Source organism: Lissotriton helveticus, chromosome 2_1 (genome assembly GCF_964261635.1).
Source record: "Lissotriton helveticus chromosome 2_1, aLisHel1.1, whole genome shotgun sequence".
Classification (NCBI taxonomy): domain Eukaryota; kingdom Metazoa; phylum Chordata; class Amphibia; order Caudata; family Salamandridae; genus Lissotriton; species Lissotriton helveticus.
This window is the reverse complement of record NC_136059.1, coordinates 70,045,116-70,117,204: the sequence shown is the minus strand read 5'-3', so window position 1 is coordinate 70,117,204 and position 72,089 is coordinate 70,045,116.

Below are 72,089 nucleotides of genomic sequence, written 5' to 3'. Positions count from 1 at the left end.
CTGGGGATTCTCGCCTGTACTAGAAGGTCGGGCTCCCTCATTATAAGGGGGCGGGCTTCGCGTAAAAATGTCATCTAATAATTCATCGTCTGACTCCCCAAGCGCTCCCCAATGCTTACTCTTTTCTGTCTTTTTCTCTCCCGCAGAAGGGGTACCCGCTGGCATCATGGGAAACAGACCCTCAACAATCATGCTCTGTCTCCACTGTTTCATCCTCTTGTCCCTGGTCTCTTGTTTCAGCCTTGGGTACCACTTGGTCAGACCTTTGTCCAACCGGGGTTTCTCTCTTTCAAAAGCCTCAATCTCCCATTCCTCTAATGCCTCATACTGCGTTAGTCTCGGTCTGGGATGCAATTCATTTATGCGGGTTCTCAAATTAAATAAAATCCTGCCATTGAAAGTACCGTCTAACGGAAAAGCCAATATTCCGTCATCTTTTGTGTACTTTACCCAATTCTCCAACCACACACAGGTATTGTACCCTCAGTCAAACATCATGAATGAGGCGGGAGTATTCGGTGGCGGGACAATAACACCCTCTCTGGATTTAATCGGTTTGTCCGTTTTGAAATAATTATTTACCCTATTTACAAGGGACATTTTTCTCTTAGTTCCGTACATAATATCGTATCTCTTGGCTTTCCACTGATCCCTTTCAAACCCTTGGCTTCTTGGATCGGGTCTAGTCTCTGGACAATACGAGTGCCACATACGATTTCTACGCTTAACTCCGTTTACAAAGTCACCTCCAATCAGAACGCGTCTTGCAATTCTGTGCGACCAATGGGGTGCATGCGTTCAAATAATTTCGGCCAATGGGTGCGCGGCCCCTTCGTGAGACTGTCCTCACGCTCCGGCGCTTCACCCCTCCTTTACAATTCCAGCCCCGCTACCCGCCCGCTGCTTCTACCAATCCCAGCGCGGCACGGAGTGACGTCAGAGACGCTTCGCGGCTGACTCCCTCCCTTCACAAGGTAACGGAAACTTTCTTTCTTTCTAAAGTGCTTAGTGCTTGGTTATTTTACAACAAATACACATTCGCCACAGTGCTCAAGTGTCTAGACAGAGAAAGAATTATTTTACTGCAAGTAAACTACTTCCATTTACTTTTCACGCGCTGCGGGTAGATCTCTTCCGCCTACCCTTCACTCTAGCATCGGTGAACCTGTTATTCCCCTAAACTCATCCACTTCTCCGGGATATATCCGAGTCTAAGGTTTCCCAGCGGACCCCTCTGCTTTCACCCAAGCTCCTAGGAACCTGCTACTCTTCCGATGTGACCCTTACTAGGTTACGCCACTATGGGAATTTTGCCAATGAACCTCGTTACTGACATTTATTCACACACGTATTCAAAAAAACCCTAGTTAGTGCTTCCCGGTTATCCTAACCTGCACTTTCCTTAAGCCTGCGACCTCAAGGCAATGGATTCTATTCACCACTTGCCTTTTCAATTCCCCGGGGAGTTCGGACAACAATGAACGATACGGTTTACAAACGCATGGATTAATACATATAACAATATAAGAACAAGAATAACAATGATAAAATAATTCATGAATTTCAAAGCAGCGTATTCACAAGAGATTGATCAGGTCCCTCGGAACGGCCGCTCTTATAGCAGCATTAATATACTAGCAGCTACCGACTTAGCTAGCCTAACTAATCCTGCCTAACCTTCAACTAGTCCCTAACCATCCTCTGCTAGCCAGAAAAACTGATAGAGCGCGCGAGGTCACCCAACCAATAATTTCGCCGTTTCCGGCTTCGGGCCCATATACTTTCAATTCACAATATACATTGACCGGGTGACTTCACGGGCTGCTACCAATTTGTGTGAATTCCCTACTGTTATTACTCAGAGTACCCGACTTACCATCCACCGACACGGGTACCTATGACCACAACTGATCAGGGAGCTAGCTGTAAAAGGAAAGGCAGCAAAATACAAACTCAAAATGAAATTCAATACTGCTTGTAAATGACCACGGACAACTGGAAGTTTTAAAATCTTTATCTAAAGTTCGTTTTCTGAAAGCATGAGATTCACAAGAATAAGGCAATCAATAATCAAGATAATGAAAAGTACATAACTATAGAGAAATAAAGTCAGGGTAATCATGGAAATGCTAATATGCGATGCAACAGAAAACGCTATGTATTTAGGGCAATAGTTCTTTAGACAGTTTAAGTAAGGCCGTTCTAGACCATATCAGGAAATGACAAACTGCAATGCAAAATATGATTTCTAAAAGGTAGGGTAACATGGGAACACGTTATGAAAATATGCAAATGACTTTACGTTTCAATAATTGCGGCAAAAGCATGGAAAAATCAACATATGCAAAGGTGTGTCTTTATTAAAGCAAAAGACAGAAAAATAGAAAGGTGCAAGTTTAAAGAGTTTTAGAGCGATATTTACCTAGACTGGTGTGGAAACCAAACCCTGGCCACGGGTCAGTTAAGGACAGGAACGCCTCAAGGAAGGATACCCCTCAATGGACAGCAGGTGCAGAATGGACACCCAGGACAGGACAGGATACCCTCAGATTAGGAATCAGGACAGGACCTCAGGACAGGACAGCAAACCCTCAGGACAGGACCGCTCAGGACAGGACCGCTCAGGACAGGACCGCACCCGCAGTTTGGAAGCAACGCCTGCGCTCCACCCTCTCTGCAGCTATCGATCAAGACCCCGATTGGGTCAGCGAACTCCCAGCAAAGTGCTTCGCCAGCACTTTAAGGTTCAGTAGAACCTTAGTCTATGGTCAATTTCGGACAGAGTGCTCCGCAGCTCTCTGTATCTTCAGTCACCTATTGAGTACGATGGGTCAGTGACAGGTCAGCTAAACCAGACAAGTCGGACGACTTCCCTAGGTGAACCCAGGGTAGATATACAGTTTGGGGACGGTGTACCACCCCCCAATGTTTCAAAGTGTCAGAATCCCTCAATTTGGATTGGTCCTAAGATAGGATTTGGGTAACACACCAATCAGAACACAGTATTTGGAGGCCTTATTTACATCTCAGGGCACCGCCTAGCAAGATTGGGGTTCCCATGAGAAAATTGCGCAGAATACAGGCAAAGAATACATTTTTGCAACATAATAGAACAATATCGTGATGCTGCGGGGCGAAGGTGCTGCTTCCCAGGGTGGCTTCTGGTATCAACCTTCTTTGGCAGCAATTCAATGCCAAGATGACTTCGGTCGAGTCTGCGCACAAGTACCCTCCAAGATGGCTTTCGGCTCAGTCAGACCCCCATTCCCCGCGGTACATGAAAAGTAAGCGATAACAAATTAATACATAGAAATAACATTATGAAAACACATCACAGGGTTTGTACTTTCAACTTATCACTAAGAAATATACTTATGCAGTCTAAATGTTAGCTACATATACACGAGTACAAGAGCAGTGGCACGAGCAGTACCACGTTACTGGCAAAGCTATGCATTACGCATGCGCAACTATTTCCCTCCAAACCTGCAAACACATCAGGACACGTGAGTGTGACTGACGCATGCGCAGACACTTACTTTAAAGCAGCGGCCATTTTAAAGACTCAAATTAATTATTTTAGTAAAACACATAGGCAAGCTTCGTGGACCTCGTTTTAAACATAAAATAAACGTTAGTAAGACGTACAAATTATTACGTTGTTACACATGAACGAGGTTCATGACAAAAGCAAGTCGCAAATGCGAAGCTTTGCTTCATCAAGGTCATGGTTATTGGGGAGACCGCGTCAGTGCGTAGCTGTGGTAGTTGAGGTTGAAAGAGGACAGGAAACTCAGAGTGGAGTCTTACATGGCTTTAGTGGTGGAAATTATAGGTAGGAGGAATGCACCGAGATACTTTTGTAGGCGCTGGAGAAGGACAAAACAGATGTGGTTGGTGGGGAGAACACAAAGCTGCGGGCATCTGAATGTGTTTTGTGCACGCTAGAGACACCACCTGTTGTATGGACAATGTTGACGGGTGATGTTGTCATTCTCTGAGATGGGTGTGTTAAAGATGTGCTGGGAAGGATGTGGTGTCTATGTTATTGAGAACACGGAGGGGTTATAGAGGTCAGACGCAAGTTTGTATGTAACATGTGCATGCATGTTTTATTTATTTTATTATTATTACGTTTTATTTTTATAGTGCTGGCCTGACCCGAGGGCATTGGAGCGCTTTACAACTGTTTTTTGTGCAAGAGTCATACAATAGAGCAGTATTCTACATATTGGTTCGGAAGTCCAAGTATGCTGAGCAGCACTGAGGGAGTTGTGAGTCCTGAGATAACCTCATTGAGTGCACGTTGTCTTGGGTACAACCTCTTGGGGGGGCAGGTAGGTGTCTCTCATGCATGTGCATGAGAGACTAGACTGGATTTTAGTGTTTTCATTTCTGAGTCATGTTAGTCAGTCAGTTAGTCATTGTGAATGAATTTGGCGGGACTGTGTGGGTTTGTGTGTGGGCCATCTGTGGGTGGGAAGTGTGGAAAGCAAGGGGCACATTTTGCCTTACCTAGATGGAGCAGGGGTTTCGGTCCCCGGTCCTAACAGACTCAACTGAGAGAGCTGCGATAACAACCCCCCTTGGATGCCTCCTTCTTTTTCCTGTGGTATTGCACATGCGTGGTTCAGTTGTTCACTCTGCAGAGTTGAGACCACACAGGTGTTTCCCCCTTTGGTTTCAAGGAGTATTGGTACGGTCCAAGACTTGGGATCTGAAGCTATAAAGGGGGCTAGCTTGGCTGGTCGTAAGACGACGTCTTTTCCAAGCTGGCCATCATTTAAAACAGAGAGTCCTGCTCTTTATTGGTTCTCACAGGAGTCGTGTCATATGCATACATGCCAACACTCCCGATTCAGGCAGGAGACTACCGATTTCAAGGCTAATGTCCAACCTCCCATTTCCTACATCCAAAAACCTGATTCCTTGGCAGGCTTCTGGCGACAGGGACTTGGCTTGTGTGGCTCGGAGTGTGCACTGCCAGTAACCTGCTTCTTTGTCACACTCTCTCTGCCTGCCACTGTATCCAAGCTCCTGACAGGCAAGGGCAACAAATGTACATTTGCATTTCTAATATACGATCCTGCAATTCCCATACGTGACAATAGACCCGATTCTGGCCTGAACGTAAGATGATAGGAGAAATCCAGGGCCCGATTCACAGAACTAACTTAAGACAAAATCCTAAACGTACTACCATTTTGGTATTCACAGAAGGCACTTACTCATCAATGAGTAAGTGCCTTCTGTGAATACCAACATGAGTAAGTGCCTTCTGTGAATACCAAAATGGTAGTAAGTTTAGGATTTTGTCATAAGTTAGTTCTGTGAATCGGGCCCCTAGTCCCCCGATTATTTTTTGTAAATCTCCCACTTTCCTCTACTAAAATGTTGGCATGTGGCACAAGTGCGACCTGCCCAACACAACAACTGCGTCAAGGATGGGATACCGAAAAAGACTCACTGACACAGTGAGCATCGTGCCCGCCCCATATATTTTTTTTTTTTTAAACTTTTTATTAATTTTATAACACAAATACAAACAGCTTGCAAGGAGAGAAGAGAAAGAGACATCAGTATACACAACGTTGCAGTACATGGTGTTGGAGCGGGAAGGGCAATACCATGAGCGTTTGTTCCATCGAGAAAGAGTCTCACAGGGGGGGGGGGCAGAAGAAACAAATTGCAACCGGTATACAATAGTATGTGAAGGAACCCTCGGGTTACGGGGACGTGGGTGCAACATCTGGGTCGGGAAGAGGAGGGGCACATATATCACCACGGTAAGTGTTCCATTGAGTCCATATCTTCCCCCATTTTCGGGGGGTACCTCGAGAAATATATACAGTTTTTTCTCTGAACATACACCAGTCCATGTTTTGTTTCCATTTCCGAATCCCGGGCGGGCCCTGAGCGCCCCACAGTTGCGCAATGTCTCTTTTGGCAATCATATTGCCCAAGGTCACCCACCGAATCTGCGACACGGAGTAATCATCCGGTTCCCATACGTTCAGCAGGCATCTCCTAGCTTCCGGCATCGATCGCACCCCCGTAACCTCACTCATCACCTCGTGCACACGGGACCAGAATCGCACTATCTCAGGGCACTCCCAGATGATATGTAAAAAGGTGCCCAGGAGACCGCATCCACGCCGACACAAACCATCCACAGAGAAGCCCATGTGTACCAAACGGGGACCAGTGACATACACTCTATGCAGGATTTTAAGTTGCACAAATCTAAGGCGCGCCTGGATGGCCACCTCTTTAGGGGAGGAGATCGCCGCCTGCCAGTCCTCATCGTCCAGCTCCAGCCCATCACCAGTCCAGACCTCTCTAAGGCGAACCAGGAGATCAGACCTGGAGTTGATTAATTTTTTATAAATAAGCGAAATCGTACTATCAGGAACGTGTCCGCCCAGTACCCTGTCTTCAAGCGGGGACGACTCCGGTATCTCCACACCCGAAGGGAAGACCGAGAGCACCGCGTGACGGACCTGCGCATAGCGAAAGAATTCGCGATCGCTCAAAGCGTACTCGGTTTTCAATTCCTCAAACGTCTTCATTCTCCCCTTAGTCCAAACATCATCAATCCTGCTGATACCAATCAAGTCCCACCTATCAAACCCCCGGAACTGCCAAAGTGAGCCAAGTCTATCAGACGCGTACAGGGGGGTGGCACGAGTCAATATATCAGTCCATCCAAGCGCCATGGAAGCATGTCGCCACACCTGGACGGCCGTCCTAGTGGGGCCCGTCACGTTGCGAGGGGTGAGTTTCGAGTAGAGGGCTCTATTGAAGTCGCCCCCCGGTAACAACCATTTGTCCATCTCGAAGGCCGGATTCGGCAAAGGGCCATACATGCAATGATTTATCGCCCCCAGTTGAGACGCCCAATAATAGCGACGGATATCAGGCAAAGCAATTCAACCGTCGTACCACGGGAGCGACAATTTAGCAATGGCGATTCGGGGCCTACCCCCCCCACACCAGTTGCCTCTGTAAACTTTCAACCTCACGGAAGTATGTAGCCGGGACAACGTCAAGTGTGTTTTGCAATGCGTAGAGGAAGCGGGGCAGTGACATCATCTTAAACAATGCCGCTCTACCCAGGGGAGAGAGAGGAAGTTTCCCCCAGGCGACCACATCTGCCCGAAGGCGCTGAAGAGGGGGCAGTAAATTACGGTCAAACCGCAGTGCAGGGCTCAGCGTGATAAAAATGCCTAGGTATTTAAAGCCATCTTTCACAATCGCGATAGGACAACCACTTGGCAGAAGGGGGGCGGCACCCGACAGGACGTATACACAGGACTTCGACCAGTTGATGACAAGACCCGAGTTTTTGCGGAAGGACGTTAAGACATCAAACAGCACAATGAGGGATTTACGGGGTGATGTAAGATAAAGCAGAATATCATCAGCGTAGAGAGATACATGGTCCTCAAACTCCGAGTTCCACCTAATGCCCCTAAGGGACGGTTCCCACCTTAACCAGGCCGCCAACGGTTCCAAGGCGAGAGCAAACAACAAGGGGGACAAGGGACAGCCCTGTCGCGTCCCTCTGCTCAGTGCAAAGGGCGCAGAGACCCGACCATTGACCACCACCTGAGCCATGGGACCGGCGTAAAGCAATTTGACCCACCGAACGAACTCCGAACCGAAACCAAACTTAGCAAGAACCGCCCACAAATACGGCCATTCTATTGTATCAAACGCCATCGTAGCGTCTAAGGACGCCAAGATGGCGGGCTCACGCAGCGTCTCGGCCCGTGCCAGGACGCCATGCAACCTTCGGAGGTTAAGCGCCGTGTTACGATGCGGTATAAAGCCGGATTGATCAGGGTGAACCAGTTCCCCAATAACGGTCGCCAAACGTGTCGCCAGCAGCCTGGCCAAGATTTTAGGTTCCGCGTTAATCAACGAAATGGGTCGAAAAGAGGCACAGCGATCCCGAGGTTTACCATCCTTGTGGATGACAACAATAGTGGCCAGTCTCTGGTCAGGCGGGAGAAAACCCACCTCCAAAGACTCAAGAAACATAGAGCGCAGATGAGGAGCTAGCGAATCCGGGCGCAGTTTATATAGCTCAATGGGGAGCCCATTAGGGCCCGAGGCCTTGCCGGATCGGACCGAACGGACAGCAGCGGCAATCTCGTCCACAGTAGGCGGGGTATCCAGAGCATCTCTATCAATATCAGACAATCGGGGAAGTGCAATATCACGCAATAGCAGGCAGGAGTCCTGCTCTGAACGATCAGACACCTGGGAGTATACCTCGCGGAAATAGTCGGCAAAACATGCAACAATATCAACAGGGTCTGTACAACACTCTCCATTCTCCGCAACAATCACAGGGACGACACGACTTGCATTCTCCCTCTAGTCCAACCAAGCAAGCAGTTTCCCAGCCTTATCACCCACATCATACAAGCGTCCCTGCTGTTCCCTCCCCATTTCCTTAGCAGCTTCAGTGACCAGAGCTCTGTATTCATGTTGCTTCAACTCCAGTAGATGTAACCCCTCAGCGGTAACCCCAGATTCCAAGCGCTCCTCCAGGGCCGTGACCTCCCCCTCAAGTCGAACCATCTCAGCACGGTTGGCCAACTTCACGCTACCAATCAATGAGAGGGCCTGGCCACGAATGACCGTCTTGTAAGCTTCCCAAAGTAAACTAGGGGAGGAAACAGAGCCCACATTTTCCACAAAATAACAATCGTGTGCTTTAACCAGCTCATCCCTGACCCTGGGGTCCTTCAAATACCAGGGGTTGATCGGAGCCACTCGGCCCGCCGAACCCTGCCGTGCATCTGCCCGCCCCATATTAACTGCTGTTGGGAGACAATCCTCAAAGTGCCTGAATCAAACAGGACCCAAGCAAAGCCTGCCCCCTCATGGAAGAGAGGCAGCGCTAAAGACAACAAGAAGCCCGAGCAGCGCCGTGAGGTAAGAGGTCAAGTACTCAGTGTAAAATGTGATGTACTCAAACACCACTGTAGGGCACACATGTAAATGTAAATGTAAATGGACATGTATTTATATAGCGCAAATCACCGACACGGTATCTAAGCGCTTGCTTAGGGAACCCGTCCTGGTATTCCCCTGTGAGATACATAAAAAATAAGTATTTGCAATGCAATAAGCGTCGCATTTACAAGAATTAGAGCTATTGGCGTTGTAAATGTCAATGGCCATATGTATGAAAAACGCGTTTTGCGATTCTCAAATTACGATTTTTAGGGAATCGCAATTAGAGAATTACAAAATGCAATGTATGTAGGATTTGCTAAATATTTTGCAAATCATACATATTCCTTATTTGTGAATCGCAAATTGAGATTGGCAAATAAGGAATACCTTCCTATTCATTCCAATGGGCTAGAAGACGCATAGGAATGAATGGGAAGACATTCTCAATTTACGATTCCCAATTAGAGAATCACAAATTGAGAATGCATTTTCAAGGGTGCCTGGGTGTCAAAAGGACACCCTGTGGCACCCCTGAAATGTGCATGTGTGCACATGTGGCACACATACATGCCCTAGGGGTATAAATGTGAGTCACATGGCACTTTGAAAAATGCAAAAAAGTGCATTTTTCAAAGAAATCGCAAATTACCACCAACTTGAAGTTGGTGGTAATTTGCGATTCCTTACAGCCAAATCACACTTTTATTGTGTTTCTTACATTGTATTTAAGGAATTGCAATTTGCCATTCCTTAAATGCAATCGCAAAATAGGGAATCGCAAAATTTGCGATTCCTTATTTTGCGAGGGGTGTTTTGTGTCATACATTGGACACTGCTGATTTGCGATTGCAAAACTGCCTTCATACATATGGCCCGATGTCTTTTACCTATGTGTTTTGGTTAGGAGTATAATGGGTGTATGTGGTGTGGAGTGTAATTATGTGGGTTTTATTGGAATTGTTAGTTGTGGTATGATGTGTAAATATGTGGTATGTATTGGAGATATGTGGTGTGTTGTGGAATTGTGTTGTGTATTTGAGATACGTGGTTTGGTGTGGAATTATGTGATGTGTATTGGAAATGTGTGGAGTTGAATTGTGTGGTGTGGAACTGTTTGGAGTTGAGCGAAATTATGCTTATTGGAATTATGTGTTATGGTGTGGAGTGCATTTATGTGGATTGCTGGTATGCACAATTGAACTTGCTTAGCTACTGCTTGTTAATCCTTTTTAACCTTTTAAAAACCTCCTTACACTTCACAGAACTACCCACTTCACCTACTTAGTGATTGTTGTGTATGCCATACTTCAGACATTCGGCATACTTAATCACTCAGGCATGTGTTGATTGTTACTTGAACCACAAGTACACCTATAGCATGCCACGCTTTTCACAGTTCTTCCCCATTGGCGTGACCGACTTTGCATTTTGCAAATTGTTTTAACCATTGTTGTTTTATCTCCTTTCCATGTTTAGGCATAGGACAACTCTCACAGAGGTAATACACACACAAACCCACACATGACACCAGCATGTGGTTAATCACCTTTTATAGGTCCTGATGAATCGCGGGTAACTATTGCCCACTGCGAGAAACATGTCGACCGTTTGCACCACTAGCCCTATCTAGGTTCACCTGAACTTACTCGTTGACTCCTAGTGAGCTAGCCCCTTGTTTTTAACTGCAGCTAGGGACCCCCAGAATAAAGTTCATTCCGGTACCCTTAGCTACATTTTAATATCCCTTTCTCACTATCACATACCACCCTGCCCACACACCCACACCTCACCATAAGGCAGTTGGAAAAAGATCTCCGCCAAAGAGCCCCTCTTTGAGGTGAGCCCGTCGGGGATTGCACCGCCTCCCCGACGAGGAGCAACCGCCGATGATGAAGCATGACATCCTTCGGGGTGTGTGAGGCAAATCCATCCAACACAATGGATGCCCTTGGGTGTCACATTTACACCTTTGGTCACGCCAGCTAGTCTTTCCCTCAGTCACGTTTAGGAACAGTCCAGGAACCCCTTGTTGTAACCGTTGATACGGGCACACACTGTGACTGGACCTTCCACTCCCTTGAGTGGTAAACGGTGCCCGGTGATCAAGTGATCTCCTTCCTCCCTTCTTTTGAAAATAGATTGCTGGTATGTGGCATAGAGTGCATTTATGTGGGGTGTATTTGTGTTGTATCGAGTAGAGTGTAATAATGTGTAGTGTAATTATGTGGTGCTGAGTGGTATTATGTGGAGTGTAGTTATGTTGTGTGGTGCAGAATTGTGTGGCATTGAATTGTGTGGTGTTGTGTGGCATGGTTTGTAGTGGTAATATGTGGCTTTGTGTGGAGTAATATCATATGCTGTGGAATTATGTGGCATATTGCGAAGTTGAATCTTTTCTTGGGCCGTGTGATTATGTGTTTTGGAATTGAGTGGATATATGTGCAGTATAAATATATCAGATAGGTGCTGACAAAAAAGACAAGACACAAAGACAAGATGGACGGGTTAAAGCAGATAAGGCGAGTGAACAGAAAGCAAGCATAGGTGAATGACTAAACAGAAAGCCAATAGTAAGGTAGGCTTCGACCATATAACCACAATTGTCAGGGCAGAATTATCCAGAAAACACACTTAAAAGTGGCATCTCTGTGCATGCAATCTTTATGTTAATAGGAACATAAATGCAAAAAACATGCTAATTAGAGAGCACAGTGATTGACATTACCGAGGCATGTTCTGAAAACGCAATCAAATAGTAAACATGTTAGAGCAAGAAGCAAACCTTTCAGGGCTGCAACTTAAAAGCACTATCATGGTGCATCAATTGTTCATGTTGTCACAAACACACTGCACAAAGTAGCCGCACAGGCGGAAAGTGTTTCAATACAATACAAACTAGTAGTGCAATGCGTGTGACATAGAGAGCGCTGCACTAGGCGCTTCTGAAACGTATTGTGAAAACACAATCCACTTTTGCACATGTGAGGGCCGTAAGCAGGCCTTTCACAGCGGGTCTTGGCGGCTACAGTGACTCCTGGCTTGTAGTGGTTTGACCTCAGGGTGACAACTGACGATAGGGCACTAGGACCCTGTGGGTCATAGGGCAGTGACCAGGTCACTGGACACCACATCCTGTAGGGACAGGAAGTCGACAGAGAAGCCCAGGACTGACCAGAGGACAGACGCGCTGCACCGCGCTCCTGCAATAACAATAAAAGATATACCTACCCTCACCTGCTGTCCTGTGACTGATGTGCAGATTGTTATGTTATGTTATGTTATGTTATGTATTATTTCTTTTTATATAGCGCGCGGCGACTCAAAAAGAGTGTCCCGGCGCTTTAACAGCGAGACCTACGGCAAAATAACATAACACGGCAATAAAAACAGAGACGGGAATGCAGTGATAAAGAGGGGAAGAAAGGCCTATAGAGTAAACAGCCAGGTCTTTAGACCCTTCCTAAAAGCCAACAGGCTGGTAGCGCCCCGGAGTGTCAGCGGCAAAGAGTTCCACAGCTGTGGTGCCCGCAGTCCAAAGGAGCGACCTCCGATACGAGCTCTTTCCACGCGTGGCACCACAGCCAGGAACTGTGACTCCGATCTGAGAGCCCGGGCCGGATGGTAAAAGGACAGTCTCCTTTGAAGGTACTTTGCGCCTCCGGAGTGAAGGGCCTTATAGGCCAAAGTCAGCGTCTTGAAAATGATACGCTTGCGGATAGGCAGCCAGTGTAAGGCCTGCAAGAGACCCGCCACACTGGCTCGCCTATTTAAGCCATAAATGGCTCTTGCCGCAGCGTTCTGCGTCACCTGGAGGCGCTGTAGCAGATACTCCGGCAGGCCCAGGTAGAGGACATTGGCATAGTCCAGCCTGGACCCGATCAGAGCCTGCACAGTCAGTTTCCGGTGTTCTTCCGACAAAAGGGGTAGAAACTTCCTTAGTACCTTGAGGAGACCGAAACAAGTGCCCGTCACCCCCAGAATCTGGGCTCTCATCGTCAAGCCCTTGTCCATCTTGACCCCCAGATTCTTGGCATTGTAGCCACAGGATACGACATCTGGCGACGAAGGTGAAATGGACACACGTGTGACACATCGCGTGTTCAAAATGAGCATCGCAGAAACAGCGAAGGAAAGACGCACAGAGCTACACGGGAGCCCACCCCGACAGCGTCCAACAAAGCGCAGCAAATTTGGGGTAAGGGAAGCAGCGTCTCAGCGCGAGTGCCCGGAAATGAAAGCGTGAGGTCCTCGCGCTTGAAAATCAAAAGCGCGAGGTCTCGCGCGAGAAAAAAAATCTCGGCGGCCATAGTGGAATCAGGCGAAGGGAGCCAATCACAACAGAAAAACCTCAAGGCGGCCATTTTAAGGACAGGCAACGCAAGATTTCGATCGCGAAATCTCGCGTGAGTGCCGGCGGCCATTCTGTGTGTGACATGAAGGCATAGAAACAACAAAGAATTGCAAGGCAGCCATCTTAAGGACAGGCAAGCATAGAAAAAGTGAGAAACAAAGAGAAACTGGTAGAAAAAAAGGAGGAAAGGGACAAAAAGATCCCCATAACAAATAACAATCAGTATGAACAAAGGAATAAGAAAGAAAAAGTGACAAGATCATTTCAATAAATAAGCAAACAGAGGAAATAAAGTTGAAACAAGACAAAGAGACAGAAGATGCCTGAGACCAAACAGAGTGCACAGTATCGCAGACCACTGCCATTCAGCGTATCAGAGCCACAGGTGGGAATAAGATGGGAGAAGTGGATCGTGAAGCAACAGATGTAGTAAAAGGCAAAAAACTAGGATTATTCCTGAATCTGGTGGGAGATGACGTAGATGACCTTCTAATAACGCTCCCAAAGAGCGAAACAAGCACATACAAAGGACTAATAAAGTGTCTGACAACTAAATTCGATCCTCAAAGAAACATTGATTTTGAAAGATACAGCTTCAACGTAGCTTTTCAACAACCAGAGGAGTCCATGGATGACTTTGCAATGAGGCTAAGGAAATTAGTGGCCCATTGTGAATTTGAAAAGTACGACAATGAGCAGGCCATCCGCCTAAGACTGATAGAAGGATGTCGTGACACAGACTTTCGTACGAGAATACTAAAGGAACCGACCACGCTAGAAAGAATTTTAGATCTAGCAAGAGCAGAGGCAAGGGCGATGGCGCATGCAAGACAAATGGACAGACGAGAGGAGCAAGTTCACAGAATAACAGACACGGGTCGAACTGAAAACTGGAAGAAGGACCAGGTGACAAGAAAACAACAAGGGTCACAATGTTACAGATGCGGGCTGGAATTTCCACATCGAGGAGCGTGCCCAGCATTTGATCAGACATGTCGAAAATGCAACAGAAGCAACCATTTTGCCACCATGTGCCAAGGAATGCACTTCAAGAATGAAAGAGGAAGGCCAGGGAAACCAAGAACAACGACAAACCGACATGTGCGACACATGGAAGCGACAGCGAGGAGCTCTTCGCTGGAGTCAGGAGAAGAGGAAGAAGCAGAAGAGAAAGTGGATCGCCTATATCTCATGTCCACAGAAGAGGGACATGAGGAAGAAAACATCTGGCTGGTAGACAAGCAGTCAATAGAAACAACAGACTGGGTGACCATCGATGTAGGGCCGCACCAAGCAGAATTTGTGTTAGACAGTGGGGCCACGTGCAACATCATGTGCGCCACTGAATATGAAAAAATGAAGAGAAAACCACACCTACAACCATCAAGTGTACGAGTATTTACCTGGGGCGCGAAAAGGCCAGTAACAAATTTGGGCAAATTCACGGACACCATGACCCACTAAGGTAAAACTGTCACAGAAGAGATTCATGTACTACGAGGAGACATCTCCGCACCATGCTTATTAAGCAATGTCACAGCAAAGGTCATGGGCCTACTACAGATGACATATCACGTGTCTGACAAAAGAAGCATCCTACAAGAGTATCCGAAGCTAACAAAAGGACTTGGAAAGCTGAAAGGGCGGCAGATCACACTGCACATCAACGAATCAGTCAGACCTGTCGCTCAGCATCACAGAAGGGTACCGATCCACCTACAGCCGCAAGTGGAAGAAGAAATAAAGGCACTGCTGGATCAAGATATCATCAAACCGGATAAAGGGCCAATGCCATGGGTGTCTCCAATAGTTGCCGTACCAAAAAAGGACACTGCACAAATCAGAATATGTGTAGACATGAGAATTCCCAACACGGCCATTGAGAGAGAACGACATCCGGGGCCACATCTAGACGACATGATTAGCTGTTTGACGGGAACGAGACGATTCTCCAAACTAGACTTATGTAAAGGGTACCACCAACTAGAACTGGACCAACAATCAAGGTATATAACAACATTCTCGACACACCTAGGTCTGTTCCACTACAAACGACTAAGCTTCGGAATATCATCAGCAGATGAGATCTTCCAGGAAACAATCAGACAAATAATAAGACCAATCAAGAACAGCCTCAACTACAGTGATGACATCCTGGTATTTGGCAAGTCAGATGAGGAACATGACAAGGCACTGAGAGAAGTTTGCTCACAACTTGAAGAAGTGGGCCTGACGGTAAATGAAAAGAAGTGTGAATTGGGAAGAGAAGAACTGGTGTTCTGTGGGCACATCTTCTCGAAGAAAGGAATGAGGCCAGATCGCAGCAAAGTGGACACCCTAGAGAAGGCAAAACAACCAACGGATGTAGCTGAGGTACGATCGTTCCTCGGTCTTACCAGTTATTGTTCCCGCTATATCAAGGACTTCGCAACAGTGAGCACACCACTGCGAGAACTCACAAAGCAGGGTCAAGCATTCGACTGAACCACAGAATGCAGCAAGGCATTCGAAGAGATAAGGGCGTCAGTGACGGCAGTTGACCACCTGGCATACTTTGACCCGAGCCTATGCACCAAACTAACGGTGGATGCCAGCCCAGTAGGCCTGGGCGCAATACTGGCACAACACAAGCATGGAAAAGACTCACCAAGACGGGTCGTAGCCTATGGAAGCAAAAGTCTGTCAGACGTTGAGAGAGCCTACTCTCAACCAGAAAAAGAGAGTCTGGCTGTGGTATGGGCATGTGAGCACTACCACATGTTTATCTATGGAAGGCCGTTCACGATTGTAACAGACCACCAGGCCCTAGTAACCATATATGGCAACCCAAGCGCCAAGATACCACCAAGGATTGAGCGGTGGGGAATAAGATTGATGGACTACAATTTTAAAATAGTTCACAAACCTGGAAAGGAGCAAAACCCGGCAGACTACATGTCACGACACCCACTCCCCCACAGGGAGGATGGCACCACCATGGCAGAAGAATACCTAAACTTCATCCTCAAACAAAACACTCCGATGTCAATAACGATTGCCGAACTGGAGCAAGAAACGAAGAGAGATCCGACTATGCAGGCAATAGGGAAAATAGTGCGGCAACAGAGATGGAGGCACATCAACAATAACAGCCCGACAGAGGAAGGAGTAATAAAAGAAGAAATGCTTGCTTTCAAGAAGATAAGTGAGGAACTATCTGAAACAGAGAACGGAATTCTAATGAGAGGATCTCGAATAGTGATACCTTACCGGCTGAGGAAGAGAACAATTGAACTAGCTCTTGAATCTCATCGAGGCATTGTAGCGACAAAGAAGATGTTGAGGGAAAAAGTATGGTTCCCAGGGTTGGATGGCATGGTGGAAGAAGCAATAGCACACTGTCACGTCTGTCAAGTAACGGGACCGCCATCGAAACCAGCACCGCTAAAAATGTCAGAACTGCCACAGGCAGTATGGACTGAGCTGGCAGCAGATTTTTATGGACCACTAGAGACTGGAAACTACTTGTTAGTGGTCATTGACGAGTTCTCATGGTTCCCGATTGTAAGACAGATATCGTCGACATCAGCAAGCGCCACATTACCAGTGTTAGATGACATTTTCGCGGCCTGGGGCTCCCCACAAACATTGAAGACAGACAACGGCCCTCCATTTTCTGGAGAAGAATTCCGTCCGTTCATGGAATATCTGGGGATCAAGCATCAGAAGATAACACCTCTGTGGCCACAAGCCAACGGAATGGCAGAACGATTTATGGGGACCATAAAGAAAGCCATCCAGCAAGCAAAACTGACACAAATATCGATTGGACAAGCACTGTGCCAGGTGCTGAGAGATTACAGAAACACCCCTCATAGCTCCACAGGTCGATGCCCAGCGGAACTGGTGTTGGGGCGATCGAGCAAGACAAGACTGCCCCAAATAGATGCCACAGTGAGCATAGACCGAAATGACATCGTGGAAAGGGATCATGAAGCCAAGAGGAGAATGAAAGAATATGCCGACAAGCGGAGACACGCATCGGAATCACAATTGAACGAAGGAGACCTGGTGGTGGTGAGACAGAGACAACAACGGAAGTCGGACAGCCCATTCTCCAAAGATCCACTGGTAGTGACCAAAGTGAAGGGATGAATGGTGACAGCAGTCTCTGGCCACCAAAGAATAACGAGAAACAGTTCCCATTTCAAGGAGCTCAAGGCGGAAGAAGAAGAATCAGCAGCAACACCACCGAAAGTGGAAGACAGAGAGCAAGAAACCAATGGAGAGACAAGATCAAGAAGAACGTGCAAGGAACCACGAAGACTCATTGAAGAAATGTAGAACGAAGAACTATCTCTCTCTCTCTCTCTCTCTCTCTCTCTCCAGCCATCAGCAAACAATGTCAACACAAAGAGGGTGACAGTGACGAACACAAATGCATCAAGAACTTTTGCTTGTGGCGACAGTGACGAACACAAATGCATCAAGAACTTTTGTTTGTGACAAAGGGGAGATGTAGCGGTTTGACCTCAGGGCGACAACTGACGATAGGGCACTAGGACCCTGTGGGTCATAGGGCAGTGACCAGGTCACTGGACACCACATCCTGTAGGGACAGGAAGTGGACAGAGAAGCCCAGGACTGACCAGAGGACAGACGCGCTGCGCCGCGCTCCTGCGATAACAATAAAAGATATACCTACACTCACCTGCTGTCCTGTGACTGATGTGCAGATTGTAGCCACAGGATACGACATGGCCAGAGTCTAAATGGAGCTGAAATCATACTAAAATGCACCGTTTGTTTGCACGCCGACTTCTGTGGCCTATACAAGAGCAGAGATAGCGGTGAAGGGAGTGCGAGTTCACAGGTTACCAGAAACAATGTAAATAACTTACTTACCTTCTGAATATTTGCGTATTGATGAATTTGCCTCTGGTTTATTACCACTCACGAAGGACGTCCACATGCTATAGTGTCTCTTGTAAGTCCACACAGACTTCAAAGCCCTATATTTACTGCTGTCCTGGAGGAGGATTCTTTATTGTTGGTTACATGTGCTGCTGTGTGAATTTAAAAAGCAGGGACATTTCGGACAAGTGTCACATACAGGGAGGGCTTCAAGAGAATACCACGATGTATGTTTAATGGTGAATTTCAGGCTGGTTATAAAGCGCTGCAGTTTACATTATTACTGCGGCACGCTTTCAAAACCCAATCAAAAACTAAACATGTAGCGCCCAGAAGCCGGCCCTTCATAGCTCCTAGGATTAGGCAGAACTCATACTTAAAGACACCATCTCTGTGTATCTGATCTTCATGTTAATCCGTTTATCACGTTAATTAAAAAGTGCTGCTAATAAGTGGCCGATCGGCCTGAGAGTGCTCCTAGTTAATATCATGATGTCTAATTACAAGTTAGATTTATGCTAATTAGAAAGAGCTACAGTTTACATTACTGAGGCGTGTTGTGAAAGCCAAATGCAATAGTAAACATGACGCGGCCTGTAGCAGGCCCTTCATAGTTGTTATTGCTGTTTTCTTTACGACGAAGCGTGTTGTTCAGCTGATAAACATCCTTCAGGAAGAACCCTAAACCTACTGGAAATGTTAGGGAGCTGATTTACGTGCCCCTCGCAACACTTTAGTGCTGCAGTTGCGTCACTTTTCGTGATGCCGCGGCGGTGTAAATAATGCGTCACGTTGCACCATATTTACAACGTGACGGCTCTAGGGAGATGTGTCACTTTGTAAATCCCTGAGCCATATTATACCTGCGACAGTTATAATGTATAGGGTGGGCGTTCCCTCGCAAGAAAGCCTCGTAGAATTGGCCCAGTGAAGTCTATAAGATTTCACTGCGCCACTTCTAAGACACCACTGATGCAAAACCTTGCACCTCCCTCATAGTAGGCAGAAGGGTGACGCAGTGCAATGTCTATAGCCTCATCCATGCATTGCTGGAGTTGCGTCATGCTTATGACACAATTCCAGCAATGCTTGAGTTTTGTGCCAACTGATGCGTCAGGATTCCTGACGCACGTGCTAATCGTTGTGACATGGAGCGCCGTACATTAAAAACGGCTCATCCATGCTGTTGCAAAGAGGGCTCCGTGAAAGGTGTCGCATTGCTGTTTTACCGCAGCGATGCAACACTTTTCATAAATGGGGCCCTAGGTCTGGTGATGCTGAGTCCATTGTTATTTGCACAGGGCACTGATAAGACATTTCAACTCAGCTCTGCAGAGCTCGGTTGCCTTTGAGCGCACACCCATTGGGGATGAGTTTGGGGGTCAGAGTTTTGCAGGCACATGCATCAAAGCTTTTTGCAATCGCAAACGGTGCGAATCGCAAAAATCGACCGTTTCGGATCGCAAAATCAGCTTTTGGGATGCATCAAGGGTGAAGGCCCTCGCAATTTGGAATTCGCTAATATTTGCGAGTTCTCAAATTGAGATTGCATTTAAGGAATCGCATTTTGCGATTCCTTAAATGCAATGCATGAACGTTTTAAAAATAGCGATTTGGCAATTAGGGGGAGCGAATTACCATGAGGTTGAACCTCATGGTAATTTGCAAAACTTTGAAAAATTCACTTTTGTGCATTTTTCAAAGTTTCATGTTGTGCACACACATGCCCTTAGGGCATGTGTGTGCACAACATATGTGCACAGATTAATTTTAGGGGTGCAACAGGGTGTCCTTTGGACACCCCTGCACCCTTGAATTCGCATTCTCAATTTGCGATTCGCTATTTGCGAATCGCAAATTGAGAATGTCTTCCCATTCATTCCTATGGGCATCTAGGCCCATAGGAATGAATGGGGAGGTATTCCTTAATTGCGACTCGCAATTTGTGAGTCGCAATTAAGGAATGTTTAGAAATCGCAAATTTTTCAGAGATTTCTTCATGCATAGGCTTTTGCGATTTCTTAATTGCGATTCCTTAAAAATCGCAATTAAGAAATCGCAAAAGCCAACAATGATGCATGTGCCTGTTGGGGTGGAGGGATGGACACAGAGTTTAAAGGGTCTGCACATGAGCCAGAGAGATTGAGTTTGAGGGGGCAAACAGTGAGTTTGAAATATCATTAAAGGGGACGGGGAGTGGCAGACATCCGGGGCACACACATGCAGACTGTAAAGCAGACAATAACAGGTCACTGTCCCTAACCCATAAGGCCCTCCAGCCCCTTCTGACTTCCACGCCTCCTTTGACAAACTGGCTCAGCTTAGGGCAGACCCGCCAGCCCCTCTGGCCCCATCCACCTGGCTCTGTCCTTTTATTCTGCAAATAAATAACTGCAACACTTATAATTCACTCAGGGGTTCACAGCTTGTCTGGGAATGTGACATGCAAAGAGCCCTTAACCACTATTGCGACAATATTATTCAGAGACAAGGACAAACAAGCAGAACAAAGGTGATAGAAAGTGCGCTGTCATTATAAAAAAGATAATGTTGAAGCATTATTATGTTTTTCATAATTTAACAGCACACCTTGTGTATTATTATGACACTGTTAGAAGAAAAGAGCAAACTTTATTTTAAAACTCAAAGTTAGAAAAGCCAAAATTCCAGAGAATTCCCACTGGATGCAAAGAAGACTTTTAGCTGCATTATGTTACTGGACACTGATTCCATGGTTCTGCATGGATGCAAAGGGGGTGATTCTGTCTAGAATAACATTAACAAGGACTCCCCTTCTTACATCCCCCGGCAGACTTGGACTTACTTGTGGCTGGGCAGGTGAGGCGGAGCAGGCGGGTCCTAGGGCTGCATGTCTTGGCCCTGCGCGTTCTGCTCTCTGGGCCCCAGGAGTCTACTGTCAATCACCGTGGAACACTGCTGCGGATGCCACCACCTTCTCCATAAACACAGAGAACAGACTGTGGATGGGAGGCATATACAAAGCACGGACGATGCTTGATGGTTTGCGGAGCCTGCCATTCTTAAATGGTTGGTACGGTTACTTTCCCCACACAATAACACATCTTGCTTATTGAAAACAACACGTCCATGTTTAGTATACATCTAACAGCTTTAGTGTAACTAAAAATTATCTTGCTTCGAGAGAGTGTGGTAGGCCTTTATGGACGTTTTTGCTCACCACCAAAGGCAGTCGATCAGTGAAGAGCTTTTGGAAGATTCATTTAGTCAGAAACTGTATTGAACAAAGGGGCATATTATCAAGGGGGTTTATCTCCACTTTTTTGGCTTTAAAAGCCAAGAAAGCGGAGATAAAATTATCTCCCTATTACCTAGCTGTCGCTAACACCAGTTAGTGACAGCTAATAGGAGATAGCGACCATCTTGGGCCCCGCTTTGCATGTCAGTGATATTTATCACTAATGACATGCAAAGTGGGCGTGCCAAGATGTTAGCGACTGGAAACAGTCGCTAACATCGCTATCTCCTATTACCAACTTTTGGAGATATTCGCGCTAAGCGCGAATATCTCCAAAAGCTAACACCTGCCCTGAGCAGTTCTTCACCATGTTATCCAATGGGAGGTGGATAACATGGCTAAGAGCATTTGCTCGATAATGCATGAATATCGCTGACTTTTCAGCGATATTCATGCATTGCGGCCGTTTTTTATCGCATTTGCGATAAACCTTGCTAATAGCAAGGTTTATCTGCGATAAAAATCGCCGATGTGCGGCGATAATTTTTGTCTCTAAACAAGTTAGAGACAAAAATTATCGCTAGTTGTTGGTAATATGCCCCTAAGTTCTAATGATAATGCTATGTTTGTCAGTTGATGTAGTCTATGTTTTTGTTGCGTTTCCGTTGAGCTCTCTTGTTTCATCATCTTTCATAAATACAGGTGTTCGGCTGAGAACAACTTTGTTTTAAATCGTACGCTTCAGTTTGTGAATTGAAAGCCTTCTACAAGATGGCCACCATACAGCAATCTAAAGGTGGACAGGGAGGGTTTCATCCTCACCGGAGCGGCGAAGGAGTGCCGCTCCCGCTGTCAAATAACGTTAAAATTCTCACAACATTCTACTGGCGTTGCGTGGGAGAGATGCACAAGCTATGCCAAATGTCTGCCAGAGGAGAATAATTGGCATCTGAAGAACAGTGCCAGACAGGAATGGGGCAAATAGGGCAGGAGAAGTGGGAGGAGAGTAGAGGAAAGAGTACCTGCATCGCAGCTGAAGGCCGCTAATCAAGGGGATCTAACCTGTAGTTGAGTGGTGCTCCTCAGCAAGAAAATGGAAGTGATGTATCAGGTCGCAAACCAATTAGAAGGCCGCATCGAAGACCGATGCAGAAGTCAACCTACGGCAAGCAGCAGGCGGGATTTCGGTCCTTTTAGTGAATACAGCATGTCCTGCAGACAGCACATGCGCGTTGCCATGTTCGACCTCAAAATATGTGGTTAGAAACACAAATGCCAGGAAAGAAAATTGACAAAACCACAAGAGATTGACAAAAGCAATCAATCCAACACAGCACACGGTGCCAAACACATATCACTAGAGCAGAGGTCTTCAATTTATTTTGTTCAGAGACCCTCAAAGCAAAATATTTAGAAGTTGGTCCCCCTTTCTAAAAATGTATGGAAGGGATTTTGGGAGGGGGAGGGATGATCACAGGGGGAAGGGATCATGAGATCATTCCATGGGTGGTTTCCTGTAGCTCATAATTCACACTAAATGCTGGACTTATAAAAAAGCAACAGCATCAAACAAGAACAGAATTCACACAAAAAACTAGCACCCATATTTGGGGTGCTCTGGGCTCCAATGTACTTGACCTGCTGCACTAATGATGGCTGTAGTCCCAATGCTTAATTTGTAAAAATAATAACCTCTGTGGGCCTCGTGAGGAGGCCACTATCATTAGACCCACCCATTTCTCCTGTTAATGCTACCAATGACAGTACCAAACCAACATCTAACCATTGCACTTGTACAAGTGTGCCAATACAGACTGTTGCAGGCCCCCAAAGCTATAAGAGTGGCTTGGGGGGGCAAGTATTAATCATTGCTAAAGTATATTGAATTCATGAACAGTTGTTGTTGTGCTTGTCTCTAAATTATAAATACAGTATCAGCATGTGACAGACCATTAAAAGTGCTGGTGTAGACAATTAGGTGCTTGTGCCAAGCACTGGATCGAAACCACCAGCTCAAATTAATCACTGTGTAGGTCTGAGAATCAGGATGACTCCTCTTCTTTCGCTTCTTCCGAGCCATGTCCTATCATCACATAATCTCAAAACAAATCCGGTCTCTTTCTGTAAGAAAATGAACTACTGCATGCTGCCCCGCCCTTTATTGCACCAAGGGCTCCGTATGACATTGTGAGCATGAAACATGAGCCCCCATGACTACTTTTTATTGTAATACATTCATAATTATGATGCAGTGGGCCCCTGGGCAAAAGTGTTGCTGCACCTGTTTCACTAATAATAGGCACTCCCTTACTGTCGCCTCTGACAATTGTTAACAACATGGGGTTCCATCTCACTCCACCCCCCCCCTCCCCTCTCTCATCATCCCTCTGCCTCCCGTTTCTCTGATGCCCAAATCAAGGTGTCTCCTCTGCTTCATTTTTTCCCTCCCTTCGGCCATTGCTCCAAAGCTCAAAGACACTCTGTCACAGCAAGTAAGTCCTGGACTTCTACTGCAACCGCAGCACCAATGATACCTACTGCTCTGCGAAGCAGGCAATCCATTCTACCCGCATAACTGGGCCATTACTTGCAGGCACGATGCTCAAAACAGGCTTTCTGCCTCTTTGTGTACAGAACAACAACAAAAAAGCACATTTAGCCCCTCACTGCTGTTGCTTGAGCCCTGTTCCGTGTGCAACAATTGTGACCTGGGCGCAAATGCGAGCAAGGAAAATGCACCCCATGTTCTTTTTCATAGTACGATTGCCATAACTGGGGTCCGGTGCCCACTCACAGAGGGTGGGTTCGGGCACCTGTGCTGTGAAGCAGATAGTAGAGAACTAAAGAAGAAGCATGGCTTGTCACCAAGGTGCTGCTACCTGAAAGAAATGCACATGTGTGCCACGGTTAATCACCAAATATAAAGGCCACTTTGGATCCAGTGAAGCTTTTAATGAATGGAGTCATTCAGCTTCCTGGTGACACATATTCATTCTTTTTGAGAGGAAATATATGTGTCCATTTAAAGGAGTGCACCCTTTTAATGGACACATGTAAACATATTTACACTAGATATAGTCGGAATGCTTATCACTAAAATGAATATTTTTAAACTACTTGTTTTTATCTTAAACACTATTTTGCAAGAGCCTGTTTTTACAGTGTAATACTATTTTAAAATAATTACATACCCAGTGCTTTCTGTCACAGACTGGGACATCGTAACTTAACTTTAGGAACACCTCTGTTTTTAAACACATCTTGTAGCAAATGTGTAGTATATGATAATGCCTCTTTAAAATCCAAAAAGTGTATTTAATTATCATGCAGAACCTTTTTACCGTTGTACATCAGATTATATAAGTGCATTGATAAGTTTTTTTTTAAACTTCATAGTTTTCAAACATGAACTTAGAAACATTCATTCTCATTCCCACCCTGACAACAGTCCTAATAGGCAAGTCAGTGGGTATGAGAACTCTTTGGGTTTCTATTTTCCATGAAAAACATCATACTTCATTAAATCCAACACAAGAGAGGGTTTTGTGCAGCAACATCCTGAAGTCCTGTAATTCAAGATCCTCTTATGTTTGATCTGTTGTTTTGCCTTATTTTAAATTTGTCTCATATTTTACCTACCGATTCCTTCAGTCCAGGCATCCTTTGCCCCGGTCCCGCGCGGCTCCCAGTGCCGATCGCGTGGAGGGCAGCTCTATCAGCGCGGCTTTCGTGCCGGACTGCTGTAGAGTGGGGCCATATTGGAGGTAGCCGGAAGGGCGCGCACACCACAGGCAGTGGTCTAGCGGCCCGAGGCTGCCCTCCATAAAACGCCCATGTGTAACCGGAAGCGCAGCGGACGAGCGCAGCGGGCACGCCTTTTGCGCGCCGAAGGTGCGCCTAAGGTAAGCCCGTCTGCGCCCGTCCGCGGCCTGACGGGGCCAGGGGCACGGCACTATGCCAACTTTCATTTCTATTTGCCTGCTCAGCTTTGTGCCTTTCAAGGCCCCTGGAGTCTAGATCCTGCCATTAGGGAGCATATTAGCTATCTGAATATCGCCCGCACTTCCTCTTCACTTGCCCTCTCCTCTAGTCTACCCTCCCTTATGCCCAGTCCTCGCCCAGTTGGGGTTTTTCCCCACACTGACCTTATTCTCTCTCCTCCTACCTCAGGGACCTCTCCTCCAACCATCGCTGCTTTTTTGCTGAACACTCGCTCGGCTGTACAACATCAGTCGGACTTGTTTATCTTTTTAGACACTCACAAGCCCGATTTATTGTTCCTTACGGAAACATGGTTCCGTCCCGAGTCACTGCCTAATTTACTGGCAGCTCTGCCCTCTTCGTACTATGCTCTGCGAGCTGACCGGCCCGGCAAAATGGGAGGGGGGGTTGCCCTGTTGGTCCGCTCCAGCATCCAGTTTCAGTTACTCTCATTTCCCTCAATACTGGATGTAGATTTTTTAGTTGCCCGTTCAACATCGTTTTCGACTCCTATTACCTGTGTTCTCATGTATCGACCACCAAAAAATATGGCTCACTTTCTTCCGGCTCTTCAAGAACTAATAGCCACCCTCGCCGTTAACCATTCTTCGGTTTTGGTACTGGGGGATTTTAATTTTTGGCCCTCTCACCCAGCAGAGGATGCATCCTCCAAAGACTTCACCGACTTTCTTGGCAGTCTGAATTTCATTTCCCACATTCACACTCCCATCCATGTCCAAGGCCATACCTTGGACCAAATTTGGTCCCTTAACATTTCAATTCCTACTCCCACTATCACTCCTTGCCTGTGGTCCGATCACTTTTTGATCTCCTTTTCCCTGGATCTGGGTTTAGCAAAGAAGTTGCCCTCGCTCAAAAACACCTGGGCTCGCAATTGGGGAAAAGTGGACATCCCATCTTTGTGTTCCTCTCTTTTAACATCGAGCCCTGCCATCGACAACTTGTCCATCCCGTCTCAGGCAGTGGCCATCAACAGTTGGTTGTCCTCAACATGCGATCTGGTGGCCCCCCTCAGGCGTGTTAAAGTGAAGCGCTCCCACGATGCGAACAAATGGTTCGGCCCTGAACTTAGGGCGAAAAAGTTGGCTGCCCGTCAGGCTGAGCGCACTTGGAGACGTAATTACAGCGAGTCCTCCAAACTCTCGTACAACTCCATTCAGGCGGAGTACAAGAGAGCCATCCTTAAGGCCAAGACCGCCTATTTCTCCGATAAGATCCTTCGGGCGGAGAGTCAATCGAGGGAAATTTCCGCCACCGTATTTGAACTGGCCACCTCAGACAGAACTTCTGCTAAACCAGTCCCTTCTCAACCCCTATGCGATTCCCTTAATGATTTTTTTATAAATAAAATTGTAGACATCAAAACTAATATTCCTCCCCCTCCTCTACTTTTGTTGATATCACTCCTCCGCCCAATTCCCATCATTTCGATCAATTCACACCGTTATCTGAAGACACTTTTCTTTCCATTCTTCCAACTGTGAAATCTGGATCCCCAGCTGATGTCTGTCCGGCCCACATCTTGTGTAAAATTTTTCAAGCTTGCCCTCTCCCTCCCCTTACCTTTATCAATGACTCTTTAAGAAGGGGAACTGTTCCCACTTCGCATAAATCCGCCACGATTGTCCCCATTTAAAAAAAGCCTGGGGCTGACCCCACAGTTTTATCCAATTATCGCCCCATCTCCCTTCTCCCCTACCTGGCCAAGGTCCTTGAGCGGCACATCACCAAAACATTGAGTACCTTTGTTAGTAGTAAGTTCTTAGCCCCTTCTCAGGCTGGCTTCCGCCCCCTGCACTCCACTGAGAAGGTGGTGGTATCCGTGATGGACACACTCAGAGAGGGGCTGGACTCTAATCTCCCACAGGCGCTGATCCTTCTCGATCTCTCTGCCGCCTTCGACACAATTGACCACACCATCCTTCTTTCCCGTGTCGAGGCGGCAGGCGTCAGGGGTTCCGCCCTGTCCTGGGTTAGATCGTTTCTCAATGACCGCACCCAGGCCGTTCACTTGGCGAACTTCTCCTCTACAGCTCACAAGGTACAATGTGGTGTTCCCCAGGGCTCTTCTCTCTCCCCTCTCCTCTTCAATCTCTATATCTTTCCTCTTATTTTTGCGTTACAGCAGATGGAGGTCACAGTGTTCAATTACGCTGATGACCTCCAGCTTATCTTTAACCTATCTGATTCCTCTCTTTCTATTTCTAACTTCCAGTCAGTGATGGTATTCATCAGGGATTGGATGAATTCTAATCATTTAAAACTTAACCCTGACAAGACCGAGCTTGTCCTGACTGGTGGGAAACTTAACCCGTGGTCCTCTGTTTTCTGGCCCCCCTCGTTTGGCCCCCCCCTCTTCCTTCTTTCTCTGTCAAAACCTTGGGGATCACTCTGAATCAACATCTTACTTTCCATTCTCATGTGAGCACGGTGGTTTCGGCCTGTTTTTTTATTTTACGCACCATCCGCAAAATCTCACGTTTCTTTTCACCGTCAGCCCTCAAACTTATCCTTATGGCGATGGTCCTTTCACGTTTAGATTATGGTAACGCACTCTACAATGATGTCCCCAATTATGCTTTGCGCCGACTCCAGCTTGTACAAAACCAAGCGGCCCGTCTGGTCTTTGGTTTACCCAGATCCCAGCACATTACCCACGTTCTGTGCTCCCTCCACTGGCTCCCAATTAAGGAGAGAGCTCTGTTCAAACTCGGCTGTCTCACTTTTCAAGCTTTGGCCGGAACAGCCCCGGCTTTCATAACTTCCCTCATTCACCCTTATGTTCCCAGCAGACATCTGCGATCCTCCGCCCTCTCTCTTCTGGTTGTCCCCCGCTTTAGGAGGAAGAGGTCGGGAGGATGCAAGTTTGCTGTCCTTGCCCCATCCTTCTGGAATTCCCTTCCCTTACCCATTCGTTCCTCAGCTTCCTACATTGAGTTTCGAGGGAGACTTAAAACTTTTCTTTTCCTGCAGGCATTTCCGGCCTGAGCTGGCTTCGAGTGTGTAATTTGAATTTGAGCCATCCCACAGCGCCATGAAACCGCCTGGTATACGTGCGCTATACAAATATGTTTAAATTCAAATTTAAATTCAAATAATAAAGAAAACGGAGGGAGAGTGAACTAAAACAGGCACCTGGTATCACACAATTTGGTAATGTGAGAAGCTGGGTTCAATCCCAGGTTTTCTGGTATCACATTGTTCAATTCAGCCACTAGATGTATATGTTTTGCTCCCCCTACACCCACCTTACCTCTAATCCCCCCAACCCCTTGCCCAACCACCACCCAGCTGGCATTAAAGCGGCCCTCAGTCACATCAATGACCACACATTTTGGCCCCTGGGAAAATGTATGCGAATAACCATGCTCGGGTCACACATGAAGACACCTACAGTGATCACATTAGCCACCTGAAGTTTCATAAGGTAAAAGAGTATATTTCTATTTAATTAGTTGAACTTGCATTTATTTTTCATTTGAGGGGTGTGCAGGTTTTTATGTATAGTTACCCAAAGGTCATAAGAGAACAACAAAATTCTGAACTTTTTCTTCTTTTTAGCCATGTCCTTGACCCCGACTTCACGCTCCCTGACCCTGCCCCATGCCAGTCAGTAGTACTGTCCTCACAATTTTGTATGGCTCTTAACTGCTGCATGTAAACATAAACAGCCTAGAAACCTGCCTTCAGTGCTACCAAGCTATCTTCATTTACATGTAATTGCAGATGCATTTGCGCCCTCCCCCAGAAACACATCCACGGCTCCCCAGGGGGGCGCACCCCACAGTTTGAAGACCTCGGCACCAGAGGCCCCAGAGATACACTCAATGCAAGGACAAGATCACTCAGAGTGCAACACGACATCCATGCCAGCCACAAGGCCCTGCCACCAGGCTCGTGCCTCCTCATCATGAGCACAACATGAAGATTGGGACTGAACTGACTGCGGACATGCTTCGCAGCCACTGACGTCCCACTGGGGTGGGCAACAGGTGGACATGCTCCTACATTTGAGTGGAGAACAATACTACAAACTATCCCATAGCATAGGGAAAGCTGGCCCACAATTCACCCTCAAAATTTAGTGGACAGTGGACACCTATTTCGCCCTACCTGCCAACCCAGATTGAGTGGTTTCTCGAACCAGAACAATGTATGGACAAGTTCCACATCTGCCTCAAAGAGTTAGCAAACACATGTAACCTCCCAGGTGGAACAGACACAATAAGGGTGGAATTCACACAAGGCTACACAGCAGCCAAAATGCAGTGAAAGGGGCTACAAGAGCCTGGCAACCCCCTGAACGACCATCCTCACCTTAGGCAACTCCTTAGAACTGCAAGGACATCCCATATGGAAAAAGCCCTGTTCAAACCGGTTAAAGAAGAGCCAGAGAATGCAAGAACCACAGTGGGTGTCTCCAAACCCTCTGAGAGTGTGCATGCCCAAAGCAAAAGACATGTGGGCAATTTGGAGGAACATTCTTGCAAGCAGGAGACTGCCCAGTGAAAGGGAAACCATGCAGTACCTGCAGCAAGTCAAAGCATTATACCTGTGCTGCAAGTCAACAACAGCAAACTGTAACCAACCCAAGAAATTGGTCAACACTATAGTAAAGGCCACACCAGGAGTCACAAGCAATCCCATGGACATTGACAAAGAGGGCAAATCTGTGAATGCTGTCTACCCTATGGAATGCAAGCAAAAGGATAGACAGCCTCCAGCTAGGTGGCATATAAAAGTGGATGGACCAACACCCAATCTCAGCCCTTATCGACACAGGAGCCACAATTAACATCATAGCCAGAGAACAATTTAAACTCTTATGGACTGCATGGGAAATTAAAAAAACAGGGTGACATTTCTTTAAATAACTGCATATTTCAACATACATTTATGGCATAATGCTAGTATTTACCAGTGGAGATATTGTTATGTAATATTTGAGAGTTCAAATAGCTAAAACACTACTGACATCAAAGTATGAGTGCGCGTCTATCAGTTAAATAAATATGGAAACGTACAGTTTTTCAGCTTCATTTGTAGGCAAAACGCAATAAATATGGATAAATACAGATAAAATGGCCCAAAAATAAATATGGATAAATACAGACGGAAATGTTAAAAAAATAAATACCATAAAACCGGGAGCCCTATTTATAATGTTCCATTCTTCTATACTCTCTGGATATCCTATGATAACCCTCATAAATCTACGTACTGAGTCATATTGAATTAATTTGCTCTCACTCTAATCTGTAAAGTGCTCTGATACCTTCAGGTCCTGCTAGCACTATATAAAACTCACAATAAAACACACTAATAAATAAATAACCAGCTGGTTTGTTGACTCAAAAAAGGGAGTCTGACAGAGTAAGTGTTGGAGAAAACATTATTGAAAGAAACTGTGTCAGACTGACATGATCTCCGGAAAAAGTCCAACCCATCGCAGCAATACAAATACTTTGTTTCCCAAATGAAGATACAAAAGACGTGTTTGATTCTGTGGTGTGTGTGTGTTTGTCCATTTTGGTTTGTTTGTCTGTTGAGTAACGGGGTATGGTCCATGCACGACTCAGTGGGTCACCGGGCGGAGTCAAGACCATGCAGGGGTCGCCCCCTGTGACATCAGGGGTATTGGTAAGATCTGTGACGTGGGATAGGAAGCAATAAAAGAGCTGGCTGGCCCCTCGAGCTGGCCTTTCCCAGCTAGCCACAACCAATCCACTGTCTCCTGCTTGGTATTGGTTCTCACCGGGGCCACTAGAATTATGCGAATCTGCGACTGTTGCTTTTTTAGCATAATTACAGATTTGCCGCATCTGCCACATAATCCATCATCTGTTGCATAATCTGCAGACCTTGCTAAAAAAAAATGAGTCTCGCTCAAATGGATCAAACGTTACTAAAAATGTGGCGGCATGTATTGCCGCACAGAGGAAAGGCCCTTCACAAAGGTTAACTGGTCATCACAGCTGAATATTTCTGTTTTTGGTTATTAAATGTACTAAAGAGATTTACCCCTTACCCCCAGATGCATCAAACACCCAATCTGCGAATTCCAATTTGCGAAAAATACCGAATCGCAAATTGGAATTCGCAGAATGGAATGCATCAAAAAATGCAATCAAAAAATGCGATTCGCAATCGGCCGCAATCGCCAAATGCGAATTTCCAAAAATCGCAGAAAAATCACAGAATCTCCTGTTTTCCCAACCCGAAATTGCGATTTCGCAATTACCGAAATCGCAAATTGCGATCTCGCAAATTGCAAAATTGCAAAAACGGGAAGTCGCAATTTGAGCACAATGATGACATCACAACCAGGAAGTAGGCAGTTCCCTTACTCATTCTGAACACAGAGCTGGAGAGAGGAAGAGGCACAGCACTGAGCTCTAGGAGACACACCCTGCAGCCCCACAACAGAACAGACATCCAACACCAGAATGTCCCAGGATGCAGCAGGATCCAGTGAAACTGGCAGGAAAAGAAAAATAAAGTTTTCAGAACAGGAGCTGGAGTTCCTGATTGAGGGAGTCAGCAGGGACCATGATAAGCTTTTTGGGAAGCTATCCAGGAAGGTGCCCGAGGCTGACAAAGGGCGCATTTGGCTGCGCATCAGGGCGAAGGTAAATGCCGTAGGAGTGACGCAGCTGTCAATTGATGACCTAAAGAAGAGGTGGTATGACCTCAGAGGACGTGCCAAGGAGCGCATAGCAGAGAGGCTGGGGGAGCAACATGCCACAGGAGGAGGAGACCCCACAGTTGCCGCCAACACACCACTTGAAGACCTGGTTGAGGACACCATCAACCCTGCAGCCTGCGTGGGGGTCACTCAGCTGGACACCTCCCGACCCACACAACAATCACAAGGTAAGAGCCATGCAACTGCGACCCCATCCCCTAACAATGCCCATGCCCCCAGAGCTAGCCATTTGATAACCCCAGTAATGCAGTCCCTGCACATCAGAAACGCCCTATTTCATTGTGGGACCTGTAGTGTGACAATAGTTCCCTGATAGCCACACACAGCCAGAATTGTCAAGCAAAACATATTCCTAAAGCCAGTCAGGGAATGCAAGCCTGCATGCATGTTGCAACATCCCATGTGCAAGATTCATATCATTAATCATGCACCCATTTACATCACAGGTGCTGCAGAAGCAGAGACCACAGACAGCGAGGCACTCCATATCGAGGAGACCCCAGAGGAGACGGAAGGAGAGAGCCATCCTGCCCCACCCACAACCTGGACCGTCACATACACCTGCACCTGCACCAGTACCACCACCTCCACATGCGGACAGGGCCACCCCTTCAGCCACAGGAGGAGTGCAACCACCCCATGTGTCACGCATGGCAGTGGAACAGGCCCCACCACCACCCAGGAGGCAGACACGCCGCACAGCCACTGTGCGGTCGCAGGCAAGCGGCCGGTTGAGGCAGCAGCGCAACGGGGGCACACGAGCAGAGAGGGAGCAACTGGCCCAAGATCCAGGGCTAGGGATCGAACGCCGGATGCTAGCTATGCACCGCAAGCAGGTACAGCACATGGCAGCCATGCAGCTGCAGCTGTACAAGACTGCACGCAATGTCAATCAGCTCACCGAAAGTGTGCAGGAGTTAACGGCTGCAGTGAAGGAGAACAGCCAACTGATGGTGTCGCAGCAGGATATCACCCGCCGCCGCCACCGCCAGCTGCTGACCCGGCTATCAGCATATACCCGGTTTAACCACCTGATCGGGAATGCAACATCGCAACTGTCACGCCGGTCCCTGGCAATGCAAATCCAAATGGTGCAATGCAGCCAGGGTGTTGCAAGGGCACTGGAGCAGGTCACCACCGCATTCCAAAACCAACAGGTGTATGGCCATGCCCATGCAAGGGGGGGTTATGATGCCAGTGAGGGCACATCCAGCCTGAGCAGCCTGTCTGTGCCGGTGGTACCAGAACGGCGCCGCAGTATCAGGTCCAGTGCAGCATCACGGCAGGACACTGCCGACGTGGATTTGGAAAGGTGACAGGGTACATCCGGCAGGAGGCACCAGTGAATGACTGAACATTAGCAGCAGTGCCATGCTGATGTACCAAACACGCCTGCTCTGCATTCAAGAGGCTGTATGATGCAATACAGCAGTTATGTTTTTTGTAAAAACCAAAAAGTTATAGATCTTGTTCAACAAGAGAATAAGAATTTATTTTGAATGCAAATATTGCTCATGTCATTATTTCATGTGGCATGCATGAGTGCAGTGTTTTGTGAGGGGTATTGGTGCACTAGAAATAGTTCAGTGTGATGTTGTTGCGGCGCCTGTGTCCTTCTGCAGGATTCCCCCCGCGTGCATGATGCACATGTGCAGGTGGCCGGTTGTCCCCCTCCAACACACTGCCAGAGATCTCCACAGGTATCCTCCGCTTGGTAGCAATATTGTGGAGTATGGCACACACGGCCACGATGCGGCAGCAGACCTCAGGCTGGTATTTGAGGGCCCCACCAGTCTTGTGTAGGATGCAGAATCGGCTCTTTATCATCCCAAATGTCCGCTCAATGACATTTCTTGTGTGAATGTGCGCAGCATTGTAACGCCGTTCCTGTGGTGTAGCAGGGTTGAGGTATGGGGTGAGGAGGTACTCACGGAGGCCGTAGGCGCTGTCACCTGAAGGATAGGAGTAGAGGGTCAGTGCCTGTTATGCGCAGCTACATGGTCTTGACATACTGTATGTGGGCATGTGTACTTACCTAGGAGATGTCCTTCGCCAAAGTCACCCCTGGCCAAGCGGGTGTGTATGCCGCTGTGCCTGAAGATGAACGAATCATGCGTGCTCCCCGGGTATTGGGCCACTATGTCGGTGATGATTGTCTTTGCATTGCAGACCATCTGGATGTTGAGTGAGTGGTAGGACTTGCGGTTCCGGTACATGTATTCTATCTCAGCAGGTGGGCAGATGTGGATGTGGGTACAGTCAATGCAGCCAATTACATGGGGGAATTGCGCGGTGTTATAGAAGTCAAGCTTTGTTTGGTTTAAGTCCTGTTGGGTGGTTGGCAAGGTTATGTAGTGGTGTATCCGGCTCAGCATGGCGTCCAGGAAACTCCGTAGGCAGCGTGACAGTGTGCTCTGGGAGATCCCCCCTGCAACTGCAACTATTCCCTGGAAGGTTCCGGAGGCCAGGAGGTGCAGGCAGCACAGGACCTGGACATGGCTGGGCACGGCATTGGTCCTCCTTGTTGGGTGCTGCATCAGGGGGTCAGGTCTCGGATGAGCTTAGTTATCATTGCCCCATTCAGCCTGTATTTGGAGTAGATCTCCTTTTCAGTCTGGCCCAGGAGTGTTATCCGCAGCGCTCCTGGATCCTGCGTTGGTTACGGCTGCAGCCCGGAGACTCAGCCGCCTTGCCACGATGTATAGACCTGGCATTGTGAATGTCCTCATGCTCCTACTGTGTCTCCTTAAGTGTGTTTGTTTTATCCCGCACCTGGTTCTTGTTAGAATTTTTTTTTTTTTTATCAATTGAACTTCATGGTTACCACCTGCTTTGACTTCTCCTCAAATTGCGACTCGCATTTAGCGATTTTGGTGTTTTTCGCAATTTGCGATGTTTGATGAATTGAATTTGCGATTTATTCGCGATTTCGCAATTTATTCGCAGAATAATTGGAAAATCGCTGTTACAGATTCGCTAAGGGGGTTCCACATTGATTCTGCGAATTCGCAATTTGGTGGTTTTTGCTTCATGAATTGAGGGAGCGGAAATTGCGATCGCAATAGCTGTTTTGCAGCTATTGCGATCGCAATTTCGGTTGATGAATCTATGCCTAAATCTTTGCCCAGATAGTATTATGTGTAAAATATGTCACATCATACTGCATAATTTGCCTATCCTTGCCGCATAATTTACACAACCTACCGCATAATTTGGTATTCTCTTGCTGCATAGTTCCAGTGGCCTCAGGTAGCCTGCTCTAGGCCAGGTGTGAGCCTGCTTGATGCAACATGACCCTGAGCAAGGGCGCCCGGGGGCTCAGATACAGGGGGGCTCAGATAAGGGGGGGCTCAGATACAGGAGGGCGAGAGGGAGGCAGGTCTCAAGGTCAAGCGCAGTCAATTAAAAGCCGACCAGTCGATGGCAGCCATATTAGATTTGTGCGCGGCTATGCAGGAAGTGACGCTCGAGATTTTCTATATGCAGAATTGGAGGATGTTGTTTGAGGCCTGATGTGTGGCTTCTTACCTGCCTTGCCACGAAGACGAGAATGCGTCAAACAGGACAACAAAACGCTGCGCGTTATTAGCAAACTTCTCATGAACAATCGAAACAATGGTTGTCGAACAGTAGCAGAGCCTAACATGTAACATCCTCACAAGGCACATGTCAATGTTCACTGGTGATGCCCACTGCGTACACAAAGAGCTCCTCAGTGGGTTAAACTGCTGAGCAGTGCTTTATTTGAGCTGGTGGTTTCCGGTGCTCGGCACCGCACTAGATTGTCAACACGGCACATGGTGGCGCTGTCTGTCTAATTTAGAGCTGAGAACAACAACAGTTGTTTATTCTTGAATATTTTTATTTATTTTGAAGGATTTGTAGAGCGCGGACAAGATCCTTGCGGATATCAGAGCGCTTTCCAGTATTCAGAATTGCATAATACATAGGGAGAAGAATGACAAATTAAAAACAGGTAAAAAGAATTGCGCAAGGAATAATAAAAGGGTGCAGAATACAATACGTGGTGACAAGAAACATGGGATAACATTAAAATCAGAGATCAAGAACAGTAGTAGAAAACTTAACGCGAATGTCTCGAATTCTTCAGTTCCATGGCTTCCACGAGTGGAAGGACCTCCCCAGATGGGCAGAATTATTCTTCAGATAGGTTTAGAGTAATAAATACCTGCCGCCCAAGCTATTCTTAGAGCTTTGGGAGCCAGGAATAGTCTGCATTGTCACACCTGTAAGAGTGTGGTGTGATGTGATGGCCAGCAGTTGTGTTGGTACTGTTTGCAGTGCCAGCAAGGGCAGTAGATGGCACAAGCTGCAGTGACCTCCTGATGAGGGCCCGACACATTTTTTTTTTTTTTACAAATTAAGCACTGGTGTTGTAGAGAAGTTTGTATAAATTTGGGCCACAGAGGTGAACCCTACAAGCCGCCTTGCCTCCTGGTAGAATGAATACCATTGGGTTGCATGTTAATTACAGGTGTTAATTAAGGGTCAAGAGCGTGTTCATTTTGTGGCGCCTGATAAATAAAAGGTAAAGTATGATAGTTCTGTTGTATCCAGCGCCTTGAAATGAAGTGATTAGCGCTTGACTAATAAATTGTCCCGCATACATCATTCCGGGTATGTCAGAAATGAACGGGGTGAGCGGTGCAGGTTGCTTATCACTTCGAAGCGCTACAAATATAAAGACAGCCCGCGGGGATTGTTGAGAGAGTGTCTCGGCGGTACATGAGGTCCGGATGAAGATGGATGGTCCGGGGGGCGGGGCTTCCTCTCCATCCCTCAGAGCCCCGGCCCCATCAGGACCAGTCGGACAGGGATGAAAGGCCCCGGGACAATCCCGGCCTGAGAGCCCGGCGGGCCCCGGACATCCGATGTGCGGTGACGGAGGGTGAATGCTGCGGGTTAATGGTTAACGCCGCTTCCGATCCGTCTCCGGGGGCCCCACCCCTCACCGGGGCCCCCGTAGGATGAACAGAGCCTGACAGGGCCAATGGTTAACCCGCCTGTCTCCTCGCCTCCCCTCGAGCCCATCACCGAGGACCCCCGGAGGATGAACAGCGCCTGACAGGGCCAATGGTTAACTCGGCTCCCTTCAGGTCTCCCGGCCAGGCCCAGGCCCCCCAGGGCCCCGGAGGAAGTACAGTGCCTGACAGGGCCAATGGTTAACTCGTCTGTCCCGCCTCCCCTCGCCCCCCTCCTCGTCCCGGAGCCCCTCCCAGAGGCCCCCGGGGGAGGCAGAGCGCCTGACAGGGTGAATGGGTGACTCGGCTGCCTGTCCGTCTCCCCTCCCCTCCTCTGTTTGGGGTCTCCCGCTCTATCCCATCTTCTGATGCTGTGAGCTCTCCAATAGTAGATTATAATCCCAACTTCAGCACTAGAGCAAACAAATCGTGTGATTCTAGGCAAATCCCTTTAACTTTGTATACCTCAAATTCTAAATATATGTTACGTGAAAAACTATGTTACAGCGCGCCAACAACTATCGCCCTGACCTAAATGCCCTTTTCCCCATCACACCCTGGATTCTGTAAATCGCTTTTAACTGCACAACACACAGGAATACTGTATTACGGCAGCGTTTCATGTGTGACTTGCTGTCTGTAACGCGCCTTGATGCCCCTTGGAGCTAGGTCGGCGCTATGTCAAGCACAGAGATAAACAAACGACCACAAACGAAAACCATTATCACAAGATGTTAGCTCCCACAGACATATCGAGCAAACTCCATCAGACTCAGGTTTTAGAAACAAATCGCAGATGACCAGTTATAAATGGTTCCTGTTGTACACATTCGCAGAGAATATGTTTGTTGATATTGGATTAAGGATGTTTAGTGCAGCAGAAAAGTATCAAGGAACCCCAGTAGTTGCCAGGTCTGAGAGGCATCTGGGCTCAGCTGTGAGGCTGCCCAGGGCAGGCCAGATACGAAAGTAAGCCCTAACAGGACTAGTTCCTTGTACGAATGTCCGCCATGGATGCGGGCACAGGGCCCTTTGATGCATGGTGTGTGCAAAACAGAACACATCTGCTTTGCATGCTCCAGCATACCAATATTGTTTCTGTTCATGCGGCTCTTTGTTCATTTTAATGTTTTTATTCGCCGCGCGCGGGGTTCACTTGTGTTCTTGTGAATGCCATCTTTTCATTCTCCTGTGCGCCTGCCCACAAACACTTAACTTAAGAACCCGGAATCAGGTCATTTCATATTGAGTCCAAATCGAGTAGATGACTGTAGTTCTTTTCTCAGATGCTTTTATTTTCCTTTAAATGTTTTGAGCCACAGCCGACGCGTTTCGTTCTGTAAATCAGAACTTCTTCAGGGCATTCATCGATCTCCCAAAGTGAATCTGTGTTGTGAAGTACTTCTTCCAAACAAGTAATGAATGATATTAGAACTAATGGTTCCGTCTTTAAATATGAGTAACTTCTTCGTATAAACAATCCGTTTGTTCCAATTATCATAGTATCTTATAACTTACTGGTCACTCCCAGATTTAGATGCTCCAGGATGGGAGGAGGGGCCTTTAGCACGGCAGCCGCCCAATTATGGAATGGGCTGCCGCAGCACATTAGACAAGCGAATTCCCTGTTCGAGTTCAGGAAGGGCCTGAAAACATGGCTCTTCCCCAAGTCAGACCTTTAAGACTCCCCCTACCGCTACTTCTGGTTTTGTGCCGGTCCATCTTTCAAGTCTGAGCGCCAGGATACCCGTAGGGTGACAGCATGTGCTATACAAAAGCCAAATTCAATTCAATTCATTTCAACTTCCAATATACCAGACCAATTTCTCGGGAACCGTGTCCGCAGGCCAAATCCGCCCAGAAAAAACGCCGATCTCCTCCTCGGACTAAGTCGCGCCCATGTTATGAAAAGTTTTCAAAACATGGGCACGACTTAGTCCGACTCAATATGAAATGACCTGATGATCTATGTTTGCAAAGTGGTGCAGCACCAATTTAAGAAATATTTACGTTTGACTCTTATTAAGAGTGGTGTCCTTGGACAGGGGGCATTTTTGGAGCTGGCACACGGAATTATTTTTGGCATTTAGACATATACTGGTTTACTATCTGGGGTTGGTGCTATATCATGTAAATTGGTCCACTGTCCAGTGCAAGTGCACCCTAAACTATAATAATTGGGTGAGCGCAGGGGTGGGTATTATTAATTTTTAATGTATTTTGACTTGCTAAACACTGTGGTTGGGCTCATCTGAAAATCAGACCGACAGCGCCACCACGTGGTGGACTGTCACTAGAGCGGTTGCTGACAATTAAGGGAAGGTGCTGATCACTGTAAATACCGGCTCAAATTAAGCACTGCCCCCCCCCCAGGCGCGCAACACCCATTGGGCTCACGGGGCTTCAGCCCCCCTCGTCGTGTCTGTCAGCCCGGGCTGACACAGTTTCGCTGGTTGGGGCTGGCGAGCATTTAATTACAGCCGCACCCGAGTAGTTAACAGGTCTTTAACAGACCATTTACTTGTAAATGAGGCTTCTGAGAAAGAAAACCCGACGCAGACCTGCTTACATATTGCAGCTCTCTTACAATTAGGACATGACGTGGGTTAGGCACACTCTGCCATAAAAGTGGACTTGTACATTTGGTGAGCTAAACGCACAGTGACGATTTCCTCCTTGAATATGCAGCACATCTTGGTAAATATTTGATGGCGCTTTGGTTTCACTATAGTAGAAGGGCTGACATAGTTTCCTTCGGTAACTGTTTTGTCTTTGGGGCATTTTAATTGGAAGACGCGGGGGATAAGGTGTAAATAAATGACAGTATAATCTGTGCTGTGCGTGCCAAAACATCACATGAGCGCAGGAATGTAAAACTTGCAATCTTAGTGGCTGTACTAGATGAGGCAAAGCCTTTGCATTCATATTATATGTGAAGTGTTTGAAGTGTTAACCGTGACATAATATTGGGAGTAAGAATAGCTCTTGTTTGCAGTCAGAGTGCTGCCACATGGGAATTATGGAATGTATTTCTGTATTTATTTTTCAATTTACTTAAGCATGAACCAGGCCCTGTTAGGCATCAGAGCTCTACTACCATTTACACAAGATGACATCATTGTGCCTTGGGGGCCTGTTTCTTGCTGTTGTTGTGCCCAGGCAGTTAAGTGTTCGAAAATAAAACTGCAACATCAAGGCCGCTTTTAGATGTCTGCGCCTAAATAGAACGTCACAGGCAGGAGCCGGTGAATTGCCATCAGCGTCACCATAAGTGACACAACATATCTGAGGAGTGTCTGTAGCAGTGAGACATTATTCACTGAGATGATGGGGGTCCATGTCCTGTACCTCAGTCGTGCAGATCCAAGTTCACGAGGAGTGGACACGGTAGCAGTGGAATAGTAACATTTCTGAGTCTTCCACAAAGTGCTCAAACATTTCCCGCTCTGACACCACGGAGGGACTGCTCTTCTATAGCACACACTGCATATTAAGTCACATCTCGGCCATTCTTATTTGTATAATAAAATATTTAAGAAAACATTGGCTGAGAGAAGCGACGTATTGATCTGTTAAAGGTTTTCTAGTGCGCCCTGATGGGTTCGGCCTGGCTCGCTGACTGGTATGTGTGATGTATTCATAAGGCCCCGTGGCAGCCGAAGTAGCCTTGTATGCCACCTGAACATAATATAAGGACATTGAAAGAGATCTCTCCCTGTAGGAGAAATTGACAAGTTAGCAGGGCTCATACATTGCCCTGCTTCTTCTCCCTATTGCTACGACTATCTACAGCACTCCAATGCCTTACTAAATAAATGCACAAAACAGAAGAGCTTTAAAATGAACTAAACAAGGATTTCTTGATATGATGTTCTCCTTTCTCATAAGGGGTCAGGTCATTCCATATTGTGATTGAATGTGGTATCTCTCGCTGCTTGAATCCTGCCTACCTATCAGGCCACTTCTCACACATGCACTTCTACAAAGGGAACTCTTTGTGTGGGTCTTATGTGGGTCCGTAACACCAAAATATGTGTTTTTAGTGCCTTCTTAAAGCAAGTCAAGTTGGACGGATATCTCAGCAATTCTCGGAGAGAGTCCAGATCTTACTGACCGAGTTGATTGTAACTGTTACTCTCCTCAGAGCGTTGCAACACTGCTTACTGAAGTAGCTGTGAGCGCTTTATATATGGTCTCAATCAATCAATCAGATAGAGGGGCCTGGGGCAGAAAAAGCTCTGAAGCCTTAATTTTAAAGTTGACTTGTGGGACTTTCAAAAACAATTTCTCCTGAGTTCTTAGATTTTTTATGTTACAGTAGAGTGAGATTCTGCTGGATAGATAGTGGAGGACCAAGTACATATATTCATCCTACAGCAGTGTATACATGTATACATCCAGCAGTAAAGTTTGAATAGGATTCCATCTTATAACTGGTAACCAGTGAAGGGATTTAGAGCTGCTGCTGTACCATGATCGCTTCTACCCAACGCTGAGACAGGTGAGACATTCTGGGCCATCTGCAACCGATTGAGCCGTGAAGCTGGAGGGCCATTGTAGATGCAGTTATATTAATACAGTCTCAAGTTAATAACAGCCCCCGCAACTTCAAGGCAGAAGAGAGTGAGTGCATGATGTGTCTCAACTTTGCTTGTTGGTAGCAGCAACTCTTAATTACAAGCCCTTGCTTACCTAGAGGCATGATCTGCGTCACATTTTGGCCTTAGATACTGTCTCTGTCTTTTGCACACTGACTGTTTGGGGAAGTTGCGAGGAGGGTGGCTCTCTCCTTGGTTCCAATTAGGATTATAAATGTCTGGGGATAGATGGAGTTCACAAAGAATTCACAGTTTTAATGTTCCTTAGTACTAATATACTACATATTTAGGTGCTTTTATTACACAGAATGCAGTAGTATACAAACCCATATTTCACAGGGATTGCCATTGAATATAGATTTCATCATCAAAATGATATCCTCCAAACCACTCTGCGGAGCTTTACATTGTGAAGAATATTGAGAGTATGTGGCTTGGAGGACCACATTATGCAGCAAGGTTATTTAATTTGTTTCTAAAAAATTACAATTTAGGTGGCACATTATATATATATTTTTTAATTTTTAGAGTTTTATATAGCACAAACTAGACCCGAGACATCGAGTATCAGAGCGCTTTACATGAGCACCAGTTTTGTTACAGATGTACACATTCATTTTTGTTAGGCACTGGGAGATTAAGTGATTTGCCCAGAATCACAGGATGTTGAGCATCGTTGCTGAGACTTGAACCCGGTTCCCCAGGTCCAAGGTCCACCGCTCTAGCCGCAAGGCTACATTATCATTAGCTAGAAGCAACATTCTTTGTTAATTCTAAAGAATAGGTAGTAAAATGATATGGCAACTGTGGTAAATCTATAATTATGTGGTAAACCCTGAAGCCATTGTATCACATAAATCCGAAGTCCCTCACCATTGCCCACTGTTATATCAACAATTTATTCATGCAAGTATATAAAACCTAAACATTTTAAACAGGGTTTTCAAGCTAACTACCCAACACAAAGATGTAATATAAAACTACATAACACTAATGTGTAATATGTAGCCATCTCTGGGCTCTCTCCAGGCGTGCAACGCCCATTGGTCTCAAAGGGCTTCAGCCCCTCCCCCCTGTCGTGTGTGTCAGCCCGGCTGAGACAGCGTCCCGGGCACAAACACAGCCTCACCCGAGTACTTCACAGGTCTTTAAAAGACCATTTGCTTGTTAATGAGGCTTTGTTGCTTTTTCACCCATTTTAGAGAGCCCCTGCATCTCCACTCTGCATACTGCTGGAAGAATTAGCCCCACCCGAATTTTTTCTTAGCCCCCCCCGAAATTTGTCTCTAGTTGCGCCTATGCCCCCCCCCCCCATGTAACTGCAGGAAGCACTGATCGCCATTGTTTAGAAGTGTTGATGTGCATGGTATTTCTATAGCACCAACCTATCCAAGGGGCAGTGGAGTGCTGTACAGGGTCAAAGACAAGCACGAGTGACCGGAGCGGCAGCAGCTATGTGGATGGGTAAGGCATGTGATGTAGCGCTCTTTAAAGAGGTGAGTCTTCAACTCCTTCCTGAACGGGAGCAGCGTTGGATATGGGAAGTTGTTCCGGATTCTGGGTGCATGGATGGAGAAGATGCCGCCTTCCTAGTCTGCATCCTGATGGAGTCCTGGCTGCGAGTGTGGGGAAGCACTGGAGACGGTGAGATTGTCGGTAAGATAAGCAAGCATGCTGGCGGTGATGGCTTGGTAGATGGTGCAGATAGGTTTGAGGATTGTGCAGGACGGCAAAGTGAGCCAATGGAGTCCCTTCAGGATGTGATCATATTTCCTCAGCCCAGGGCATCGATATCACATCTATATATCAGTCGCGTAACGAAACTTGAGGGGGCCCCCTGCAAAGTGCATGGATGTGGCCCCCCCCACCCACGGACCCAGTCAGGAGATCCCAGGACAGGGGCCCACCACCCATGCCCAGTGCCAGGGGGGGATGCCTGAAGCTTGGTGCCCCCCACTCCAAGGGGGTTGTAGGGGCCAACGTTACACCACTGATGTAGATATGTTTGGGCATTGGGGCAACATATTCACAACTGGCAGTGGGGGATATATGTGGAGGGGTATAAATGTCGGCAGCCAGTCGGAACTAAACCTGGACTTGGCAAAGTGCTCTGCCGCCCCCCGGGGGTACGGCCTAGCTGTTTGCCAGGCCGGTTTCGGCCGAATTTGTTACAGGAGCCGATTTTGCAGCTATGCTTCAAAAATGCCCCGTAACAACAATGGCCCCAAGGGACCCAAAACCGGCCCCCACCATGGCAGCCCACCGGGGAAATGCCCGGTGCGTGCTACGGCCAGTCCAGCCCTACGACAGCAGTGCCTGTCATTATTATTTTCATCATTCCTCAGCATAAATATGATTATGAACCCCTGGCATAACTCAGGGTGTGTTAATGATGCCAGCAGTGGCAGTGATGACCGTCTTCTCTGGAGTGACTGATGGAACACTCAGTGGGTAAACCTCTTGCTGCTATTGCAATAGGTTTTTTTGCTTGTATAGCACACACTGCTTAACGTGATTGCTTCAAGGTGCTTCTTTTGAGTGGCATTGGTGATACATGTGGTAAACGGCGACGTGTGTGGCTGCATAGAGCTTTCGAGTACATTACACACATTACTGTTTTTTCACTATCTGGCCTGTTTCAGTAAGTTTAGCTCATGTCCTGTCTCCGAGGAGAGAGAGCGTGCTGTTATGTGTTCCAGTGCGTAATTAGTAAGCACACCCCAGCAAAAAGCAATTTAACGAACACAGATAATACTGTCTGCAAACGTTGCACTTATTTTACCATAGCACGTCATTGTCTGCGTTTTCTATGTTCAGGAGCGCTGTTCTCTTATACACAGTTCAATAAATACAGAATGCATTTATTTTTTCACGCTGGCTCGTGACTAGTAACCACTTCCCAGCTGTAAGCCATGCAGCCCACCCCTTTCTGGAAAGTTGGTAGCTTACTATCACCAATATATTTTACGTCATGATTCCATGCTCTCAGTTACGTCTAAGGGCCACCCGCACAGTGTATGGCGACACACCATATACTCTTTTAAGCAGGAAAACAGCTTGGGTAGTGTAGCTTGTGCTAAACTGAGGATAGAGATGTAGAGCCACATTTACTACTTTTTTCCCTAGGGCAGCGCCGCAAAGCTCCTTACTGCCTGGAAGAGGGCAGGAATGAGCTGTATTAATGAAACACGGCACATTCATGTCCTCTCTGTCTGCGCAAAAAGTGGTGCCTAGCACCAACGCAGTCACTCCTGCACCATGGTGTAAGAGTGTCTGCGTTGTTGTCGCGGTTGTTTCTGTGCAGGAAGGGCCACCTTCCTGCACCGAAACAATCAATGAAGGTGTTTTTCTCTGTCTATGTGTGCTGCACAGAACGAGGAAAGAAACGAGGAGAAATAAAGTCATTTCTGCAAGGTTTACTGTTCCTTGGAAAGGTGTCGAAACCTATGGGTCGTGCATGGGAAAACCCACAGCAACTCCCATGCAGCGCCTCCTGGCGTAGAGTAAGGCAACGCATCCCTTTGAGCTGCTTACTCCGTATCAGCCCTGACTGGCCGTTGCGGGCACCGGGCAATCCCCGGGTACGCCGCATGGGTGGGGGCCGGTTTTGGGCCCATGGGGCTGTTTTTGTTACAGGACCGTTTTTGCAAAATCGGCCCTGTAACGTTGAGGCCTTGTAAAGCCTCACGAGTGGTTTTGGCGTCGCCTCGCAGGTATGATTGAGAGGCCTGCCCCGCCAGATCATCATTAGCCCTTTGGGTGCTGGTGAAGGAACCACTCCGTCACCAGCCACGGACGGGCTGTGCTAATGACAGAGTGGTTCCGTCATGGCCCCGCCGCCACGCCTGCGCGGCAGCGATTTTGCGCCAGCGCTGAGCATTCTATTGAGCGGGCGGGGCCGTGACGGAACCACTCCATCACAAGCACAGCGCGCCCGAGGCTCGTGATGGAGTGGTTCCGTCACGAGCATGGCGGCGCCGCGAAGCCCCCTCTCCCCCCTAGCGCTGCGGCGAAATTACCGCCGCAGCCAAGGGGTTAAAAGTAATGCTCTGGTGGCGGAGGTCACTTGTAAATGAGGCCCTTACTCAGGTTGGGTGTGTTACATTTAAGTTTACGTTTTTAGGCGCTGTAACTTCTCTGTTTTCTAGGCTCGGCCTATAGATTTGATGGTAGCCCTAGTCTGATTGGGGAGCCAGTGAAGTGACCGGGTTGGTGGCTGGTGCTTTTGTGGGCCAAACACGCTGCTCACTGCAGCCTTTGGGGTTTTGTAAAATCTTTTAGAGTGGGACCCTGACTGGTAAGCTTGGTCTGTTGGTCGGCCAGGCATCGGTTTACTAGTGTGCAAAACACCGCGATTGCTGTTGTTCTGGGATGAAAAGGGGTGAAACATTTTAAGACCATCTGGACTAATTTATTTTTGCCTACCCTCCCAAAATACCACCCACGCCCCCACCCCCACACGTATACACGTGGGGCGCTAAGATGGAGACCAGTGCACATTGTCGGCGGTGGTACAGCGCTTTTGAGGAGTAGCTACCTTTTTTGCAGAGGCCGCCCCACCCCTCCAAAGGGGGGGGGGGGCTCAAGGGCCGGCGCCATAACCCGCGCCGTGCCCACGTGGAGAACTGGTTCTGAGCGCTTCAAAGCGCCCAGAAGTCAGGGGGGAAAAATTCACGCCTAAGCCGCCCGGAAGTGGACAGTGCCCAGTGGCGCCGAATGGGGCAGCCAATGGGTACGCGGCGCAACGTTTGAACCCCACAATAAGGGGGGTTCACCTGCAACACATAGGTAAGGGGGACAATATAAGGCACCGCTCTCCAGGGCAGCTCAGCAACTTCGTCGGGAGCAGGGAGAGCGGCGCACCAATGGACGGTTTGCAGAAGGAGAAGGCCAAGGCGAAGCGCTGCCCGTGGGACCATCGCAGAAGCTGACCGTCGCTGGATTACAAGCGGAGCAGTGCGCCGGAGGTTTCCACCACGTGGGTTGAGCAGGCTCTTCCTGTATCACCCGACTAGAGCGCCGTGGGAGATAATCCTCGGCAGACCCGGCTATCATGGGGTAACAGCGCGGGTGGTTTGCCCGCTGTCCCAAGGCTCTGGTCGAAGAACGGAGGAAGTGCCGACGCTGCCGCGAGGAGCACGGAGCCGACGGAAGCCACATCGGGACTGAGAGCGGACACCGAGTGGCGCAAACGCACACCTCAGAAGAAGGCGCCCAGGAAGAACCCCCAGAGGAAGGAGTGGCAAAAGAGGGGTGTGCCAGCAGACGCAGCAGACAATGGCGAGATGACTGGCGTAGCAAATGGTGAGCATATCACAAGCATTGTAAAGGAGTGTTGTTGGAACCTAAATATGTCAGGTCACCTAGGGTAGCCTGGCCTAGGGTAAGACACCATCACTAGAGGCACATGTGTGAAGGTTGCAAACCACCCAGCAGTAAATTAACGCAATTTCACTCAAAAATGACGCTACACCAATGTTTGGGAAAATACGAGCTTGTTTATAAAAATATAATTTGCTCTGTTGTCCTTTTGAAATCTCAGTTTAACACATTACAGTTTGTCATGAAAATATTAACCCTCTAAGAATTGCCAAAACTTGACATTAAAACAGTTTCCCAATTTACTACACATTACATTCAGTCATAGGTTTTGTAATTTCCTTAAAATGGTTGGAATAGTCACTCTACTTGGCTATATAAAGTTACATCACAGTACCATAGCTTGAAAAGAAACAGTTTACTCAATCACCCTCTTCCCACCATTCAACCCGAGGGATTGATGAGCTTTTCTCACTTTACTTGCTTTGTATAAGCTCCTCGCCAGTCCTGACAATGGTAAAAGAAAAGGAGGGAAGTCTTGGAAAAGGATAGTTTGAATAACGAGGGGAAATCTCCTGTGTGGAGCGTGAAATCTTAATAATTCCTTAAAAGAGTCTGGATAACATTCCCCAGCATTATCCCATCTCTTTTTCTGCCAAACGGAAGTCTTGTTCCCTTGTGGAAGACTCACTGGCCTCCAACTTCCCACTCTCACCACCTCCTTACTTGGTCACAGTGCGTCACAGTGCGTGGCAGTGCGTGGGGCCCCTGAGGCCGGTATCTCCGTTCCACAATCAGGGAGAGGAACCACTCTCCTCGGGCGCTCGATGCCGCCCTCCGCCCCTCCTCCCCTGCTCAAGGCCGCTCCTCGTTGAGGCCTGAGCTGGGAAGAAAGACCCACGAACCAGGGAGCGCCGATGCGCACTTCCCACAGAACAGCGCTGATCTCCGCCGTCTCCCTCACAGCGGTGCGACCGCGCATGCGTGAGAGACTAGTGGCCCAGTCCGGAGTCCGCTCCGCCAGCCTGACGCTGGCAGTGTCTCCACAGCGAGCCTGCTCGATCTTAGGCCCTCCTGCCCAGGACAACTAGCTCAGACTAGAGCGTGCGCAGTAGCGCTGGATACTGCTCAACCAGCCCCCTTTTCTCCTTCCAGTCAGCGGCGCTGCCACAACAGCGCTAACGAAGCCCCAGGGGGTCCCACTCACGACGGAATCGGCTGTTCACCAGAAATTCCTTCACTGCCTCACAAGAGGGACAGGTGCTTCACCAGCTACACGACCGGTGAGGGCCCACAAGGTCACCAGGGCATTAGCCTTCTTAATACTGGACAAAGGCTGGTGATAGAAGGGGGGGGTTTGAGGGACACTCTTCCAAAGTCTCTTCAGCGGGGCAGAGGACTGCGCTCCACAGCGCTGCAGTCTCCTTCTCCTACACACACCCCTTACTTCTAGATTAGGGGAAGGTCAGGCGCCCAGGGTCATCAGTAATCCCATACAGCGGGGACAAGTCAAGTAACCCAAGGAAGGACGGGTGGTGAATCAATAGGTTAACCCTCTGACTATCCTACCCCCACCTTCTGTTACAGCCTGTCCTCCAGCTGACTCTCTCTGATAAGACAAAATGGCTGACCAGCATTCCGCCTTTTATAGGCTGACCCTCAGAGGTCCAGAAGGGACCAGAAGGTTCTGGAATGCCCTACTCTATCCTATGGGGCATGTTCCAGGTATGTCAGTTATGACAGTTGGTAGCCACCATTTTGTGACTCCAACTATATTCCTGTCAGAAAAGGCCTCTAGGCCTGAGGTGAAAAACTATGAGGGGGGGAAAGAACACCTATCCCCTAGACCAACACCTTGAAAAATCTAGTGGACACAAAAATTAATAAGGGCATGAGGGCAAAAAGGGGACAAAATAAATAATAAATTGGAGGGACTACGCAAAAGGTCAGACAGGTCTAACACACGTCCCCCCCAGCTGAAAATGGGGAGAACTACCCAACCCCTTGGGAGTCCTCATCACTAAGGCGGAAATACCTGGAGAGACCGTCTGCATTGGCGTGGTCCACTCCAGGCCGATGTTCCACCTGTAGGGAGATGGACCATCTCAGCAACTTGGGATTCTCCCCCTTCATCTGCATTAGCCAACGAAGGGGTCGGTGGTCAGTCTGAACCAGGAAGTGCGAGCCAAACAGGTATGGCCGCAGCTTCTTCAGAGCCCACACCACCGCAAAAGCTTCCCTCTCAATTGCACTCCACTTCTGTTCCCGGGGAAGCAGTCTCCTGGATAAGAAGACCACAGGCTGATCCAGACCCTCTTCATTTAGTTGCGATAACACTGCCCCAATGCCATGTTCGGATGCATCTGTCTGGACAATGAACTCCTTGGAGAAGTCTGGGGCCCTCAGGACCGGTGCGGCACACATCGCCTGCTTCAACTTTTCAAAGGCTTGCTGACAAGCCTTCGTCCAAACTACCCGTCGAGGTTGTTTCTTTGAGGTGAGCTCTGTGAGGGGCGCTACAATAGTGCCATACCCCTTCACAAAGCGACGGTAGTAGCCTCTGAGGCCCAGGAAAGCTCGGACCTCAGTCTGTGTCTTGGGGGGTTCCCAGGCCATGATTGCCTCAATCTTTGCCTGCAGGGGCTGCACTGACCCCCTCTCCACCAAGTGTCCAAGGTACACAACCGACCCTTGCCCAATCTGGCATTTGCTGGCTTTGATGGTCAACCCAGCTTGTTTCAGGGCCTGGAGAACGGCTTGAAAATGTTGCAAATGGTCCTCCCAACTGCTACTGAAGACAGCAATGTCATCCAGGTAGGCAGCAGAGAAACTCTCCATTCCAGAGAGGACCTGATTCACCAGCCGCTGAAATGTGGCAGGGGCATTTTTGAGCCCAAAGGGCATCACACAAAATTGGAAGTGTCCCTCAGGCGTGGAAAAGGCTGACCTTTCCTTTGCTCCATCTGTCAAGGAGATCTGCCAGTACCCTGAAGTGAGGTCAAAGGTACTTAGGTATTGGGCAGCTCCTAGACGGTCAATTAACTCATCCGCCCTAGGGATCGGATGAGCATCAGTCTTTGTAACTGAGTTCAGTCCTCGGTAATCCACACAGAACCTCAGTTCTGGTGTGGTGCCTGGTGGGGCGGCTTTTGGCACTAGCACCACCGGACTGGACCAAGAGCTGTTGGAAGGTTCTATCACTCCTAGCTCTAGCATCTTGGCAACCTCTCCATTGATGCTAGTCTTCACCTTGTCTGACAGCCGGTAGGTCTTTGACTTCACTGGTGGGCTGTCTCCTGTGTCCACATCATGGGTACACAGGTGGGTTCTTCCCGGGACAAGGGAGAACAACGAAGAGTACTGCTCCAATACCTGGCGGCAATCCTCTCGCTGCTCAGGAGTTAGGGATGGGGAGAGAATCACTCCCTCCACCGACCCATCCTTCTCTTGAGACGAGAAGAGATCAGGGAGAGGCTCGCTTTCTGCTTCCTCGGCACCATCAGTCACCATCATCAGGATGACCTCTGGCCTCTCATGGTGGGGTTTGAGGCGATTGGCATGCAGTACCCGTAGGGGCTGTCGAGGGGTCTTAAGATCCACCAAGTAAGTGGCCTTACCCTTCTTTTCCAACACCTCAAATGGGCCTGCCCAACGATCTTGAAGGGCACTTAGCTCTCCAGGTTCCATCACCCACACTTTCTGGCCAGGCTCCAATTCCACCGGGTGAGCATTGTGATCGTACCATTCCTTCATTACCGGCTGGCTGGCCTCCAAGTTGTCAGAAGCTTGCTTCCACAACTTTGCCATTTGGCTCCGGAAGGCCAGCATGTAGCTCACCACATCCTGAGGAGGCTTTCTGGGAGACTTTTCCCATCCATCCTTCACCAGGCTGAGCGGTCCACGCACAGGGTGCCCGTACAACAGTTCAAAAGGGCTGAAGCCCACTCCCTTCTGCGGTACTTCTCGGTAGGAAAACAGCAAACAGGGCAGGAGGACGTCCCATTTCCTCCGTAGGCTCTCAGGCAGACTTCTTATCATGCCCTTCAGGGTCTTATTGAACCTTTCTACCAGTCCATTCGACTGGGGGTGATAAGGGGTGGTGAACCGGTAAGTCACTCCACACTCCTTCCACATCGCCCGCATGTAAGCTGACATAAAGTTGGTCCCCCTGTCGGACACAACTTCCTTGGGGAATCCCACACGGGTAAAGATCCCCATCAGGGCCCTAGCCACCACAGGTGCAGTGACAGTCCTCAGAGGAATGGCCTCTGGATACCGTGTGGCATGATCCACCAGAACCAGGATAAACCTGTGACCAGCTGTTGTTGGTGGATCCAATGGCCCTACAATGTCGATGCCCACCCTTTCAAAGGGGGTGCTAACGACTGGAAGTGGTTCCAGGGGAGCTTTCAGCTTCACCCCTGTTTTCCCACTGGCTTGGCAGGATACACATGTCCGACAGTAAGTGTTGGACGCCACTTTCATCTGAGGCCAGTAAAAGTGGAGGACAAGCCGAGCAAAGGTCTTGTCCTGGCCTAAGTGTCCTGCCAAGGGTATTGCATGAGCCAATTCCAGCAGAAAGGCTCGGTATTGCTGCGGGACCACCAAGGCCCTTGATGAGCCAGGTAAGGGTACCTTGGGTTCACTGTAGAGGAGTCCATCCTCCCAGTAAATATGGTGGTGTCCCGTAGCATCACCTGCTGCCTGGGCTTCAGCCTGACGCCTCAGTCCCTCAAGGGTAGGGCACTCCCTCTGCCCCTTACAGAATTCCTCTCTGGTAGGTCCTCCCTCCACATGCCACTCAGCAGGGATGGGTAAATCCTCCAGAGAGTCTACTTCCCCCTCCACGGACTCCTGGTCCACCACCGCAGGTGGCCGATCTGTCACATGGGGCGTGGAAGCCGAAGCAGGCTCTTACTGTCTCCGGGTCTGTCCCTTTTTGGCAGCGGGTTGGGCCCTTGTTCCAGGCTCCAACCCAGGCGAACTCCCTCTTCGGGTAGTCGCAGACCGTGTGCTCACACAGGCCCAGTCAGGTGTACCCAGCATCGCAGAGTGCGTCCGGTACTCCACCTCTCTCCAAGTGTTGTGCTCCATGTCATTCCCCAGCAGACAATCAACTGGCACGGCAGGGCTTACGGCAACTCGAAGTGAACCTGCAACCCCTTCCCACTCAAAGGGAACCTCAGCCACTGGATAGTGGCCCATTCTGCCGTCAGCCATCGCAGCGGGGTGGAGTACATGGGGAACCACCTGCTCCGGAGACACCAGTTGACTTCTCACCATAGTCATACTGGCTCCTGTATCTCTCAGAGCCTCCCCTCTTTGGCCATTGATGGTGACCCATTGCCCATACTTTGCAGTATTTGGGGGCACCTGGATCTTAGGAACCATCTCCCGTTCTCCCAGGGACACTAAAGTGACACCCGCCCACTCACCCCCCTTATCTAAGGGCAACTCCTCCCCGAGCGCTACACTAGCTACTCCCGGTGGTTTTCCTCCGGTGGGAGGGGGTGGTCTCTTTGGGCATCTGACATCTCCCTTATAATGTCCAACACCACCACACTCAAAACAGTGGAGTACCCTTGGCTGCTGGCTTTGGCCAGGATTAGGGTTTCTGGGCGGGTTTGCCTTAGGGATGAAACCGGTTCCCTTCCCTTGGAAACTGTTTTGGGGACCTTTAGAGAACTCCCTCCTTTTATCTCCCCCCTCCTTCTTCTGGGGGGCGCCCTGCCCGGCCTTTTGGGAATCCCCTCCAGTCCCCTTTGAGGACACCCGGGTACTTGCCCAAATGTCCGCCTCCTCTGCAAGCTTCCGGGGATTGGTCAGCTTGCTGTCCACTAGATGTTGGCGCAGCTCGGGAAAGCATTTCTCGAGGAGGTGCTCTTTCAAAAATAGACCATACAACCCCTCATAATCCCTTACCTCACTGCCCTTTACCCAGCCCTCCAATGCCTTTCTTGCATAATCAAGGAAGTCCACCCAGTTCTGGGTGCTTAACTTGTGGCTCCCCCTGAACTTCTGGCGATACCTTTCCGGGGTAAGCCCAAACTTCCTGACCAATGCTAGCTTCATGGTGGGGTAGTTGGTCTGCTCCTCTGATTCCAAGGCCAGCAAGGTGTCCCGACCAGTAGGAGGCATGTACTTATACAACCCACCCCCCCAGTGCTTCTCCTGGATCCCATGGGCTCTTAAGGAGACCTCATAGGCTGCCAGCCATGTCATCCCCCTGACTATAGCTGGCAAATATATCCTTAGGCAGGTAGGGTCTGGACTCCCTGGTTGGTTCTCTGGTTTCGCTGCCACCATTTGGAATTGGAAAGAGTCCCCGTTGCAGGGCCTGGAGTTCTAACTCTTTTAGTTTGAATTCATGAGCCATTCTCCGCTCTTCCTTCTCCTGTTCTAACCTCCTCCCCTCCCTCTTTTCTTCCAACTCCATTTTTGCTATTTCCCACCTTAACAGTCTATCCTCTCTCCTGTCAGCTAACTCGGTTTCTGACAACCCTCTCGATGACACACTGCTGCCCTCCCGTGAGGTTGCCTTGGGGCTGATTGACATCTCACCCACCCCTGGGGAACATTCCGCAGTCCTATCAATGACAGTACCTCTGTCCGATCCCTCCTCTTCCACCGTTCCCTCCTCATTGCGCGCTTCCACCCAAGCCCTCAAACTGGTCTGGAGTTCCCCCTTCTTGGCACCACGCTTAAAGAACACTCCCAATTGTTGACAGAAATCTTTTAGCTGGGCCAATGAATAAGTGTCCAGTTTTTCCAGTGCAAATTCCATTTTGCAAAAGGGCAACACAAGGTTAAGCACACAAAAAGAATAGAGTGGCAAGGGCAACCTGAAGCTACCTCCACCCCACCACCAGGAACAAATTTGGAAAAACAAAAATAAAAATTAGGAGGGCCGCTAGGAGAAAACTCCAGGTGTAGGCTAGTGGATTACACTAAATTACTACAGAGTAGTTGCAACCACAGTCAAGATCCCACCGCTAGACACCAACTTGTTGGAACCTAAATATGTCAGGTCACCTAGGGTAGCCTGGCCTAGGGTAAGACACCATCACTAGAGGCACATGTGTGAAGGTTGCAAACCACCCAGCAGTAAATTAACGCAATTTCACTCAAAAATGACGCTACACCAATGTTTGGGAAAATACGAGCTTGTTTATAAAAATATACTTTGCTCTGTTGTCCTTTTGAAATCTCAGTTTAACACATTACAGTTTGTCATGAAAATATTAACCCTCTAAGAATTGCCAAAACTTGACATTAAAACAGTTTCCCAATTTACTACACATTACATTCAGTCATAGGTTTTGTAATTTCCTTAAAATGGTTGGAATAGTCACTCTACTTGGCTCTATAAAGTTACATCACAGTACCATAGCTTGAAAAGAAACAGTTTACTCAATCACCCTCTTCCCACCATTCAACCCGAGGGATTGATGAGCTTTTCTCACTTTACTTGCTCTGTATAAGCTCCTCGCCAGTCCTGACAATGGTAAAAGAAAAGGAGGGAAGTCTTGGAAAAGAATAGTTTGAATAACGAGGGGAAATCTCCTGTGTGGAGCGTGAAATCTTAATAATTCCTTAAAAGAGTCTGGATAACATTCCCCAGCATTAGCCCATCTCTTTTTCTGCCAAACGGAAGTCTTGTTCCCTTGTGGAAGACTCACTGGCCTCCAACTTCCCACTCTCACCACCTCCTTACTTGGTCACAGTGCGTCACAGTGCGTGGCAGTGCGTGGGGCCCCTGAGGCCGGTATCTCCGTTCCACAATCAGGGAGAGGAACCACTCTCCTCGGGCGCTCGATGCCGCCCTCCGCCCCTCCTCCCCTGCTCAAGGCCGCTCCTCGTTGAGGCCTGAGCTGGGAAGAAAGACCCACGAACCAGGGAGCGCCGATGCGCACTTCCCACAGAACAGCGCTGATCTCCGCCGTCTCCCTCACAGCGGTGCGACCGCGCATGCGTGAGAGACTAGTGGCCCAGTCCGGAGTCCGCTCCGCCCGCCTGACGCTGGCAGTGTCTCCACAGCGAGCCTGCTCGATCTTAGGCCCTCCTGCCCAGGACAACTAGCTCAGACTAGAGCGTGCGCAGTAGCGCTGGATACTGCTCAACCAGCCCCCTTTTCTCCTTCCAGTCAGCGGCGCTGCCACAACAGCGCTAACGAAGCCCCAGGGGGTCCCACTCACGACGGAATCGGCTGTTCACCAGAAATTCCTTCACTGCCTCACAAGAGGGACAGGTGCTTCACCAGCTACACGACCGGTGAGGGCCCACAAGGTCACCAGGGCATTAGCCTTCTTAATACTGGACAAAGGCTGGTGATAGAAGGGGGGGGGTTTGAGGGACACTCTTCCAAAGTCTCTTCAGCGGGGCAGAGGACTGCGCTCCACAGCGCTGCAGTCTCCTTCTCCTACACACACCCCTTTACCTCTAGATTAGGGGATGGTCAGGCGCCCAGGGTCATCAGTAATCCCATACAGCGGGGACAAGTCAAGTAACCCAAGGAAGGACAGGTGGTGAATCAATAGGTTAACCCTCTGACTATCCTACCCCCACCTTCTGTTACAGCCTGTCCTCCAGCTGACTCTCTCTGATAAGACAAAATGGCTGACCAGCATTCTGCCTTTTATAGGCTGACCCTCAGAGGTCCAGAAGGGACCAGAAGGTTCTGGAATGCCCTACTCTATCCTATGGGGCATGTTCCAGGTATGTCAGTTATGACAGTTGGTAGCCACCATTTTGTGACTCCAACTATATTCCTGTCAGAAAAGGCCTCTAGGCCTGAGGTGAAAAACTATGAGGGGGGGAAAGAACACCTATCCCCTAGACCAACACCTTGAAAAATCTAGTGGACACAAAAATTAATAAGGGCATGAGGGCAAAAAGGGGACAAAATAAATAATAAATTGGAGGGACTACGCAAAAGGTCAGACAGGTCTAACAAGTGTCTTAAATCATTGGCCCCTGCATGGCTTAACGGCACGGGTCAGGGGGCAGGGGGGCCAAGGGAGCAGCGTACAGAGGAAGCAGCAGGCCTTCAATGGCACTTGATCGACCCAGGCTGGCCGCGACAGGCGAGAGTACAGGGGCAAGTGAGGCTCGCTGCGCAGGGCGAGCAGGTGTCTCCAGTCGCAGCGTGGGGGTATGGTAGTCCAACAGGTAACCCAATGCGGGAGGGCCCGAGTGGCGATCCCTACTCCAGGCCATCCCCCGGGCCAGCGTCCTTGACAACCAGGGCCACTGGGTTAGCGTGCCTCATCCCCCTGGCAGTCAAGGAGAGGATATGGCGCAAGGAATTCATAGACATTTTCTCCCTGCTTGAGATCCAATTAGAAGGGCTGGACCTCACAACTTGCGACAGGAAAGAGGATGACAGGAAAGAAAGGCGCAGCGCCAGGAAAGAGAGGAGCTTTGATAATTGGGTGGACGCGTTTAGGATCATGGCTTGCATTATAGTTGAGAAGTTCCCGCGCTGCGCTGCAGACTTATGGCTCTACGAGGCCAACATCCATTGGGCGCAGAGGCAGTTCCCAGGGGATGCGTGGCTGGAGTACGACAAAGGCTTTAGACTGAAAATGCAGAGGCACCCTGAGATGGAGTGGAACGAGGAGGACGTCTCAGGCTTTATTCACAAAATGCTAGTAGCAAGGGAAGCAAAAGCCTGGGCGGGAAAAGGGGACCAGTCCTTTCGGAGCTCTTACCACAGGGCAGGGGCAGGGCATTACACAGGTCACAACATAACACAGGGAGACCGCGGTCTCCCACTAGAACCACGGCTATCTGCTGGAGATTTGAAGCCGGGGATTGTACATATGGCTCCGCATGTAAGTTCCAACACACGTGCTCAAGCTGCGGAGGTAGGCACCCGGCGGCGGCATGCCGGAGAAAGCGTGAGTCAAAGGGCGACAAAAAAGACAAGAGTAAGAAACATTAGCCCGAAGGCGACAGAGGGGGGTGGACTTGAGGACATCCAGGATTACCAGCTGGCCAGGTCCCCCATTAACACACAACAGCTGCGCAGATTGGCGAACAAGTAACCAAACAGGACAGATGCCACGGTTCTAGTGGATGGTTTTGAGGAAGGTTTCAGCATTCCATTTGGGGGCCCCTTGCCGCTGGAGGGGGGAAACAATCTAAAATCAGCTACACAGCACCCTGACGTGGTGCGTGCCAAATTGGCCAAAGAGAAATCCCTGGGTAGAGTGGAGGGCCCCCTCCCACAAAAAATTGCACAGGGGCATAGTTGTCTCTCCCCTTGGTGTGGTCCCCAAGAAGGAACCGGGCCAATTCAGACTCATACACCACCTCTCATTTCCCCAAGTGTTCTCCGTGAATGATGGGATCCCCCCTGAGGCCTGCTCGGTCGATTATGCATCAGTGGATGATGCAATTGACTTGGTAAAGGCGTCAGGAAAAGGGGCCCTTATGGCCAAGGCGGACATTGAATCTGCGTTCCGCCTCCTGCCCGTTCACCCTTCCAGTTTTTACCTCTTGGGTATCCAGTGGGAAGGGGACCTGTTTATAGACAAGGCCATGCCCATGGGTTGTGCCATATCGTGTTCATACTTTGAGCAGTTTGCTACATTCCTAGAGTGGGCCCTCCACAACAGTCTCCCGGAGGGCGGGAAGCTGCATTATTTGGACGACTTCATGTTCACGGGCCCAGCTGGGTCCCCCACATGCAGGAACACTCTGGCAGCTTTTGAGGAGTTGGCTAGGACACTGGGGGTCCCATTAGCGTCGGAGAAAACGACAGGGCCAACCACGAGCCTTACCTTCTTGGGGATAGAATTAGACTCCATAGCTGGGACGGCCAGGCTGCCAGCTGACAATGTTAGAGATTTCAGGGAAGAAGTCAGGAAGCTGCTAGGCCGGAGCAAGGCCACACTCCGCGAGGTTCAAGAAGTGATCGGGAAATTGAATTTTGCAGCTAGGGTAATCCCCGCAGCCAGGGTCTTCTCCAGGCGGTTGACACATCTAACATCAGGCGTCACCCAAAAACACTACCACATACGGCTGGGAGCGGGGGTTAAACAAGACCTACTAATGTGGGACGAGTTCCTTCAGAATTTTAACGGTATACTGATCTGGAGAGAGGGTTGGGTCACAGCCAAACAGATAGCTCTGTTTACAGTTGCAGCAGGGAGTCTGGGCTTCGGGGCAATTCTGGGGAAGCGCTGGTGTGCGAGCCAGTGGCCGGAGAGATGGCATGCGCAGGGCATCACCAGCAATATCACATTCCTAGAGCTCTTCTCAATAATAGTAGCGCTGACAATTTGGAAGCAGGGGCTCAGAAACATGAAGTTGACCCTGTGGTCAGATAACAAGGGGGTGGTGCAGGCCATTAACAAAGGCGCAGCGAGATGCCCTGACACCTTGAGGCTAATGCGACAGTTGATTAAATTGCAGCTGGAGGGGAACCTGGAGCTGAAGGCTCGCCATGTACCAGGGGCAGAAAACACGGCGGCGGACGCCCTGTCACGATCGCAGGTGAAACAATTCAGAGAACTAGTACCAGGGGCGGACAAGGAGATGACCCCTTTCCCAGCATACCTTTGGGACCTGGGGAGATAGATTTGTCCAGACTAGTTAGGCACGCACTCACCCCAGATGCGGCTAAGAGATACAAGAAATATGCAGCCACGGTAATGAGAGTGGGGGGCATACAGTCACTGGACGACAGGGCAGGAACGCGAACGGCGGTAGAGAAATTTGTGCAGTGGGCGTTTGATTTCAAGAGGACAAGGTCATGGGCGCAGGCCCATCTAGCCGCCACTGCACATTTCGCCAAGTTAGTTACGGGGGAGGACCCCACAGCGTCCCTGTATTTAAAAACAGCATTAAAGGGGTGGAGAAGAGCAGAAGGGGTGAAAAAGGACACTAGGCGCCCCATAGACTTCGATAAACTGGGCCAGTGACTGAGCGCATTGGTAGGGGTGGCAGCCGACAGCTTTGAGCTTTCACTATTTAGGGCGGCGTTTACCACGGCATTTTTTGGCGCTTTCCGCATCAGCGAGCTGGTAGCCCCCAACAAGTTAGGCCCGGCCCTGCGGTGCCTTCAGGCGGCTGACATTAGGCTCTTGGGAAGGGCAGTGGAAATAACTTTGAGGCGGTCAAAAACAGACAAGGCAGGGAAGGGCGTGACCATACGACTGCAATGCATTCCGGAGGCGGGCCTCTGCGCGGTATGCTGCCTGTTTAGCTACATGGTGACCCACCCAGCAGGGGAAGGCCCCCTTTTTAAGCACCAGGATGGTAGCAACCTGAGCAGGTTCCAATTTACTGCAGTAATGCGACAGGGCCTGGCCAAAGCCGGGCTGCATCCCGGGTCTTTTTGCCCCCCACTCGTTCAGGATCGGCGCGGCTACCTCGGCATCGCAGCATGGCATGCCAAAGGATAGGATTCAGGCGGTGGGCAGATGGCGGTCCCAGGCATACCAGACATACATCCGCCCTCATCTAGTGTGATGCCGGCGTGGGCACACACACACTCAAAAAAAAAAGGGAGAGGGGGGTGGGGAGCAGTCACTTTGGGATGCCGCACGGCAGGGTGTCAGGAGGCCCCCTCTCTCGCCACAACCCCCACAGTACAGACATTCAGCCGGTGCGCAGAAGGCCACCTTATGCAACTTTCTTTTCCCAGCAGGGGGACGTCCGCGTCTAGTATGGGTGGTGGGCCATTCCTTCGTGTCCAGGATGGAGTCCTAGTGGCAGCAGTCGGGGCACAAGATGGTGAACAAGCCCAAAGCGACGTACATCCGCTGGCTGGGGCTCCCAGGGATGAGGTGGAAGCAGCTGCTGACCGCATTGGACGACCTACTGGCAGACTCGGCGTGGCATCCGGACGTCCTCATCATCCACCTCGGCGGCAACGACCTGACACAGTTGGGACGCTAAGCAGTGGGACAAGCCATCCAGACGGATCTCACCAGGATATCGGCATGGTTCGGTCCCACGCCGGTCGTCAGGTCGGAAATTGTCAGCAGGAGGCATTGGAGAGGTGCTGACTCCCACAAGGCCGTGGATAATGCCAGGAGAAAATTGAACATCGCGATGCACAAATTCTGCAAAACGAACAGGCTGGAATCAATCAGGCACGGACTGATTCACCCAGGGCGCTCTGAACTGTATGGGCCAGATGGAGTCTATCTCTCAGACAGAGGGATGAGAGTTTTCTGGGACAACCTGTGTGGTGCGACGGTGCTCGCTGGATGTATATATATAAAAAAAAAAAAAAAGCCGCATACCTTGGGGGGGGGGGGGGGTTCAGGCTGGGGGGGAGGTGCCGCAGAAAGACGTAAGCCTCCCTGCGGCGTGGCGGAAATTGGTACAATGGTTGGCTAAGGAAACACACCGGAGGGCGGTGTGTAGGAGGAGGGCCACTCACTTTTGGATGCCGCACGGCAGGGTGAGGTGGCCGCACCAAGGAGGGGAGTAGCAGGAGGAGACGGCAGTCGTGGGCCAGACCCTGCCGAACGGCAGGGCGCAAAAGGTAGCGAGCTGGGGGACCTAACTCCAGAAGAAGAATGTCCCCTCCACTACACGCAGAAGGCGTGGGTGACCAACCAACGGTGATCCCGGAAATAACCTACAGAGAGGACCACCAAGGACTGATAAGGGAGCTGGTTTTGGTACCATTTACGAACTGACGAGTAACACAAAAGTACTGACACCGAGGCATCCCAACATGTTGTTATATGTTCTGACATGTATGATTTATGACCAACATTATGCAGTTCGCAAATGTCCAAAGCATAACCAGCATGTATAATTTTTAATAAAACTGCGGCCAACAACTACCACTACATGGACACGCATTGTTGGCTATCTTTACTGTGAGGAGGGTAGATGGGCGGAAGGGAGGGCGGAGGAATGTCTCCACAGGATGGGCACGTGCGAGGGTTATGGCGCTTTGCTTTAGGCGTGCATCATTTCTACTGCAGCAGGAGAAAGCGGTGCTGCACAGCAAGGGCTACTCCTAGGCGCATGAGGCTTCTGATGGGCATAGATGAGGTGTAGGGTTTGCCTACCCTGAGATCTGACAGAGCGGGACGCCATAGAAGCAGCTGCCCACGAGCACACAGGAGGTCAGCAATGCATGGATGAATAGCTCACTTCATCTCACATCCGCGCACTGTAAGCGGCGCATTCATGCATATGGCGATTGGAACGTCCCCTTTCATCGGATTCCAAAGTTCCAAGCGAAGATCAGGTGTTAATAAGATAGCTCAGTGAGTTGAACTACCTTCATCCCTAGCCCGCCCCACTCAGCCTCTTGTCCTTCTGAAGTCAACATAGCAGCCACATTTCCCAGGCCAATGCGTGACTAGTGACACCAGTCTCGAGTTTTTCTTAGAATTCTGGAGCTTGTAGTCTTTTTATTAACCTCGTATAAAGCCGTGAACACATGTTCCAGAATTCCAAGACAAAACACTGGACTGGGCTAAGTAGTCACCCGTGGACCTGGAAAACTTGGCAGCTATGTTGAAATGCTTGCAGCCTGAGAAATATTATTTTGGGCAAACATTACATCCGATAATGCGGTGCATTGTGGTAGTTGTAGTCTTACTCGTCAGTTGGTGCTGGCTGCACCTCACACAAAGCAGGTGCCCTTACCACACATTGCTGTTCTGTCAATAGGAGTTAATTTCTGGAACAATAGGGTTGCACTGAAGGGCACAGACCCCTCGCCCCCGACCCCTCTCAAGCCCCCACCGGCGGCTCTTTGTCTCCCTAACAACAGTGAGTTTACTTTCTTGTAAAACAGGGAAATCCTCTATTAGCGGCATCAGAGGCAGCCTGGCAGCCATGTGTCTTGGGGTGGCCAGTGCTTTGTTATTGTGGGTCAAAGGCTGCCAGTGAAAGGCACGGCGGGGCCGGGGCGGGGCACTTCTTAGCAAACCCTTGGTACTGGCCATTCGGACAGGATGTCAGAAGTGTCCAGACAAAGGGGGCTCGGCCCTGAGATCTGAGCGCCATACTGCGCAGGGTGTACCAGGGAGGGGTCGATAACCATTAACCCTGTCTCCTCTCTGTGCCAGAGCACGCTGACGAGGCGCTGACAGGCGGGGGCGGGGCCTACGCCAGAGAGGGGGTGCAGAGCACAGCAGGGGGCGCCAGGGGCTTGATGGCCAGGAGAGGGTTCATCCCAGGCCCTTTTGTGCCATTACTGAACCTGACTGCCAGGGATGCTCAGAGGTTGCGTTGTGTGTTGGTTCTTTAAAATTTTAGAGATATTTCGTTTTTGTTTATAGTACTGTATAGTGAAAGGTTCAGCCGCAATAGGCATTGGGGGTTAAACATTTAAAATACGCTACAATTCACGCCGAAAGTTCGGTTGCAAAGGGAAAACGAAAGGGCAAAAAAAGATCAACATCAGAAAAAAAATCAAGAAAAAATAAAGAGAAGTAGAAAAGTAACAAAGTTATAGGCACAGGCGCCAGAAACATGACAGACGACGTAACGTACATGGTGCTCTATAGGGAGGGCCACTGGATTATGCAGTGAGGGAGCACCAAATTATGCAGCAGGAGAAAAAAATGCAGCATAATGTGGCACTGTTTTTAATATTGTATTACTTCATTATTTTGTCATTTTTACATATGCAAACACTGCGTGGGCACATACTTCACCTCATCAGTGCCAGTCTAGCAACCAAAGTCAGAAATAAGCAACTGATCGATGACCAGCTAACCTTTGTTTAAGGCCTTCCACTGAGAGCCAACACCTTGTTGCATTTTGAGTAACTTTTGATCCGTTTGAGCTAAAAACAACGTATTTGTTAAAATCTGCAGATTATGCGGCAGTTGATTGAATATGTGGCAAAAGCGGCAGATCCATAATTATGCAAAAAAAGCTCCAGCTGCAGAATCACATAATTCCACTGGCCCTGTCTATATCTTAGACGTTTCTAGGCACTTTAAGCAATTCGCATGAACGCCAGCAAAGTGCAGCAAAACATTGCCGAGACGCTGATGAGATAGGCACTAGACAGAGCTTCCTACGCGCGTTATTTTGAGCGGTCTCTTTACAGACAAGAGGGGCATATGTACAAGGAAGTGGTGGAGTGAGGCGTTAGCTGTCATGGTTTAACGCCTCACTCTGCCACTTCAGAAACGCAAGGCTGACCCATATTTACAAGGATATGGTGCAGCCTTGCATTTCGCCCTCCTCTGGAGCTACATTTAGCAGTGTAGCGTCAACGCAAGAAGCCTTGCATCATAGTGCAAGGGTGGCTGCGTACAGCGGAAAGATTGTTTATGTGTTGGAAGGTCTCACAATCCTCTAATGCCATTTTGTCACTTCTATGTGTTCTGCTTAATGCAGCACACATGGAAGTTAATTTTTTTTTAAAGAATTGTTTATGTGCAGGAAGGGTCACCTTCCTACACATAAACAATCCAATGCATTTTGCTTTTTCCATGTGTGCTGCACAACGCAACACACGTGGAAAAACGAGGAGAAATAAAGCAGTTCTCCTCATTTTGCCAAGATAAGCCCAGGTTTTCCCTGGCCTTAATTTTAGCGCTGCCTCCTATTTACGCTGCCTTTATAAATAGGGAGCAGCGTCAAAATCAATGGGTGTTGCTGTGGAACGCCCACCGGAACACCCACTGCCCTCCCCTTGATCGCTAAGTACAGCGCGAAAGGGGGCCTTATTTACAAGGCAGTTTTAAGCCACTTTAAGTGGCTTAACGCTGCCTTGTAAATAAGGCAAAACCCTTATCGCCACTGAAACGTCATAATAAGTGACGTTTCAGTGGCGATAGGGGCTTGTACATATGCCCATAAACCCATCTGTCCAAATTTGGAACAGATGGGTTTTCCTGAGTGTTTAATGTGGCGTCAATGGAGGATGGACGAACAAATATGAAGAATTCCACAGATCATTCTTGGGGTTGTGTGGTTACATCCGCTGTAAGTTGTACTGATACTAACCTTCAAAGTGACACACACCGACTCCCAAGACAGATGTCATGTCCTTTTCGCTTCCTCGGCTATGAGCAATTACCACTAATGGGAGAGACTCTTCTTATCAACCCAGGAGGATGCTTGGAGACTAGAGGTCTCACGTTTATGAAGAAATAGAGGTATGCGAAACTGTAATAAACCACAATTAGGAAATAGAGACAACATTTTACAACGACTCACAGTGTAATTTCTTTAAGTAATTTCCTAATATCTCGATTTGGCATGCCCTAACAGAGTGCCCAAACTATAGTACCCATTGCTGGAATCATTGTCCATAATGTGTTATAGCATGACATTGTTTTATTCTGATAACCCCGCTTCTAAGCTCTGCATGAGTCTTGACACATGGCGGTTGTAATTGGTTTAGTGTGCCACTACCCAAGATTTTCCAATGTGTTCATGGCGTCACCTACCACCCCTTGCAAAGGCTGTGTCCCTCTACATTTGTGGACTTTCCTTACATCAACTTTCACCACGTTCCTGATCAGGGCCGGCTTTAGGGCATTGCGACCGGTGAGGCCACACTGGGCACTGACCTGTGGAGGGGAGCTGACCTCAGGGGGCAGGGGCTCACTGTGTTTAGCAATAACTTATGATTGGAGAGATGAGGGGCACTTTTGCCTGGTGGTAGTGAGAGAATCCAAGAAGGTGGTCATGGGGTGTGGGGGCACCAAAAATGATTGTCGGACCAGGCATCACCAATGCTAAAGTGGGCCCTGCTCCTGATAGCCTCTTTTCTAAACCTCCTGCCACCCTTTCAATAGAACACTCTCTTGATCTAAGGTCTACCACAACCCTGGACTGCTTCAAAATAGCTGTGAAGCCCTTATTGTCATCATCTGTGAAAGAGAGTACCTTAAACGCTCTCTATTTGCTGATATAAATGGCCAAGACCCAAAGACTGGGTGTCGTGTCCAACAGAATGTCACCAATCAGTGGAAAGTGTGTATTTTTATCTTGTTGGAGTGGTGTATGTTAACGCATACCCTTATTTTCCTTATAGTGTTTGGGTTTATCAGCTGCATGATAGGTGAGACTCAAAGTTTTGAGCAGATTCATTTTCAACTATGACTATTGTAAAGAGCAAGTCAATTTTGATTTTATGGGATAGCTATAAAAAGGGCAGGACACCTGAAAGAGGATGGAAACCATTTTCAATGACTAGGTTTATTTGAGTTGTCAAAAAGAAGCTATTGACAGGTGCTTTGGGAGGTTAAAGTGACTACAGGAGTGAAGGAAATGTCCTTATGTGATACGCGCATACAATGCACCTTTTAGTCTGTATTGGCCCAATGAGGCAGGTCAGGTGAAATGAAGAGGTGAGTGGTCGATGGACCTAGTACACTTTTGGTGCCACTTTAGCTGCATCCAGTGCTGATATTGTTGCTAGTAAACTGTCCTAGAACCATCCACCAGTATGAGAGACATCTGGGGGACATTGTGCATATCCCATGACTAATTTTATGTTATATTATGTTAAAAGTACTTGTAAAAGCACGCTATCACCTTAAAAAAATATTCTTGCACTAGAGTGGATTAGCAAGAGGCATATAATGTGGAAAAGAAAAGAGCTCCAACCTTGCAGAAGGAGAGATGTTGTGAAGGGATTGGATTTTAGGAGAAGATTTGCCTAATGTTTGGCGGCTGCAAATGAGAAAGAGATGCCACCTACATGAGTTAAATGAATATTGGGGAGGACCATCAAGCAAAGATAAGTTGATATGTGCAACTGATAAGGAATGTGGTGCATTATCCTGTGCTTTAGCTAGGAAGGACTCAGACGAGAGTAGTCCCGATAGACCAGGCAGAAAGATTTGAAAATGAGTCATGTGGTCCTACGAATCCAGTGGAGAGCTGATAGGTACGAGCAAGTGGGGGACGTAAGAGGAAGGAGAAAGATATGTCTGGCTGCCTAATTTTGAATATGCCAAAGCTGTTAAATTGCATAGGTAGAAAGCAGAGGAAGAGAGAGCTGCAGTATGCTAGATCGGAGAGGACAAGTGCTTGGGCTGCGATCTGATGGGTAGAAAAGAGAGCTTTTTGTGAAACAGGTGCAGTAGGTGAAAGCATGAAGAGGACAATTTATTGATCTGGGTGGATAAAGAAAAACTGTTGTCAAAGTAAAAACAAACATTAGCAACGCCTGAAGGTATGTTGTTGGCTGCCAGCCTTTTGGTCTTGTCAGTGCCAGTGGCTGCTGGCATGTAAGGAAGACGGTAGGGCCGGAACAAAAATAAAATTAAAAAAAGAAATAAAGAAAAAATAATCCCACTTACCTTCTTGGTGTGATGTCCTCCTCCTTGGTCAGGGTCTTCTCCAGGCAGGCAGAAAGGCTCAAGGAAAATGCGGCAACCAATCCTGGCGCTGCGCTCATGCTGCATGAGAACAGCTCCAGGATAGGAGGGAGCGGCCTCTCTCGCTGCTTCTGAGGGCATTGGAGCCTTATGCAGTCTCTAACGCAGCTGGGTTAGAGAGGTTTAAACTGTGCATGTCTGGCTGGCCGTCGCAAGACGGTCTGCCAAAAAGTAATGCGCACTTTAAACGTAAAGTGCCCTGCCTATAAGTGCTTTGTGCTGCTTCCTGGCTGGCAGCATCAGAAACCAGAAAGTCCTGCACCCCTCCTGACGCCTGGCTCAGGATGGGGTTTTGAAAAACAAAATGGTAATAAATTAACTTTATTACCATTTTATTTTTCTATCTCTTGGGGCATCTTTTCAGTGGGGTAACGCTCCTCTGCCTTAACAGAGGAGCCACCCCTCGCCAGTGCCTGTTTTGATTGGCAAAAGCTTGTTTTTATGACTATATGTCGAATAAAGCTTGTTTGGATTGGATTGGCAAAAATGTATGGTTAGGGAGGCATTAACTAAAAGCTAACAATGTTCTTTGGTCTGAAAAAAACGGAACTACTTTGTGTGTGGGTGAATTCCTTATGAAAGGGCAGAGTGCCGTCACTCACAGTGAAGGTAGCCAATGCGTGAAGTGGGCTGACACATTGCCTGTGTGCTCTAATGGACAGAAGAAACATGTGAATGACACAATAAAAGACCAATGGACAGAGAGGGCCTAGTGAAAGCCCCCAATAATAATAATTATTATTAAAATTTGTATTGCGCAACAAATCATCCCCAAAGGGATCTCTCGGCGCCCTGGCTGCACACTCCCTGTCACTTACAACACTATGGCCATTAAAACACATTATACATATAATTTTAGCAAAATCAAAAAGTCACCATGGAGATCGAGGAAGTTCTCGAAGGTGCACTGTAGGAGTTAACAATATGGACCAGAAGGGGATTCTTAGCAAATTCAGATCTGGTTGTCAGGACGGGAGGGGAATCTGAAGGGGTCTGCTCCAGGTAACAAGTGATAGTTGAACAATAATACTGCTAGTAAACCCCCACAGATCGGCTGAATACCACAATAAAGGTGGGCTCTATGTACATATTGCAGTAAGGAGCTGGCCTGAAGGTCACCCCTAGGACCTTTGACAATAGGGTCAGATATTACCTCAGCATTAACCACTGGATCATTTCTTAGAATGTTGTAAACAAAAATAATACTACTCCTAAACTAATTTTTAAATTTAGCTTGCAAAGCGCTCCACCTTCCATCAAATGCCATAGGACGCCACATCTCAGTTACAGACCCCCTTCACCCCTCTGTGTAGAGCAGCTGCAGCAGGGGTCCTATGATCAACAGAGGGCAGCTGGGACCACAGATTGCCATAGAGCAACTGTTGAGCCACAAGAGTGGACATACTTTCTTCACACAGGTCAGGGCCATAATAATCCAGTATTAGCCCCAATGACACTGGACAGCACTCTGTCTATAATGACCAACCACAGGCAGTGGTCTGTTGGTTTCAGTCATCATTCTGGAGACATAGAAATGGTACATTTTTAGAGTTGACCAGGAGTCACCATGTGCCTAAGGTGAGCCAGTTGTGAGTTCCAAAGTGAACCGGTTGCCATTTGCCTTCTGAGTTGATTTGTGCCCTGTCCATAGAGTGGTCAACAAACCACCTTTTTAGTGCTAAATTCAGTCTTGCCCCATGTTGCTTTCCTTTTTACCTCTTTTACCAGAGGTCCTTTTTTTCCCAAGCAGAAGCATGGCAAACCTTCACTATTGACATAGTGGCATGTCATATATCACATATGACATGCCAAATATTGCACCTCTATCAGGCTTTTCCAACGAGGAGCTCGTGAGCTACTGGTAGCTCTCCAGCTACCTGTCAGTAGCTTTCCAGTGTCCAGCCCAGCCTACTAAATTGGAAGATTTTATTTGGCTGAATTAATATATGCATACCGAAATTGAAAAGTGTACATTTCAGATGAAAATATTTTTGGGGAACGTATAAACTGATGGTTGAATATACAAAATATATTTAATGCTTACTATTAGTTTTACCTTGATGAGGTGGGCATTCAAGCTATAGCCTTTATGCAATACTTACGTAAAGGCATTCCAAAATGACAAGGCCTTTTTTACATTACTGCTGGCTCGCCTGTTAAATGCACTGAGGTGATCCTGGCTAGTCATCTCGAATGGGGTGACTACTAATGCAGTCTTGTCTGATGTGGGTACTATTACAACACTAATAATATAATTAGCTTGTGATGATTATCATTAATCATAAGTAGCTCTCATTACATAAAATGTTGGAGAAACGTGCTCTACATTGACTTAACCACTGCATGTCAAGGTATGTTTATGTGGAATTCAGAATAGCAAATATATGGGAAACAACCTTTACAACGCAACTTTTACAACGCACTACCATTACAACAAAACTTTTACAACGCAAAAACTTTTACAACGCATACCATTACAACGCATGTTTTTACAACGCAAGTACTTTTACAACGCATGCCATTACAACGTAAGTATTGGTAAGTATATAATTATATTTAATATTTTATATGTTTTTTTTTTTTACGTTTTCAGTTTTTGGGTAAAGAGGTATTTTTAGGGTTCAGGGTCAGTTTTCAGTTTTTGGGTAAAGGGGTATTTTTAGGGTTCAGGGTCAGTTTTCAGTTTTTGGGTAAAGGGGTATTTTTAGGGTTCAGGGTCAGTTTTCAGTTTTTGGGTACAGGGGTATTTTTAGGGTTCAGGGTCAGTTTTCAGTTTTTGGGTACAGGGGTATTTTTAGGGTTCAGGGTCAGTTTTCAGTTTTTGGGGTACAGGGGTATTTTTAGGGTTCAGGGACAGTTTTTGGTTTTTGGGGTACAGGGGTATTTTTAGGGTTCAGGGACAGTTTGGGGTTTTTGGGGTACAGGGGTATTTTTAGGGTTCTGGGTTAATTTGGGTTTTTTGGGGTACAGGGGTACAGGGTAAAAAAAAATTTAATTAATTAAATTAAATTAAATTATATTAATTACAATTAATTAAAAAAAATATATATTATATACTTACCAATACTTACGTTGTAATGGCATGCGTTGTAAAAGTACTTGCGTTGTAAAAACATGCGTTGTAATGGTATGCGTTGTAAAAGTTTTTGCGTTGTAAAAAATTTGTTGTAACGGTATGCGTTGTAAAAGTATGCGTTGTAACGTCATACAGCCCAAATATATACTTACCTTGATGATATAGTGGTAAGTAACATAGAGCATGCAATATTTTTGTGGTTCAATATTGTCCATCTCAATACAGTAGTGAACATCCAGAAGGATCTACCACTAAGGCCTTGAGCTCCTCATTCACACCTTCATCAGTAACATGAATTTCCAAGAGCTGTAGTGTGAGAAGTTGGCCTGATATGCAGTGTTCACTATTCTAGTGATCACTATATATCAGTCCAAACAACCCTTATTGATGATAGGTTGTAAGTCAACCTTATAGACCAGCTATCCTAGTAGCATGGATACGAGCAGTCTAAGGCTAAGACTCTAGAGGGCGTGTTAAGCCAGCTGTTTTACCATCACATTACCCCTTGAACACCCAGTGAAAGGACACCACACAAGTGTTATGAAAATAAACAGTGTATTTATTAGAATCACAACAACCCTGTACTCTTTATGAGGACAGGGTGCTAGGCACACAACAAAACTCTTACGAAAATACTTAAGTTAGCACAGTATACACAAATGCCCGAGGGGCACGAAAAACCATATACTCTGAAAGTGGAATGCGAAATTACTAGCAGGTAAGTACAGTACTAATAGGCTTTGGAATCGCTAGGACTTGACTATAGAATCGTTAGATTACTTCTAGGAGGCCCAGGGGACTCGGGTGCAGAGTGTGCACTCTCACGCGGGATGCGGGACAAAGTCTATGATAGCTAGTAAAGTTAAAGTTAGTGTTCACGGGCGAACCCGACCTGGTAGGGAGAAAACGAAAGTGGATCCTGACCCTTGGATAGTGAGGCTATGCTGGGGCACCGAAATGCCGAAGTTACCTAGCCCAGGGGCTGCAGCTGCATATGTCTCAAAAGACGTCGGGAATCCTCGTTGACGAACCAGGAGCCTGGAAGAAAGATGCTGGCAGGCGACCAGTGAAGAGAGTTCGAAGTGATCCAAGCCTGGATCTTGAAGATGGATGACACCTGAAAGCAGAGGGGACCAAGTTCGTGACTACGAGCCAGTAGTCAGGGGGCACCAGGAGGGCACCGGATGGTAGTCACCTCGACTAGGTGAGTGGGCGACGCTGTGCTCTGCAGATCTCACGGACCAGGAGGCATTGTCGGCGACCAGGATGGAGGGGCGAGCTGTCCCACGATGGATGAAGCTGTCGGCGTCGAAGTACCCAGGATTGGGCAACAAAGCCTTGGCTAATTCAAGCCCACGCGGTGGACTCAAAATGGCGTCTTGAGTGGACCAGGAGGGTCCGGGGTGCTCCTCTTCTGGAAGGGAGCAAGAGCCAGTCTGGAGCAACCAGACCAGCAGCAGTGATGTCGTCGGGCGTCGTTCAGAAGGCCACAAGCCAGCGGGCTAGTAGCCAAACAACGCGGTGAGCAGCAAAAAGCAGAAGGGCCCCACGCCGATCGTGGAGATGCTGGGGGGCTGATCTTCGGTGCTGGAGCTGCTCAGGGTCGGGGCTTCTCGGACCCCAAAGCACTCGCCAGGAGATTACTCGGCGGGCTTGCTGTGAAGAAGTTGTGCAGTCTTGGCAATAGTCGGTCCCTTGAGGTCTCGTCGCACTCACGGTTCTCAGCTTGGCTGTAGAGGTGAGTAGAGGTCGGAGGTGCCAGGGAAGCCGGGTCTTGTCGAGCTGGGCAGTCGGATTCCGGAGGAAGGACTTACAGCAGACCGCAGTGTTCTTAAGATGGTGCCTGCGGATGCAGGGTGACTACTCCTTAGTCACAAGGGAGAATCTTGAAGAAGGAAATCTTGAAGTCCTTTCGTAGAAAGTCGTGTCTTGATTCCAAAGATGATCTAATTTGGAAGGGGGCCAGTTCCTACCTTTATCTGGGAAAAGGGGGCTGGCACGCGACTAAGTCCTGCCCTATGGGTGGGACCAGGAGGGGGGTGGTTACACCCCTCTCCTTTGGCGGGCTTTCCCCAGGCCAGGGGCTGGAGTGCCCCTGGAACTGGTTTCAGCCGGCCTATGCACAGTGAGCACCGGGGTGCCACTTGCAGTCACCTTCCTCTGAAGCCCTGCCTACCTAGGATACACAAAATCCTGTCTGGGACGGTGCTGGCACCGCCCCTGGCAGGAAACCCTTTGTCCTTATCTCCTGCTCTGGGAGGACTCCCAGCAGCAGGAGGGCAGACTTGTGTCTCGGTGGCAGCATCCATTTTGTGGACCTGAGGCTCTGTTTGACTTTAACCGGGGTTAGAGGTTACATACATGTCGTGTCCCTCTAGAAGGGTGGAATGCTAACCCCGTCGCCAGAATTGGCGAGGGGTTAGTATTCCAATTCGTATGACACCTTACTCGACATGTTTTGATAAAGCGATACCAGAGTTGGCATATAACCGCGAGGATTATAATGCACTTAAGAGTATATGGTATGCGATATCATGGAAACGGCTAAGGGATAGATCCCGAAAGCCGCAGACAGGCTCAGCTCATGCCAGAGCACCATCTCACACGATTCCAAGCACTCTGCCTTCAGGATTGTTAAGGC